This window comes from Thunnus maccoyii, chromosome 18, assembly GCF_910596095.1.
Source record: "Thunnus maccoyii chromosome 18, fThuMac1.1, whole genome shotgun sequence".
Taxonomy (NCBI): Eukaryota; Metazoa; Chordata; class Actinopteri; order Scombriformes; family Scombridae; genus Thunnus; species Thunnus maccoyii.
The window spans coordinates 19,689,248-19,761,336 of NC_056550.1; the positions used below are offsets into that span (position 1 = coordinate 19,689,248).

The window sequence follows — 72,089 nt, forward strand, 5'->3', positions numbered from 1 at the left end:
CAGTAGAAACTCAAACACATGATACCCACATGGATTGTTTTTAAGGGTATTTTCGAGTGGGGTGAAGGAGTGCCCCTTGCTTTTACATTTTCCATTCAGGAACTGCCTGATATGGTTTAGCAAAGTCCTAGACTGAACCCAGTCTTGTATTAACTAAACCAGTTTCCTGAAGGATGATTAAAGCTACTCTAGGACTAATTGGACTGAGGTTTAAAGGCACCCTGTGGGGTTTTTGACCTCTAGTAGTGCTATGGAGCAGTTTTTTTTATTTTTATGAGCGAGGGTCGCTGTTTTGTTGTCTCATGCACGTGCAGGAGGACACACATGCGCCAAGAAATGCAGCAATATGCCAGTAAAAGCAGAGAAGAGGACCACAAGCTATGAGACAGATGTAAACAATAATGCAGGATTTAAAACACTTTGCTTTGCGAATGTTTTATGAGGAAGGAAATGCATTCAACACTTGTTAGATCTCAAGGATACACACAATGTGTTTTGGTGAGTAAGGCCATATTCAGACCAAATCAGGCAGTGCGGCATTCAGCCACAGGGTCGAGCGGAGGTGTGTGGGGTTTTTGGGTGTGTTTATTTGTGCTCTAGAACGTAACCGCTGTGAAACAATCAGAAAATAACATTTTATTGATCTGATTCACTGGCTTTCTCGCTACCAGCACTCCCTCTCTTCATTCACTCTCTAGCTCGCTTGACCACAGCTACTCTCTCTCTCTCTCTCTCTCTCTCTCGCTGGTGCTCTCAGCTCTCTCTCTCTTTCTCTTCTGAGTCAGGAAGCTGACAGCAAAGTCTACTTTACTTTTAACGTTATCAAACGAAGAGAAATGTCCTCCCCTTGTCCTAGTAACGTCTTTGAATTCCCTCATGGCAGAATTTACAGCTCTGATCAGACTGATCTCTGGCTATGATTGATGTCGGGTTGCATTTCTCCAAAGGTTGACTCCGGCTCAGTCTGGTGGGGCACCGCAGCAGCCAAAAGCTGAAACGCACTACCCCAATTCAAATGGGAGAGCTGGCGTTTTCTCTGCACCACCTGATTTGGTCTGAATACAGCCTAACACTCAATGAAAATGTACTTTTTGTTTGTTTACAACACAAACTCCACAGGGCACCTTTAAATTAAACCACCAGGTTGGGAGGTCAGATTTGTCCATTGATTTGTTTGTTTTGATGCTTTTGGTTCCACTAAATTGTGAGATTTTTGTGACTAGATTCAGTTTTTATGATCACCATCAGTCCAGTACTAAGGAAAACTAACACAGGTTATTGATATTAACCTTGCTAGTAAGAACTGTGTGTACTCTCACTAGAGGACTAATACAGGTGAATGAAATTAATCTAGTTAGTCCGGGACTTCATAGTCAATAAGTAAAATTAAAGACATTTTAGAAAGTCACTTTAACTATCCTAGATTTAAGCTTACTCCTGGTTAAATCAAATCCACCCCTTGGACTTGCTATGTTAATATTAGCTTGCTAGGTCACCGCTACTATGAGAGTAAAATCTAGGCTACTTCCAGAATTCGTGCTTTCTGAGTTGTTTAGTGAAGTGTCAATTGCATAAAAATGTGTTGTTCTTTACAAGATAATAGTTGTATCTTTTCTGGAAGAAAACATTAAAATCCTAACCTATCAGTCACACACATAACTTTAGAGTCCTGGCGAGAATGAGAATCATGCCTGGTAGGCCATCGAGCAGCAGGCATGCAGGGCTTGCCTCGCACCTGAAGTATAATTATGCCACTGCACAGGTTCATTATGCTTTTCTTCTTTCGTTACCTCAAGAGATTAAGCCTCACACCGAGACTCAAACTCAAATTTTGGTCCTTGTAGAACACCTGCGATGAGCTTGAATTGATTTGATGCTGGGATAAGAAAGGCTTTGCCATGTTTGATGGCTGTTTCCAGAACTTTCTGAACGCTACATGAGCTCATTAGCTGCAATTAGGTAGGTTTCTCTTAATAGAATTTTTTGAAGCTCTACCATGTGGACATAAGGCTACTCACTATGCCTCACACTGTGTTATCTTTAGGGGAATCATGGTGAATTTCCTTCCTTTCAATTATCAGGCATCAGGGTCTCCTGGTGTATCCCCACAACCATGAAAGTATGAGTTGTTCTAAATATAGCAACTGCTCCCCAATGAGGAGAAACAAGCTACAAAGTGATAAGTCACTTCACAAGTCAAGCATCAGTTTGAACTAAATCAACAAATACATTTGTCTGTTCAACTTCTTCAGCTGCTCTGTGCTCTCGTTTCAACAAGCCTGAACATGAATGTTGAACTCACAAAATGAAGACAGTATTTATCTGACTATGTTGGTAATCATGGTATAAATTTTTACAGTGAAATAAAAAGTATGTTGAGTCTACAGCATCAATTCAGGCTGAATTAAAGCAACACAAATGTGTGTTATTTCCTCACCGGGCTATTTGTTCTATAAAAGAACCTGTTAAACTGATTTTCCACTTTTACATATCAAAGATGAATTTGTTTCTGTCGATGTGCTGAGTTTGTACAACTTTAAGTTTGTGCTGTGTTTCTGGAAAAAAATGGTCATATAAATTTCTGCAGTGATGTTGACTCACTGCAGTCAATCAGCAAGAAGGAACTGAGTTAAAAGAATTGGTCTTCTCACCAGTAAGGTAGCACTGTCTTTGACCTCTTCAATGACCCATCACGAGCTTTGCGAAGAGCAATCTGAAAAGTCGAATGAACCCGAGCTGCGGCGTGTGCCTCAGGGGAGCGTTAGGCCTCTCTGCTCCTGATCTGTCTGACTGGCCTTAAAATATCAGATTTCACAAAGTGTATTCCCCAAAGCTATGTGTTGTGTCTTCATGATTTCCTTCATATCATTTCCTTCATATCTGTTTGTTGGTAAGCCACTATATGATCTGTGGGTTCAAGCTGTCACATTCTAAATTAGCTTTCACACAATTTATATCCACAATGTCTGTTAGTAATGTGAAAAGTCTCAATACCTGTTCAACTCCCCTGCAACTAATGAGCATATCTGAGGTATAGATTTAGACTCTGACGGAATACTATTGGATATGTAAGCTACGTCCACAAAATAGTTCTGACATGTTAAATCTATCATATCAAAGATCATACAACAAAGATAACAATAACCTCATTACAAAAAATATAGACTAGTAACATTTAGGATCAACTATCCATTAATTTCTAAAATAGTGTTTAACTGAGACAGCATAGGGTTGCACAGTGACAGGATGTTCATCTCCCAGTTAGAAAACAATGATAAGCTTCATTGTTTTCCTCTTTTTTTCTTTTTCATTTTGGTATAATTACTGAACAAACAATAACATCCAATATTGTAAAAATCAAAATAAAATATTGTAAACATCGTACCAGTACAAAAGCACATATCGTAAGACGTGGTCAGGAAACACCAATACAGGCAGCGCTGATAGCTTTTACTCTTCCTCCATTGACTTCTCAATCTCCTTCAGCCTGCGGACAAACTCCTGAGCCTCCCTGTCTCCGACACGAGCGTCCAGCATCCTCATGATTGGCTTCTCTGGAGGGGAGAGCAAATAGATGAGAGTAGTTCCTACACCTGACACAAATATCTCTAGATTGAATGGCTTTTCATGTCGTATTGGAGAAGTAATTGGAAAACCAGACCTACACCCTCTGGTCTCCCAAGAAGCCAATATTATGTTTGTGTAAAAAAAACAAAAAAACTTGATACAGCCTGAAGGTATATGTACCACTGGGTTTACTGCGAGACAGGTGGAGAATGACTGGCTGGACACTCTTGCCAGCTGCCGAGGCGTTTGGTCTCCCTGGCCAGCAGAAGTCACTGAGAGGAGCCACGGCTTCACCGGCGAAGTCGTTGGTGGAAAGCCAGTCATAGTCCATCACAGTGAAGGTCAAACAGGCAAATCTGTGTCTGTAATGTTCAGGACTCACATGGCTGGAAGACATGGGGGGAAAAAATCAAATCAGGGACATTAGCACATATAAATGGGAAGAGAAAAGGAGGGAAACTCACAAGTAAAAGAGCTCGTCGAATACTGGATGCAGCGTCTTCAGTTTCACTTGTGTGCGTTGACTCTTGGCCATAGGAAAGAGGTGGTGAGGACACAGCTCCACTATGACAAATGGGTCACTCAAACCTGAGGAAGATCAAAAACAAAGAGATGGAGTGAAAACTCAACTTAAAAACAACAATCTGCATTTAATTCTGACCATTTAACCAATAACCAGTCACCAATTAAGTTTTACCATTGGCATCCAGTGCGATGATATCTGCAGCGTGCAGAATCTCCACCGTCAGTCTCTGCTCTGGAGCGTCATAGTAGCACTTCACACTGATCCGACCATAACGGGTATGTTTGAGTGTTTTCTGAAACATTAAATACAGAGGATTCATATATATAAAGTATTTCATCATACTCAGCACGTATCAGTCTGCATGTCGCATCTCTTGACAGCATTGTGTTTTTCAAGTGTCCAGGAGAAGGCAGATTTTCAATCAGAGGTAAAACAACAGAAGATAGAGTGTTTTGCTGTTCAATCAATACCCCTCTGTCCACTTTAGGGCTAAAATGAGATTGTCAGGCTGCTAAGTTGAAACGCACCTGTTGGGAAATCTTCTCCAGATAGTACTGTTCAATCAGCTCAAAGGAGGAACATTTATTCAGCTTGAGCTCCTCGTCCAGGACCTAAAGCAGCATGAGGAAGATCAGAAAGTGAAAAGGATAAACAACACCTTAGGTAGGAAGACATAAATGGCATAAAGGCAGGCTGCAGTTTGTCCAACTGGGCAGCGCTCAGCGTCTGAAATGGTGGAGAGTAGTACAGCTCTACAGGGGACTGTGCTCTCTCCTTTCCTTTTCATCGTGTACACCTCAGGCTTTCAATACAACTCCGGGTCATGCCACTTGCAGAAGTGCTCTCTCACGACTCTGCAGTGGTTGGGTGTATAAGTGATGGGTGCGAGGAGGAGTACAGAGCACTGGTGGATGATTTTGTGGAGTGGTCTGAAAGAAATCTGCCAAGACAAGGGAGATGGTGATCGACTTCAGAAGGAAGAGGATGGCTACACAGCCCCTGTGCCCTGTGTATTCTGGGAGAGGATGTTGGCGGGGTGGACGACTACAATTACCTGAGCGTCCACATCGACAGCAGACTGAACTGGAAGAACAACATCGAGGCTCTACATAAGGAGGAGATGAGCAGACTCTATTTCCTGAGGAAGCTAAGATCCTTCAACATGTGCAGCAAGATGTTGGAAATATTCCACCAATATGTCATGACCAGTGCACTGTACTTCACTGTAGTCTGTTGGGGGAACATAACTGGAGCCGGCGACACCAACAGACTTAATAAACTGATGAAGAAGGCCATCTCTATAATTGGCTGCAAACCAGACACCTTTGAAGTTGTGATGGAGAGGAGGACACTGAACAAACTGTTATCCATTATGGATAATCCTGACCACCTGACAACGGAGCACTTTCTCTTTTAAAAATTCAACAACTTTTACACTTGTCTAATGTATATAGAATGTTATCCTATGTTTATATTTTATATTGTATTATATTTATATTGCATGGTAAGTTTTTTTCTTATATTCTTGCATTGAGCTATTTTATTGTGTTATTTGTTGTGTTTATTTTCTATAGATATATATTTCTCTCTTCTAGTGTTGTATGTATATTTACTGTTCCAGTACAATGCCTGGATAACCTGCTATCTATCTATCTATCTATCTATCTATCTATCTATCTATCTATCTATCTATCTATCTATCTATCTATCTATCTAAATCATGAAAGAAAACCATCCAACCATCAAGAGTCCTGATTGATATATTGCAATACTTCATACCTTGTAGTCTCCACTCTTCATATCTTCCAGGGAAAGACCGTCTCCTTTGAAGTGGAAGAATTGCAACAGAGTCTAAAGAATTCAAAAGAAAAAAAATCCACATTTTCCCTCTAATCTCAATGTATTGCAAATCTTAGCATACAGGAGTGACTTGTTCACACAAACAGCATGAAACCTCTGGCAGGCAAACACGATATGTGTCTGCCAAACTCCAAATTCAGCCCACTTGTGTGGCATGCCATGACTTTTCATGAAAATCTGTCATGTCCCCTGCCAGCTGGTTAAGTTGGCATTAGAGTACACAGCAGCTCCCACATTGTCATTCATGAGGGAACTGACTGTGGCGCTGAACTACCACCTAGTGTCTTCATAAATATCTGATATATGCAAATGATTGCACAACAGCGAGCATACAGAGCTAATTAAAGGCTGATTTTAACATGATGATAATCTTTACAGCGTTGACACATGTCAGACTTCTCTTCTTGGTGGGCACACAATCACGTTAAGCTAGAAACAGTTAAAGGGTTTTGTGTGATAAAATGCAGTGATCACTGACCTCCACAGTGTACTGGAAGCGGTTATAAAACTCCACCTGAACACCCCTGTTTTCTGTTACAGTGTCCAGGATCATCCGCAGGAGCAGCTCCCACATGCTTTGGAGAACTCTGTAAGGCAGCAGACACAATGGGACACGTTTGTTTACCAGCTCTTTCAATTACACCCCGGTACCCTCACTCATCCTTGTGTATGATTTGAGAGATAATAGCTCAATAATAATATGTTTTAAGACAAAACATGTCTGAGGGGCATTATTAACACCCCTAAGCTAACATTCACATATAGCATCTTATTTGCTGGCATCTCACACTTTTCACCTGATTCTATTAATTTCTTATGTTCAGTATGGAAAACAGTGAGTGTGATTGTGGACCTTGACAAAAGTTATGTCTTTTATGAAGCTGGAGTCCCCCAAAAGTCTATTTAATTTGATTCTACCTAAATGTATGCTGATGATGCAGTTTTGTATATGAATGAAAAATAATAAGCAAGAGGCTGCACAGGAGTGTCACGCTGCAATGATGCACATTACACACTGGCTGATCATATAAGGTACATTTTAATGTAAAGAGATATAATGCCAATGGGAAATTTACATATTTTACACATAGTAACTTTATGTCTACAGCATTATATCCTGTATGTGCATCTGCTTCATGTGCTGTAAATATTCTTGTATTATGTGCTTTTATGATATTATATATGTTTTATTTTATGACTTCTGTTTGTGTTTTTAAGACTTTTTAAGACTTTTATCATTGGGTGCACAGGCGCGCCAAATGGAAATGAGCAATTAGGCAGAATGTGGCACAATTATAATTCAGAATAGTTCTGTTAATTAGGTATTGTCCCTGTTCAACAAAAATAAATGATGTCATATTTATACTGAGGAGGCGAGAGTAATTACCTGGTCAGATTCTCCTTTACAAGGTTTTCAGTGAGGATCACCATAGTGTCTTGTAAGTACTTCATAAGAGGGGACACAGCCTGGAAGAATGTTCAATAAACACACATCACACAAGCACTGTGGCTGCAAACATGACTGATAAAAGAATGAAAAGCGTAGTGAGCCACTGGGACGTACGTCGTCATTGTTGATGGAGTCTGGAGACAGGCTGATGTGCTGGATGTACCTCCGCAGCTCAGGCAGCATCTGCACAGAAATAATTTCACACATGTGAAAGTAGGTGCAGATAAATGTTTGTGCACATATGTATTATACATGTACAGTTACAAAAAGTATCACATTTCTGCAAACAATTTGAATATAGGAAATGGTGCTTTTTGGCCCCAAGCAAAACCCTCAATGGACTAATATTATTGAAATCTTGACTTCCATTGTTGCCAAATTGGATACATACCTCAAAAAAATTCCAACATACACGTGAGATCAAATCCAAGTATAGAACAGAGTACAGGATTTGTTTTATGGCAGTGAGCAATGTTTCTCCAAAATGCCAATTCTTCAAAAGAATAGTCTTGTATTTAGCGATGGGCATGCATTTATTTCTCCAATCTGAAATGAATATTTTTAAAAACATATTCAATAAAGTCACTGCTTGTAGAAACTTCACCCTGTCAAGGTTCATCCTCTCCCTTTAAGGTACACAAATAGCCAACAATGAAGTTACAAGGACAATGACAAATTGTATATGTGCTACAAGAACAAGTAAATGTCTCATGCTTTCAGGTTGATTTGTACGTGTTCATCACTGTATCGGCTGTGCGGCACCTTGTCAGTGAGCAGCGTGATGAGACGCTTGGCTTCCCTCTGCAGGTCCAGGTCCATGTTGAAGAGCTGCCCATTGAGAGCCTTGTAAACCTGTTCCTTCCCCTCCACCCCGCAGGACTCCTCCATGGCACGCTCCACACCCGACCAGTCCAGGTCACGAGGCAGGTGACCCAGGAAAACACGTACATGCTCCATGTTGTTCAGGGCAATGCAGAGCTAGCAGAAAGCGAGGAGGAGCAGAAGAGGAGAAACAGAGGGTGGAGGTGGAGAAACAAAGAAGGAAAAGAAGCAGGGCTACAGAGAAGTGGAAGGACGGGGTGCGAGTGTAAATGATTGACGACGACAAGCTTTTTTTTTTAAACATGTCAGTGGGCTGATCTCCAGCTGTGCCCTTTGTGATATCAGTGAGAACTCTTGCTGACATTTACTCCCCACGTCATTGTGTGCCCTCTCCCAGTTCTGTCTTGCTACGGGCATTACCTGCACTGTGAAGCTCTTGTGGTCTCGGCCCAGCTGGTTCCTCTCAATCTTGCGTGTTATCATCTCTGAGTAGCACACAGCCTCACTGCAGAAATTCTGTCACAGATAAAATCACAGTCCTGTTATAAGTGGAAAGTTAACAATTTTTAAACATTTTTGGGGTCCAACACTGGTAAAACCTTTTATTAATTCTTCGCATCTCCTGAGAGTCGTGTCTGTATGTCTGCATTATGTGCAAGCGTGAGCACGGCCACACTGGAAGTGGGACTCACGTCTGTCAAACGAGTGATAAAGATGAAGGCCCCCGCAGAGTCTGGCCAGGCCAGCTGGAGCCAGATCTCCCGCACCTGGCTGAAGCATGTTGTCACTTCCACTGCTGAGGAGCTGTGTTTGGCCTGCTGCACAGGCTCCATCTGCCCACAAAACACACAAACACAACATGAAACATGCATAGTGTATGAATAAAACAGGAGATTTATGTTATTATGTAACAATATGTAATGAACAAGGATTTATTTACTTTTCTTAAAAGTTTGGTAACACTTTGAGCACCACTATTTAACATTTATAAGGAGTATGTGAGAGATTAAATGTCTTTTAATTTCTTCCAATCAATACTTGATAAACATATAACACAGTTACATAGTTGTAATCATATATATGTCATCAGTAGTTTTAAACACATTTGCCTGTTAATGATTTGTACATGTGTATAAACAGTTAATAAACACTGTCAAATATAAATATCTTTATAATTGGTTTTTCACAAATACATTAAAAAAAGAAATGATATCTGGACATTATAAACAACTATAAACCCACCTACATTTGTACATGTGTGTATGTGTGTGTTTATAAACACTTAATAAATGCTTTATAACACACACACAACAGAATTGTTATAAAGCATTGACAATTAAGTCCCATGTATAACAGTTACTAGATGCTTAACAACACAGAACTGTAATAGTAAAATATCTTCATAATTCATAATTTTCATTATTTTAAGCATTTATAGAGACATTTTATTGAGAAAAGTATATTAATAAACAAACAACATACATTGATAAACAAGCAAACCACCTTATATCTGCTTACAACTACATTAAAATGATTTACAAACATTTATTAAATTATATAAAACCTATACAGTAAATGTTAAATTCATGTTGTTTTACTCATTACTTAAAGAGCAGTGGCCTCTCACCTTGTCTGTTTCCACTGCTTTACGAATCCTGTCACAGGATCTGTCATGAACAATCTGCAGCCACTTATGAATGGAGGACTTGAACCAGTTATGAAAGCCGGTCAAGGCCAACATCTTAGCATCCCTGTTAAAGAAGAACATATGTTTTTTTTTAAATTAAAATCAAAGCTGAAGAAAAGGTTGGAGTTTTCGCTGACATTTCAAAGAAATAACCACCAAACCGTCAATCACGCTGGTATATGAATTGAGTTGAACTGATAACCAACTTGAGAGGAAGAAACTCCCGGAAGCCCTTGAGGATTTTCAAGGACATGAAGAGCTCAAAGATGGTCTCTCCCATCGCCTGAGTCAGTCTGGAGCTCTCCTGCTCCAGAGTCCCACACACTCGCTCCATCGCTACATTTACATCATCAGCTACCTGAAGAATGAGAGGATATGACTGCGTTCAAATATTAGCGCTGATGAAGTGTAAATGTCAGCAACGACAATATGGCATGACTCAAAAAATTGCTTTTCACATTATTTTCAATTACATACCTGTTTCTCCAGCTGCCTGTATGCTATGCTGAAGAAATCTACTTTCACTGCACTGTGGGAACAAATAAACAAAAGGAGGAAATGGCATCAGTTCAATAATAACCTCTTAATGCAAATCAATGTTCAGAACAATTGCAGTGCCTTGTATTAGAAAAACAAACAAACAACTGTTTTCTTCCTCTGAGCATTTCCTCCACAGCAGTGATTGTCACCTGTAGAAGAGTTTGTTGTAGATGTTCTGGGCTCTCTGTACGTCTGCACACACAGCATCAACGACATGAACCAGCCTCTTTAGCTGCTCCTCCAGAGTCTACGGTGTGTATACACAAAGCACAACATCAACAAAAGACTAAATAAACCTGAAAAGCAAACTATGGTTTCTGTCATTGGGACTTATATTCTTCAGTATAAACATACCCCTTCCTCTGGTTTATATCGTGCAATTAAGCTCTCGTACCACTCTGCTGATCCTTTCTGTTGAAACGACAGTGGGTTAATTAAAGGTGCAGCATTCAGCATTTCTTACCAAAAGACAATGTGTGAATCCCTCAAGCCTATAAATGTTTACTTCTGCATAAAATGCATCGCTAACCACCATTTCTGTTCTTCTTCTTTCCCTCTATTCTTGGTACTTTGATAGCGTAACACCATCAGTTATACATTCCTGTTTTCATGATGGACATGTGTTTCCTTCTTCCTGTACCTCCAGTGGTCAAAAAATCCACAAGGTACCTTTTAAGTAAATTACATGTTTGTTTGTTAAAGGTGCAGTGTGTAGAATTTAGTGGCATCTAGCACAATAGACTTGGCAGAAATATAATATAATGTTTTAATTAGTGTATAATCACCTGAAAATAAGAATTGTTGTGTTTTCGTTACTTTAGAATGAGCCCTTTATATCTACTTAGGGAGCGGGTCCTCTTCCATGGAGCCGGCCATGTTGCACTGCCATGTTTCTACAGTAGCCCAGAACGGACAAACCAAACACTGGCTCTAGAGGGCCTTTCATGTTTTTCATGAGTTGGTGGCACTCTGCAGCCTTATTGCAAGATGCCACTAAATCCTACACACTGGTCCTTTAATTGCACTTTCATTGTTACCTTGACAGCAGTGGTGATATCCAAATGCAGTTCATTTCGAAGAGGACATACAGTCTTAAACGCCCGCATGTTTTGCATGTAGCCAATCCCCCTGGCATATACAGACAGGAAAACGCAAATTATAATACAAAAAAACTGCTTCCGGGTCTCCTAAATGCTGGTTTAACATCATATACATATACTGTATATTATCTAACAGCTTGTTGTGAGGACAAAAATGCGGACAAAAGCTACTACCTCACTAAATGCTTTGCACTATAATTGTATGCAGGATCCTGCATTATCTCAGCAGGAGAGGAGAGATGCAACTTTAACTGTTAGTTGAGTCACTCTGTGTATGTGTATGTGTGTGTGTGTGTTTCTGAGAGGTGTAGAAGAGATCTCCCTTGAAGTGTTGATCACTGGGCAGAGCTGGACTTCTATAAAAAAAAAAAAAACAGTCTCCTCCAAATTAGTCTGACACAGCAACATGAACTTCAATAATTAGCTGACTTCACTAGCTTCCTTTTATGTGGAACAGACTCCCTAATTTGGTCAATTGTGCTGCTCTACCTCCCTTCTTTTATTCGATGGTAAGCTGAAGTTAAAATCAAATAATTGTGATTTCAGTCATCATGTCCGAGACTTTTATTCAGAGCAAGATATCTCCAAAAATACTGGCCAGATTCCCATCAAATGTACAGATATTCATGCTCCTTCAAGGATTATTAATTAATAATTTTATTGACACCAGAGCTTTCATATAGTGTTAGAATTGGGTCAAATATAATAATAATATTCACTGTTGATACTCATGGTCCCCAGAGGATGAATACTAATGATTTTGGGTAAAAAATTCCATGTGTACACAAGAAATATCAAAATCTAACAAGAAGTTTTTGCCAGAAATTAGCAGAGCACTTTCATGCTTCCAAGAGGGGGGACTGTATGGCCTTGATACCAGCGTTTTAAGGTATGAAAGGATTCAGTGACTGATTTTACAGGTGGAATGGAAGCAGAATATGATAGTAGTGTAAAAGAATGACTGCTTACAGGGAATAAATAATACAGCACTTGTTGTTTTGCTCCTACGAAAACAATGTGCTGGTGCAGATAATCTATAGGTTACAGCTTTTATACAACAAAATGTGTGCTTGGGAACAAATGTTTAATATCTCTTTTGACATGAGTAATGAGTAATGATTAAGATATTTCTGTTTGGGTAAGGATCCAAACACTGCTTCCTCCACAGAGTGTGACTGACTGGTTGTAGTCTCACTGTGTCTGTTGGGGTGAAAGGTTGAGCGTGTTCCTGGTATGGCAGCACGGGCGAGTGCGTGATGTGATGGCGGTGTGACTTTACCTCAGCATGAGCTCGTAGCGTGTAATGGCAGCGGCGCTGGTGCTGGGGAAAACCTGACGCATGTTCTTCATCAGGCACAGGCAGTGCTCTGTGTACAGCCTGAAGCTGTCTGACAACTGCCTCTCCTGGACACAGGAAGGGCCCTCAGTTATAGCTTCAAGTACACTGGCTGTGAGACATTTTTGGCTGAACCAAAAACCTTGATGAATGTCAGTGAAGAGCTGAGCTAATGAGGTGACTGTTTCCACATGATGAAAGGTTTTTTTCCTACTGGGAGGCCAGTGGCGGAGAACCTACCAGGTCTCCTCTCACAGTGGGAGGGTCCCACTCTGCATCGATGGTCCTCAGGAGGCGAAGCAGCAGGGAGTAGCACACCCTCTGGGTTCGATGGTGGCTGCTGTAGCACTGCCAGCGACTGCGTTAAAAGACAAAACATGCACCTTTTACCTGATGCTAAAGCTTTCAGATTTGATTTAATCATTTTGATTTCTCCATTAATACTCACATAATGGCCTGTTGGAGAGGTGAGAGATCAGTTTGCACAGCATGGTGAGTCAGTACAGTCCACGCTGAAGGACTAACCTGCCCGTTCCAGTTGTATGGCTCTCTCTGGTGTGATGGAAAGATTATATTATAAAGATTATAAGGATAGGAAGAAGCTACACTTAGGTTTGTGCTCGTCCAAAATTTTTGTTTATATTGCAAAAAGGCCTAAATATAATCATAACTATAACTTACTTATTAATAAACTAACTGAGCACAGCTATAATTACAGATTATTCAAATGAGCACACCAAATCAGATTTTTTTTGTCGAAATTGTGATCAGAATCTTTTTATCCTTATAAAAAAATGTAATAGTTGTATCCAGAGTGCAGCTACTCTAACTGCATCATAAAATAGACTTTGTATATCAACCAGCTCAGCGGCAACGGCTGTCTGGTGCAACAGAGGAGTTCTCAAGCACAACAAGTATTACAGTATGCTGTTCAGCCTTCAATCCTGCAATTTGCTATTTTGTTTTTACACTGGAAATGCTCAACTCATACATACACAAAATTAATTTCCCTGCAGTCAAAACAAAGTCTAATCATCTTAAATCCTATTTAGCAAACCACAGAGGACAGTCTCAACGAACAGATTGTACAAGCAACTAACTGACTCCAGCCATCCTTACTGACTTAATTTAATCCTTACATTAAGTCAGTAAAATAAAAAGAATAAACACCACAGGGATGGTTAAAACACACACTAAAAACTATTAAACAGTAACTGAAATTAAATCTGTTGCACAAGAGTAAGTCACTGCCAAAAATCATTGATAGCTTTATTGTAAAGATTATTTTGATTGAATAATCTGGAGGAAACTCACCTTAACATGAGCATGCTCATACGCCACAATTTGACACAGCAGTTTCTTGTGAATGGACACATTTGAGTCTTTCTTAGACAAAGTTGTGTCTCTCTGAAGGAGAAAAAAAAACATTTTTTACATCCAATACATGTAAGAAAACATGTGTATAGTGAATCACTGTTAGTCATACCTGGCTGGTGAAGAGCCTCAGTATCAGGTGACATTCTCCCTGAACTTTAGACGCACTTGATCGAGGCTCCAGCTTAAACCAGGTGTCATAGCCAACAACAGGGATCTCCTGCGAGAAGGAAACAAGCCAGATGGCACTGACGCACTGAAGGGAAATCCTTCATATTGTTTGCTTCAGAATCTATTTGTGGTTTGATTTGTAACAGCAGCACGGCACCTCTGACTCGTGAGAGTTTGTTCTGAATTTCTCCACTTTAAACACTCACATTCAACGGGATGTTGATACATCCGAGGAAGTCGTCGGCATTCTCCTCAGAGCCTGATGATGCAGATCCGTTGGAACGCACTGACTTTGCTATCTGCTTAAAATACCTGACAAGAGAAAGCAGTATGTGAGGAAAGTTAGCAAAGTTAGCTTCCCTGCTTATCACAGCTTCAAATAATGTTTAATTATAATAACTATAATTCAACAGTTTTCATTTTTAGGCATTTAGCTTAGGCCTTTTTTCACAATGATATACAATTAGAGCGCTGGCAAAATGAGTATCATTTCCTGATGGAAGCTGGCTATTCGGCAATTTTGGTAAAAAAAAAATGAAATTACATATTTTCCACCAGTAGCTTATGATTCCTTTGTGCCTGGACTATACAGTAATTGGCATTCCCAGGTTTTCATTAGACATGTCTGCTATTTAATGGTCTCTCCATGAACCGGCTGAACTCTCTGTGTACACAGACTTATTGGCACTGAGCTTTCCTGTATGTCAGTCTTTCTTTCAGGTGAAAGGACAAATAACTAAACGATGCTGTAAATTTAACAAGCAGGTTGCCGTTAGTTTTTTTGTTCATCAAATGCAGATAACCCAGGCCTCTTCATTCATAAACTGCGACTTCTGGCTTAATTCAGATGTAAATTCCCCTTTGATTGGCAGGTTGAATGACTCATCTTTTCATTGCCATAATGCCAGCTGGATGAATTAATTCGTTACCGATTTATGTGTCATTAAAGTACACAAAATCATAATGATGACTTTGTGAATCATTTGATTTTCAGCTCTGAAAAAACCCCAAATAACATTACTAAAAGAATTCAACTGAGAGTAGCAGGTAGCTGGTTCAGCATCACATGACACAGTTTCCTCTACCTGCCCATTCCTCGAAGTCCACTGACTTCATTGAGTTTTTTGCAGGCCTCAGCAACAGACACATCATCATCATGATCCCTGAAGGAAAGAGGATAATTCAGAGGTTATTACAACCTCTCATTTCCTGTAAGAACATGTTTCATTATTGAGAGCCATTATAGCTCACTAGAAAGCCTTCTAGACTTGAACTAGAACCAAGAGTCAGCTCTTACTGGAACTTTTACCGATAAAAACAAGCAAAACTTTCTTTAACAGCTGAATATTGACTCCACAACCAATCTGTTATGCAACATACTGTAACAGATTGGTTGAGAGTAATGTGTAATGATAACATTCACATTTAAGCATTTAACAAAGGATATAAGGGATAAAATTGTCAACTACACCCACAACCAGAACCAACAAAAACTTTTGCATCCCACCTAAAAGACCTTTTGTTTTTACATGGTGACTGTAAACTTTCATTTGCATGAAAAACAGAAGAGAAAAAAACAGCGCACTTCATTAAAATCTTAAAGAATAAGTTACTGATATTAAATGTTTTGCCCTGTGATTGTAAAGCACCACAGCTAAAAACATTAGCGGGATGTTTTGAGTCTTTTGTGTGTTTACTTCTTGGGTTTGCTTTTGTATATTACCTGTGATGCACGAAAAAATTCTGAATTATCTGACGTTAAAGCAAAAAACCTTCCCAGTCCTTCTGGCAGGGTGACATTCAAGATATTCATGTTGAGGCTCGCACTAATCTTACCATATATCCAGATGTAACAGGTCATTGTGGACATCATCTATTTCACTGTGAAAAAAGACAGGAAACACTGACATCAAACAACTCAACCCTTGTTCCACAGACGACAGAGAAGAAAAGGTGCTGCGCTGGTCACAGCTTTGGGTGTCAGTGTGAATCCTGCATGTCACGCATATCACTGTGTCCAGTACTGTGAAAAAGGTTAAAGTGCTGTACTCACAAGACAAAGTGCTCGTCCCAGACCGGGTTAAGAGTCTCCGGTTTAACCTCAGTCACCTGGATACACTTGGCAGGTAATACCTCCTTGGTGCTGGAGCGTTTCTCCAGCTTCTCCTTCCTCTTCCTGAAGCTGAACTTTCTCTCCTTTTTCTCCTCCGTCTCCCGCGGGCTCTGGCCCACCAGGATTCCCAGCATGCAGTAGGGGTCGCTGTACCCTGCCGGCCACAGGGTGACACACACACACAAAAGGTTATTGCACACTTGAAACTTTTTTTTAATCACACTGGCGGCGCTGTGACGGAAAGCCGTTGGGCTTATTTGTGATTATAATCAGTGTTGTGTTTTGATATGGTGCTTGTCAGTGTAATCAGTGCGACTGGTTGACAAAAGGCTTGTTTGAGATTAATTTCACCTCGCTTGGAAAGAGGATGTGAGTAGTCGGCTGCGGTTGGAGGACATTGAAAAAAACCCTGCAAAGCTTTGGACGGTTTGAAAATGATACAGGAAGTCAAATATTTCTAGGATCACTATTACTACCACACTATTATTAGCCACATGTGTATATTATATACCGTATGTATTTGCGTGTATTTTGATCATAATGGCACCATTTATTATTTAATTAATAAATAATAATAATTCATACACTGAGAGATGAAAAGAAGGCATGCATACAAAATATGCACATCAAGGATACAGTATGTCAGACTCAATTATAATGCAGGGCTTTTCATCTGAGCTGATTTCCTTTTAAAAATGTGTCTGCAGCTTGTTACTAAGCATTTGTGTGAATTCACAATCTTAAAAACAACAGAGATTCTCTTATTGTTCATGTTGTACACGTATCTGAAATATAATTTATTCAGCTTCTAAGGGAAGCTGGGAGGACTGTTTGCAACCACACAACATTAGCTCACAGTTAACACAACAGTACTGTGTGAAATGAATAAACTTTCATGGTGGAAATTGAACCTAATATAATCAAATTCTATGTGTATAAACAGGAAATGAACAAGATTGTGAGAAATAAATGAGCACTTTAGTCAGAGCAGTTCCAGTTATTTCCTATTGTGTTTCAACAGAGGAGAGCAAATAAGACCTCTCAAGAAAACTGATATTCTGAGATTATGTTTTCTAATTTCTGCATGACACCATCGTAATTCATAAGCAGGTTGGACAACATCCTAAACAGAATGAATTGTATCATCACTGCTGGTAAAATCTGCACAGGTCTCACTTAGCTTGAACAATCTTATTGCCACAAAGAGCTGAAAACTGTATGATGTTATCTGATGGGAGGTAAATCACTTGACTATTCACCAAGCAAGTACCATTAAAAGCTTTTCAGTTGCATATTGTTGCTCAATAACCATTTTCTCGTTAAAATGGAGATTTAATACTTGAAACGTCTCACCGTTTGCGTCCTTGGCCATCAGGTTCTTTGCTTTCATAACAGAAACTCTCAAAGAGAAACTGGCACGCTGTGAAAAAATAATTTGTTTCAGTAAAAAAAAAAAAAAAAAAACTGTACAGCAAATCAGAGTACATGGCAATGCATTTTCTTTGACTTGATTCTGCTGTATCTCCATTAAAGTAAATATCAGCATGCATTTTAGAGTAAGACTGTAACAAATCAATTCCTGTATGCTTCATCAGGTATAAAGACTCTGTGACTCATGAGGTAGAAAAACTCAATGTCCTACCAAAGGACAAGATATTTTCACATTTCCAACAGTGTAGCAAAAGACCTCACAGTTCTTAAGAGAGATATTCGAGATATTGGCGGTCAAGTTAGAGACAAAGATTCATACAAAATGGGGCTTCCAGGTGTTACAAGTCTTACATCTCACAGTTCTGAGAAAACATCTCCAAGGGCACAATGCACTCCAACTGTGACTCTCCAGGCCATGCTTTCACCTTATTACTACTGCACTGTTCAAAATACGGGCATGAGAAGAAAGCAGCGAATGCACTAAAACACCACCTGTGGCTGCAGAACTGAGGATTTAGTGACATCTAAAACTGCACTTTGTGACCACTGAGGAGTTCATTTCTGCAATGAGTTTTATCAGTTTAATAAGGTAATGACTGAAACGGCTGTACCTATGGTTTTGCATGCAATTTAGCAAACAAGTCACATACTCTGTACTTTAGCTTGCAGCTAACCGTTATGTAAACAGTGTTGCAGTATTTCAAAAATTTAGTATAATAAGTAATAAGTATTTTTTCTGTCGTTCCAGGCAGCAACTGGTTTCCATTAGTTTCTGAATTACATGAAAATCTATTTTATCAAGGGCACAGAATTGATACCAGGCAAAGCAGTTCAGACTGTTCATAATGTTCAATATAATAATAAGGGTTTGACTTTACTGAACTACTTTTACACTACAATTACAGTTTTTTAAATTGCTTGGTTCTGAATCACAATATCATTTTTTTCCTGAGCAGCTCAACATTTCATTCAGCACTCAAAACATTTAAAGTATGTGTCAGAAGACACAAAAAATGTGTTTATTTATTAACCCAACAATACAGTCAAAAGATCTTTATAACCAACTGAATAAACTCATTATAAAAAACACTAGTTTCACCAGTATATTCACAGGTCCACTTTTCTGGTATGTTGCCTATTCATAGTAAGTATCTGTTAACTACAGTAATGGAACTAAAGGCTGTCTGGAGCCTTTAGTTCTGCTAAGAGCAGAAAAAATATGTAAAAACTCCAAAAGTATGCAGCATGCATCCAAAAAGGTTCACAAAAAGAAAGTATACATGGATCAAGGTGCCACAACTTGCAATCATAGTGGTAAGCTCCTTCAATATTCATTGTTCAATATCTCTGAAACATTAATGAGCAAACCAGATGCCTCCACTCTGTTTTAATGTGTTAAATCTGCAATCGCACACAAGATAGGAACTATTTACATGGCACATCATTAGCAGAATATGGAAATGTGCACGATTACTGCCAAAATGTCCCTTTAATTATAGAAAGCTGGTGAATAAGGACTGTTAGTGTCACAGAGTCATGTATAAAGTGCCCCTCACCTTGGATTCTTGGACTTTTTGGAGAATGATGTCCTGTTCCTCCTCGCCCATATCAAACACCTCGGAGAGATGGTCAGGCAAGAAAAAAGCTTGTATTATCATCATGGAAATACAGTTGAAATTCAAGACTGAATGAATAAAAACTGCATTGCTTAAGAAACACCAGTAAAATTCCTTCATAACATCTTATGGTAAGTCAGAGCCCCTGCTAGCACCTGCCCAGCTGGGAACACATGCTACACACTTTGAATAAAAGACGCCCACTCCAGACACAAAAGAGGCCACAAAGCTTAGCATGACATCAGCTGAATAGATGTAATATCACAGCTGAATATCAGTACACAGTGTGACTGGGCTTTGATGTTTAATCAGGTTTGAGCCAAAAGCATCTGCTCAGATTCTTGCTCACAACAAATAACACTCTCTACGAGGCCAGCATCAGTGTTTCTGGCAGAGATTTAATGGAGCTCAGGAAATAGAGTCTGTTTTTTTTCTGATATGCCCATGGTCATTAAATTAAACTTTCAAATGTACTACTGTCTGTATCATTGAATCTGTCCTTGGTGGGAAGGTAAAAGATGATACTGTAGATAAATACATATAGATAGATACCTTAAGAAGGTAAGCAAACAGCTCTTCATCACTTTTCACTTGTTCTGGTGAAGGCACTCCCACTCGGTTGACCACCGTGTACACAGCTTCCTCATAAAGCAGGTCCAGCTACACGAAAACACACTCCACTTAATAACAACCTTTGAAAAATAAACGCTCATGTTCTCTCTCGCCTTTGTGGTTTCTGCTCTGCTGCACATCAAAAGCGGGGATAAAAAACACGACTGCGCTCTGTTATTGTGACTTTTAAAACTTTAATCTCTGCTCGAAATACGCCGAAAAAAAAAAGAAAAGCTGAGCTAACGTACCTCTGTCCTGCTGATCCTGTCAGGGATAAAGGCCTGGTCCACATGCTCTTGGGGAGGTGGCACTGTGCAGGCTCCTCTTTGGCACTGTGAAGGGGACAGAAACAGTTTACTTAACACAGAATCTGCTCCTTAAAGCTGTGTTGAGTAAGAACTGGCCAAAGGAGAAGCTGAAGACATAGTAAGGTATTATCGACAGTAGACCCTCGATAATCACTTGGAAGGAGTAATCTCTCCACTGGTTTCATAACCACTTTATCACTTTACACGACTCATTTCAAATTTTTGCAGCCAAAATTTAAAGTCTCAAAAGATAGTATGATGTCTTCCCAATTATGAAATGTAGTGCGGATGTCCCTTACTTTTTGCTTCTGTCTTTGCTCCCCTGTCATACAGCAATTTGGAGAAGCAGTCATCAAGCACTCACTGCAAAGATGTCAATAAAGCATCATTGCTGTCTTAGCACTGGCAGCAGGATGAGCTGAACGCAGCCATCGACAGCAGCTTGTCATAGCTGAGTTTCTAGTCTTCTGGGCACCCTACTCAAACCCGGCCCTTCTGTCTACGGACGTCATACTGGCCACAGCAGTGGGCTGAGTGACAGCGCCGAGGCCTACTCATTACACGTACATGTGCCTCAAGTGTGTGACAGACGGAAAGGTGGAAGTTGGGTGAAGGTTACCTCAGCCTGGGCAGCCCGCAGCATGTTCTCTTGTTTCTGCAGGATGGCATTCATACGCTCAAAGAACGCCACGCTCTCCTCAGAAATCCTGCCAAGAAGAGGGAGCAGATTGGCAAACACAGTTCTAAAAATAGGAAAGTATATTCATTTATGAGAAACGGTGAGTCGAGAGATGCATAGTATAAGGTTAGGGTTGAGATTCAGTCTAACAACAGAATATGTCTGGATGGTAATTACAAACACAGTGGGATCCGGTGACATTGGTGGCATCACGCTATCATGTTTACTGACAACACTTTGGAGGAGCGTCTGTCAATATAGACTATGTTTCCTTTTTATGTTGAACTACTGGACTCCATCGCCTACAGTTCAGCTCTTTATTAGCTATCAAACATTGTCTTATCTCATGGACTAAAAAAAGCAAAAGCTAGATCTGGACTAAAGCTCTCAGCGACCCAACATGTCTGCACTCTGCATGAACCATGTTAATCTACTATGATGAGCAGGGCTGTGTGCAAATGCAAATGATGTTTTCTGTTTCCTCCAGGTGCGAGTGGATCCCCGGACTCCCCACCAGCTCCAGTTGTCATGGTGATACAGGCACATTCATGGAGGGAGTAGATGGCTGAACACCTTGGGAATACCCTCACCCCCACCCCGCCCCCCCCCCCAAATCTCTCAGTGGGCATCTTCCTCCTGGCCTGTGATGGAAATCACTGGGGGCAGGCAGCTCTGATGTGAGCTGTAGCAGAACGGTCAGGAACAGCCATGCCGTCTGCACCTCACCCTCACAGCTACCTCGTCTCTCAGCCAACCCCTGTCGTATTATGCAGGAGAGCCGTCCGCAGAGGCCCCCGTCACGCTCCTTTATTAGCGTCATCGCATCACAGCGGGCGTGTGGCAGCCCATCCCAGCACCTACTGACTCTCGCCATGGTGGGGGAGCGGATGGCAAACCCCTGAGGTATTGATGAAGACTAATGGCAGCCATGCTGGGAGAGTTGGTCAGGTTTCCAGTGCTGTCAACCCCATGTAGACTTCAAAAGCGGAGGCATTCAGTTAAAAGTGTTGAAATATTTTATCAATGTAAGGCTCATTAACAGTATATTCTTTAAAATAAACGACCTCTTTTGAGTACAAATTACACCACCGCAGTTTTAATCTGTAGTTTCCTTAGTCATGCCTGGTAGTCTCTGTATTTCCACTAAAGGCTGGAGCTTAACCATTCATTTGTTAGAATTCAAACTAATTTGCATCAAAAACTTTCAGTCTCACTGGTGTGTTTGTCGATATTGCTAAATACCGATCAAAAACTGAGTTGTTATTCTCATCTGAACCCCTCAGTCAGTGTTTGAAAGCTTGAAACTACAAACTGAGTCTGCAATCAGTGAATGACTCCACAAACAAAGCCTGTCCTCTAACTAGAGATTTTTTGAAGCTTACAGTTTTCATTTGCACATATAGTACAAATAAGCTTCATTTGATCGTCATGCTCGTGTTATGAGACACTCAAATCTCTCCACATCCGTCTTCAATCGTCCCGGGCGTTCTCGTATCCGGAAATCTACCCCATCGTCTGTCAGTCATGCAGCTAACGATTTGTCCAGACAGCCTGGGATGTTTTGTTTTGAGCTTTGGGATGACGTGTTCCTGAGAAGAAATAAAGCTAAAATGATGCAAATCCAGTCAATTCTGATTTGATACATCTAAAAAAAAAAAAAAAAAATGATGCCGATATTTTTCAACCTTTCTTTCCCTCTCTGACACACACACACATGCACACACGCACACACACAGACACACACCACTAGAATAACAAACTGATTTGATGTTGCTAGGAAACAGGTCCTTTTTTTTTTTTTTTTACTGTCATTTTATTCTAATTTATTTTCAGAATTCAGTCAAACGCTTCAATTATGTTTCCTTGTCTGGAGTGTAAATCAGAAGCAAAAACATAAATAAAAAAAACCCACAAACACTCTGAACTTCTATCTGCGAAAATCTATCTTCAAACATTACTAATTGAGAATCTGAAGGTGACAGCAACCCCTCACTTCCAACTTCCAATATAATGTGGCAGTGCATACATGGTAATTAATAGCGCAGACGTCACTGTCGTCTGCAGCATGAAAGACAACGTGACGTCTGTATGCATTCTAATAAAATAAGATGATTTTTTTTTTAATCTGATTGATCATGGTTGTCACTGCATAATATCAGCCTGCAGCTCCTATCACAAGCGAGGATCTCCATGACAAGGATCCCTCCCTCCTCGATACTGATACGCGACTGTTTGTTTCACTCTAATTACACTTTTGATTAAGCAAGAAGACACTACAGGTGACAAATCCTCAACGTGGAGATTATAAGCACAACAGCTCTGATAGAATCTCTCCTTTCAATAGCTTGTGAAAGAAAACAGCAGTCTCCCAGCTACAACTACTGACAGACAGAACAGTAGCCTGGTGTGAAATTATATCCAAGTTGGGTGCTTCACAATTCTGTTTCACAGTTCACTGTGCGGGTCAATAGCTGACTGAAGATTAAACCTACTTTAAAACAGGCAAAGGATCTCATGTTTCCACATATGATTCCTGACTGCAAGTTGGGTAATGTATGAGCGGTGAAACTTCTGATTTATGTTCCTTATCTATTATTCATCAAGCAACACAGTAAGGTATTATGCTACAGCTAAAGCAATGTTGAGCTCATGGGAAGTTACTCCTGGATATATCTGACAGTATTAGGTCATACTGTGAATATTATATCAGTATATAATGTATAGGGGATAGTCTCTTCTCAGCCCTTAATGTACAGTCTGTCATTAATGGCTGTAAATACATGTTAAAGGATTAGGTTGATGATATTTTCCTAATAAAACAACTAACAAAAAAACAAAAATGAATTGATCTTACCAACAAGTATTGCCTGTTTAGCTAAATTTGATAGCTGTTCAAATTTCTACATTTCTGTGCACTTTAGAGATCCCCTCCAAACATGATTTACAACATATATAAATCCTCTGCTTGAAATAATAAATGGTGTTTTCTCCACAAAAAATATTCAGTTACCATGTTAAATATAATTAAAATGATATTTGCTCCTCCTACCTCATTAAAACCAACAATCTATAAATATGCAAATAATGTTTAAAGGTTTAACTGCTGAACACAAGATGTCTCCTACTTCAATGGACCCCTCAGTGTTTGTGCACTGGAGGCTTCTGGAACTTCTGTAAGTTGCATACTGGAACAGGATTGGCTTCCAAACTGGTTGTGATGTCACAAACCATGCCTACTAGTTTCAAACTCTGCACATTTTTGCACAGTAAAGCTCAAACATCCAACTTAAGTAACAAGAAGAAGCATACATCTTTGACTGAAGGGGGACTTTAAAGACTTCTCATCCATGTTGGCTGAGGAAGATAATGTTATATGACTATAAGCTTCAGAACAGGTACTAACAGACTTTATGGTGAGATTGTTTGTGTCAATGAATGCATCCACGGTCAAGTATGAACTTTTAATTTCAACTGATATAGATTATTTTTTATATAAAAGGAAAAATAGCAATACAACAGTGTAAAAATACTCCATTACAAGAAAAATTCCTGCATTCAAAATCTTACTTGAGTGAAAGTACAGAGGTATCAAAAGAAAAATGGCCCCAGTAAATGTTTTATTACCCTGTATATACTTCATATCAAAATATTGGATTATTATTATTGATGCATGTGTATTGAGCATTGAACTGGTTTATGCACTGGTTTATACAGTATATATCCTGGATATATAACACTGCATCACATTTTATAAGCTCATATAGATGTGGTGCAGTATAAAGTATAAGTGCAAGCACCTCAAAATTGTACTTGAGTGAATCCACTCCTCTGCTAGTCAGAGTAAAACCCCACATAGACTGTTCCGGAGCCGTGAACACCAAATCACCAAATGTGTGTTAATCCACTGCAGAAAATCCCCAACAAATACACTATTCACTCCTGTTTTATTAATGTTTGATGAAACTACATTGGCTCTCTGTTTTTGGAAATTATTTAGTCTTTTAGAATAAATTTAATTATATATTTGAAACTCCTTTTTAAAGATTTATGTCTTCAATAGGAGCAAATTGGCTTGAGACTGAATGACACAAACAGGGTCGGGAAGTCGAGAAAATATTGTGAGGACGGATTAGAACATTGCTGGTTTCTTTTAATTGGATTTAAAGATGAAAAATATACAGTAGCAGCAGCCTCGTCCTTTAAACGTATTGTATATGTGCCATTAATGAATGTAATCACAGGTGCATTAGGGGTTTCCGTTTAGTGTCGTTCTAAATTGATTGTGTTATTCTGCATTAATTAAAAAAACATGAGCCTCAATACACTGACACAGAGGAGTCAAATCCATTAATGACACTGCAGCAAGCTCAAGATTCAAAACACTGTCACATCAATATGAAGTCCATTGTTGTTGACAGTGAACGGTGAAATAAGCAAACAATAATAAGCCAAAATATACATTCAAATGTAAATCCCTGTGGGGTCTATGCTGTAACACTGCCAGAGTCTTAACTAGCTCACACAGACCTAAAAAAGCATAATTTGCTCAACTGAATTAAACACCTCCAATGTGCCAGTCTCTGCTCTGAGAGGCTCTGACAGCCGACCGTACTACTGGGTCAACAACTGCGGATGGAACGGTCCAAATCTACCCAGCCTCATTTGCAAATTCTCAATTAAAGTGAGAGTGCAGGCGGGTCAGCAGCAGTCTGAATGGATAACAAAGATCAACAGCCTGCCTCTAATGATGAGCGCTCAGAGTGTGTGCACGGCTGAGGCTCAGTGGGAAGGCTGCAGCACCAGGGTGCTGGCATGGGAAATGAGAAAAAGGTGAGATGCACAATACTGACGGTTCAAATCACTCTTTAATGAACAACACAAAAAGGGTCCTACTGAAGAAGATGTGATAGGAAATTATGTTAGAAATATCATTTAAAATGAAAACATACTGAGGCAGCATCAAGAATATTGATTAAATAAAAATGTACAGACAAAGTCCCCTCGAGGTCTATTATTGCTAGTCTCTGAAATCCAAAATTAATCAATGTTCAGCACACCATCTGAGGTTATCTTCCATGTTAAAAATAGATATAGTCGTTATTACGAGTATAAGTTCACATCGTGGCAGCAACCCATGTTTAGGTTGCTATAGAAACCTCAGGTTCATACTATTACTTTTGGCTTCACACGAAGCTTCAAAACAAGATTGAAAAAAAAATAAAAATCAGACGATTTATTTTACCTGTGCCACTTTATTTGTTGTTACGAGGCAGGCAAAGACAAAACTCCCCAAAAAAATATTTAACAGAAAAAAAAATTTGAATAAATCTTGATAAGGATCAGACAGGCTCAAGACTGAGGTCCTGTTAATGACCTCATGCTCCCGAGAATACAGTGCTGTCAAACTAACGCTAACACACGCATTACATGGCACATACATACACTGAGCTACACATATACACACATACATGTATACATACACATATACACCTAACATACATATACAGAAAAGACACTCTATCTCTATATATACACACATATGTTTAAATGAAGACATACATATATGCACAGAGTTTACAGCATATCCCCATTAATAGAAATACATACAGACATACAGTATATGTGAACAGGACTTTACATGAAACAATAACAAATCAACACATAACAGATCAAGAGATATGAATTTGTTGTGGTATCTTCTAATGTTGTAAACATTAACATTATATTAATAGAACAGAGTATAAAATAATGCCTTTTATCGTCATTGCACATGTACAGTACAACAAAACGGTACTGTAGACACGACTAAAAACAACATATATTAAAAGACAATATGCAAAAATAAAAATAGATAAAAACAGAAATCAGTAGAGGCAGACAGACATCCTTTCTATCCACAATACTGCACTTGGGATGTATTTGTAAACAGTAAAGACAGTGAAAAAAAGGAAAACATAAGTGGAGTTAACCAAACTGTGTACATGTATTACAATAAAGTACAGATACAGTGTAAAGAAATATGTTTTATGCCATTTATTGAAGAAGTGTGCATCTTTATATGCAGCTGAAATCTATTTTACCATCTGGATGCTTTGTCTGGAAGATGTAGATGAAGATGTAGATGATTTGTCCGATGTGCCATCTCAACGACACAGAAAATTAAATCTATTTAGTTGTTTATTGTTGGTTATTCACACAGAAAACATTGAAAAAAAGTTGTTTATCAGGATGAAAGTTAAGCTTATAGCAAAAGTATTTCCTTTTGTTTCTTCCCTCTGTACAGCTTGTCTCTGTATATTTATTATTATGATCTTCTTTTTGGCTTTGTATATGAGCTGCAAGATGTATTGCTGTATTTTTTTTAAATTTTTTGACATATATCTACACATATACATACATAAACAAAAGTACCCATAACTTCCATGTATATATCCATTCACACACAAACACATACATACATCAACATGTATAAGGTGATGATTCTCCTGCTTCCCGATGCAGCAGAATATCTTTGTCACTCAAGTAAAAACAGCAGTGTGCTGTATGATGTAGGAGACGTGTGGACATCAGAATCATGTGGCGTTAACTGATATACAAGAAAGCAGCATTTGTGATCCCTACAGAGCCTGACTGTGCATGTAATAGTTTGGTTGATGTGTCCTTGGGGGAGAAGCAGCTTGTGCATGGCCTGCTCACAGCAAGTCGCTACTCTGGAATAAATGCCAGCCACATTAAAACACTCTGTTGACAAGAAATGACGACCTGTGGCTTCAGCAGGACAGCCGGCGGAAAACAAATGAATAACAGGAATGAATTACTGCTTTTGAGCTTGCGCCGCTGTTTACGAAAGGCTGTCATTATCTTTTTGAGCTACACTGACTGCACTTTAATTTCCTAAACAAAGACTCTCATTACTGAAGCTATTACTTGTCCTAAATGGCAACAATCAGGCAAATATTAACTGTAGCTATATTTCTAGAAAAATTAATATATTAGTAAACAGCCTGCCTCCCGCTGATTGCTACGACTCAAGCAAGCAAGGCTTCATTTATGTCTGACAGTAACGCAGTATATTATATAAAAGGTAAAAGCAGACCCACCTCTAAAAGGCACAAAATTCAGTAGAGCTGCAACTAATGATTACTTTCATTATCGATTAATCTTCCCATTATTTTCTCCATGAATCGTTTGGTCTGAGAAATGTTAAAAGATAGTGAAAAAAAAACGCCTTTTACCGTTTCTTAGAGCCTACAGTGATGCCTTCAATTTGCCTGTTTTGTCCGACCAACAGTCCAGGGACATCTTAGCCCATTGATTTACGATGAGACTAAGATGATCTTAACTTTAAGATGCTTTTGGGAAACAGGGCCCAGAATCTTAAGATGTTCAATTGACTGTTATGTATGTTGAAGAAAAACAGCAAATTCTCACATTTAAGAACCTGGAACCAGAGAATTTTAGGCATTTTTAAACAATGGGCTGTAATCCATGAATGGCGTATAGATGATTATACAAAAGGTAGTTCCGACCAAGCAATCTGATTGGTCAACTAGATATTTAGAACTATCAGACGCCTTGTTCCTGACTGCATCACTGTCGTGCCAACAATGACGGAAAAGCACACCGTCTCATGTAATATTGCTTAAATATAATCTAGTGCTGTAAGCTACTGGAGGTTAAAGAGAATCAGCCGAGCCGGGTGTACAAGGAACAATGATGTGTGAGAGACTATTTGTCAAGAATCTTAGAGCTCCATGATCTAAAGTATCATGTATATATATATATGTACGTACTGTATGTGTGCACACCAGCGACTAACCTGCGAGGTATGGGGTCAGGGCAGTGTGTGAGGGGGCTGCTGGCGGTGGGCGGCGGCTCCCGTCGGCTCCTCAGCGACTGGCTCCTCTGCACCTGCCTCAGCACGCTACTCTTCAGGTCCAGCAGCGTCGTCATGATCTTTCACTGCCGGCACGGACACAAAGAGCAAAACATCAAGACACTGTCACTCCGCTGCAGATGCTGCAAACCCTGATTGGCGGTGAGAAGGAGTGATTCACTCGTCTTTATTCTGGTGGAGTCTGATTGGGGTAAGGAAGTGAGTCAAAATACATTTTCATGTCAGTAGTGAAATCATATTTATAAAACCATTTGTTTCTAGAAACACGACTGGTTCGGGGTATTCTTTCGGCCTAATCAGCTGCATAATCACCCCCCACGCGCTTTTAACATAATTATACTCTTCCTCAGCAGAAGGTGTGTTCTATTTCTGTCTGAGGCTGACTGATGCCACAGGGTGTGCAATTTATCTTCCACCTTTTTAGTGTGGTCACTTCAGAGTCAATCGACCTTTATATTTGGGACTGCACTTTGTACAAAATATGCAAATCAAGACGATTCCCAGAGCTGAGATTCACAGGAGCCACATAACAGCGATGTCACAGAAACGGTTCAACCATGAAATAAAAATGAAAAAGGAAAAAGAAAATAGAGCTAAGTAAAAGTTATCTTTAGAAATGTTTCCCAAATGTCTTCATCACAGAGTATCTGCAGGGTCTAAATGAGGAGGATCTACAAAATGATACAAAAACAGCCGGATCACTTGAAAACAAAGAACTTAAAGATTGCTTTTCTTTTGTTATTGAATTCCACAAAATAAGACCTTGTTATGTAATGTGGGCTTGCAGATGGCAAAGTGTTGGGATAATTTTAGTTTAAAAAAAAGTTTTTGGAGAAGTAGTCGACTAATAAAGAAATGCACTAGTGATTTTCTGTTAAGATAATGAGAAACTGGTTCAGTAACAATTTCTGTACTCACCTGTACAAAAGTAATATCATGATCTATAATTAAACGTGATTCATTGTTAATTGTATAATTCACACTTCCTCCTCTTTGCTCAAACAATAAACATTTAATTGACATTAATTGCAAAGCTGCCATGTCTCAACAAATAATTATAAACATGTAGTAAGAACTGCGGTGGTGCAAAACAGACTCCTGTTTTTAAACACATAAACATGAATGTTCTTATTCTTCAACAAAATAATAAATAATAATAAACTTTCACACCAGGAAGTAGCTCCCCTGAAACAGTTGGGGGTGGGTGGGGGGGGGGGGGGGGGTCACATGCTTTGCTCAGAGGCACATCAACACCAGGTGTCACTGATGCCCGAAGGTTATGTGAAGTAGCACACTCCACATGTGATGTCAATCAAAAAACAGTGGAGAGGCCTGTCCATAAGTTACTGTTCATGTCTTTTACAGCTTGAAAACGTCTGATACAATTTTAGAATAAATGTTGTGTACATGAATGTTTATCCAGCCACTAAAATATGGGACAAAACATGAGTACATCCTTTATGTTCATTGACCAACCATTGAGTTTTGTATAAGGAACGGTTCTTTCATAGCACAAAGCAGTCGTGATATTAGCAATTTAGGGAGAAATGATGGAATACAAGCATAAGAGTACAATAAAATAATATAAAATAAACAAATATTGCATGGAATCACTAGTATATTATGAATCTTGACACGGCCTTCTTAACAGAAGCAGTAACTTTATCCGAGCATTTTAGAGAAACGTATACTTGGGTTATCATAACTGTGAAATATGAATTTAGAAAAATGAGCCTATCTGGCGACCTTAGAGAGATTGGCACTGTGTTGCTAAGCAATTCACTGAGACTGAGTGGGTCTTCCTCTGAGCCACTTGCCATAAAGTGAACTCTCATTTTGGCTTCACGGTGTCTTTTAAAGTATAACTATATTATATGACCTCCATAACAATATTGTGCACTGTCAGTGCTCCCGAGAGAAGAAGATTCGAAAAAATAAAATAAACTGTTCTGTCAAAGATATTTAATGAAACTGTGCATGCCTGCATTTTCCACAAGTGAGGGAAGAGAAGTAAGGCATTAAGGAAACTTTACAATTTCCATGCAATAGCGACATCAGACGCTTTTTTATATCAGCTCTCTTTAGCCTATTAACTATAACCAAAGCTGAGTTTGCAGTGAGCTCCACTATAGACACAGAAAGTCAAATATAAACTGGCTCCTCTTCCATTTTCTGCACATTTTAATGAGAATATATTCCATATGAAATACCCCAGAGCCACATAATTGGCTATATTTTAGTGTAATGCCCCTTTATGACCCTTTTTGTCAGAGTCATACATTGAATGTCATTATGTATCTGCAGTATATCTACCTTTTATTAGGAGTTAATCCTTTTAAGCTTGACAGAAGGTTGAATGTCTATAAATACCTACAGTTCAATATTGAAGTCGGTCACTAAATCCTCACAGGAACAGAGTATATTTATTAGCTGCCACATTTTTTCAAGTGTAACACAACATTTCAAGCCACAATGGCAGCAAGACTGTTAATAGGGCATGTCACATTTCATTTCATTATTCATTTCGAGACATGACAGTAAAAAAAAAAAAAAAAGCATGAAAATAATCTGATTGCAAGGTCATTAATCACACAAATGTCACTAAAGCAAAAACACTTAAGGATGCTCACACATCTGCCTGGCAACTGAGGAGGAGAGTGAAGCTTATTGTCAAATCAAACCGTCTCTTGAACAGCAGCCAATCATTTATGTCCCTGCTTGTCCAATTTGCTCCGTTTTTGACTGTGATGTGAAGTTCTTTTAAAATGCGACTGTGATGCCGGTTCCACCTGGATGACTGGGAGTCTTTTATGAGCCTCCGACATTCGGTGTGCCGACCAAACATCACAGAAAGCGGAGCAGGAGAAAGAGACAGAACACTAAAAAAAAAAAAAAAAAAAAAAAAAAAAGGAGGAATGACAAGGACACAAGAGAGAGGGTTTGATTGATGGAGAAGTTGTTTCAGAAGACAGTCAGACATACTCAGTCAGACACTCTTTTCAATAGTTGACAGCCAATGTCTGCACATCTATGTGAAAAAGAAGCAATGAACCGTGGGCTGGGAGACACAATAGTCGCTGTTATTAACAAACTGTAATAGAGGACAATTAGCTCAGTGATTCTGAGCTGATGCTGCCCATTTTAAAAGGATTTTTTTTTTTTTTTTTTTTGGATGGCACTGCTGAAGGTCACTTGTTTTCAATCACACTGCTTATACCAAACAGATCCAGAGAAAATGAAACATATTTGCCTGCATGACTGCTATCATTCGGCGCTCCGGGCCAACTGTACACAGAGAGCAACACGCGGTCATCTTTCCAGTTTAGAACAAGCCAGAATTTCATGGCACAAGTTGCATCATCGGCTGAGCCAAAGGACAGTACGCTATCGATCCAGGATGCCACCTAGAGTATCCACACTTCACTCCGTTACACTGAAGTGTCAATACTCTTCCTCCGTCAGATATCATCAACGCGTCATCTCCGAGGCGCTCCGCTGACGAACTGTTGCTGAGAAATTTCTCTATTTTTTTTCCTCAGATAGTGATTTCCCATATTTCTCAAAGAGATAAAGGTGTGAACTTTCTATTTCCATGTGCCGATAAACATACAGCTAACTGACTAGTCTGTCAACACAGAAACATGTCTTGTGGTTGCATTGCATCATGGTCTACTAAAAGCTCCCATGAGTGGAGAGACTGTCTGCCTCTGCATCGTCTATGATGGATTTATTCTGGTGTGCTTTTTGAATGTCAGTGCTAAAACACGAGCCTTGAGAGAGCTCTTGCTCTTTGAGTCTGGCTGAATCTCACAGTCAATGATATTTTCTGCTGTCAATCTCCGCTGTGTCTGCACAGGAAATATGTCACAAACAAGAAAGTATAGTGCGATATTTATCACCAGGAATAGGGAAAAGAAACTGTGAAGTGATTTGCAAAACATCTCAAAGTTATGAAGGGAATCAAATCTGTTAACTCTAATGTTCTATTTGGGGTCTTAGAGACCGCAGCTGCTAAAACCTGGTTAAATGATTAAAAGGTTTTCAGCTCTTCATCTATAATTGGTGTTAACAGGACTTATGACGCAGCACTATCCTTTTATTTGGATTAGAGCTGCAATGATCTATCTGATAGTATCTTTGGGTTGTGGACTGTTGGTCAGAATAAAACAGAACATTTTAGGTTGCATCTTGGGCTTTGGGGAAACAGTAATAAACATTTTCTAACATTTTATAAACCAGACAGCTGATAGATTAATCGATAATAATCTGTAGTTGCAGCCATGATTTGGAGTTTGATTACAGTTTGCTCAATGGGGTCTAATTGACCTGAAAAATAAGTAACATCACCGTGCAAGATGACATATTGTACATTTCTTTGTCTGTGAATTACAAAAGGTCTTTGTTTATGTGCAGCCCATGACAAATAAAATATTAAATATTAAAAATGCTTTATGGTCATTTCTGTATTTTGTCATCTTTATCAAATGTGCAAGCCCACTTAGAGCAAAGAGAAGGTCTTGTGTTGGCTGCTAAACAACACTGCATTCATGTGCATTTTGTCAGTGAACATCAGAGGCTGCAGCTTTGCAAGGTGAGAAATTGTTTGCTGTTTCATGCTCTACTGGGTGACTTCTATTTAACAGTGTTAGGCTCTCTTCATGACATCTTTGAAAGGTCCTGCAGCTGAAATACCTGAGGCATATTTGCTCGCTGTGGTAAACAGGGAAAATGTTTTCTGACTTCAAACTATGGTGTCACAGGCAAAAACCCCGCTCAAGCATCACATCATATCCAGTGCATGCAGGCTGGTGAGCAGGGGGACTGTGCTGACAGCTAACAGGCACCGTGGAGCAGCTGTCTCCCTGGTGAACTCATTTCAATTACAGGAGTGGATCTCTCCCAACTGGATTTCACTCTGTCTCAGCCGTCAACCCATAGTGACAAAACGAGTCGACGCGCCGTCGTCGGTGGGGCGCCCACTGCCAAGGAAACACTGTCAAAGCCAAGTAAATGCCTTTCTCGCTACACTGGTGCCGAAGTCGTGCCAGGGAAACACTTGCTCACCAGTGTCTCTCTCCTGTGAGAGCCAATGAGCCCAGCAGCCAAAGGCGCCTTGCTGATAGGGATGGAGTGTCTCTATGGTAACAGCAGAGGAAAAGGAGCTGGTAAATACAGGTAAATGGAATTCTACAAAGGCTAAAAAAAAGAAAAGACCCTTGATGTTATAATGTGTTCACCTTAACGCAGCAAAACATTACATATACACAGTTCATACTGCCAGTCACAACAGGCCAAAATCTTTCTTACTTCGTCCCCTAACGCAACTGTGAGAGAGACATATATGAAGGGGATTTGCAATCCAGATGCAAATAAAACACTTCCTCACCCACATAGCAGCCCAATCTGCAAATTTCACTCACTGTTGAGGTGTCAATCAGTCCACAGTGATGGATTTCAATGTGACTCATGATCTTGTGCATGTAAACTATTATTCAAGCTTCTCATTCCCTTCCCTTTTGAAGCCTCTAATGTATATGTCAGACAAAAACAAAAAAAAACCCAACAAGAGATAATGTTGCAGATCGATAAAGTAGCAAGGTTTACAATGTCTTCTGCACCAGTGGGTCATTAACAGCCTCAAACAGACACCTCAAGATTAGTCTTTGTGTGTTTTTCAATGCACATTTCTGAGTCATTAGTCTTTGTTGTTGGAGCACTTCTCCAAGTGTCTGTTTGAGCGTGAAAAGCTTCATCCTTTACAGCATTGTTGAGTGTTTCAAACGGGGCGAGAAAGAAAGAGAGGAGGGGGTGGGGGAGACTATGATTTTCTACATTTTTCTTTTTTTTTTTGTTGTCTCATAATCAATGTAATTAGGAGCATCCTCCTGAGTCTACAATGAGTCTACAAAATGAAAGAGAAATATTAACTGTCCTCTCAATTCTCCTTTTATGACGGCGGATTATGTAATTGAATGAAACAAGATGTGCACATTTTGACTTCCATATTCGTCAGAACTTAGCCACATCAGCCCGAGAGAATACTCAAATCATAACTGTGCAGATCACATGGTAGCGTTGCTGGCGTTAGAGAGCATGACTATCATAACCTTTAAGACAAAAACCGAGGGTCTCATCAGCTGGGATATGGATCGGACATCAATGTTATTATGTGAATAACCCTTAGGGACACATTGGCTAGATGGAAACTGCCAGTTCTGTGTCAAATCTTTAACAAGCTGTCCACTTGATTGGGTGTGTAAAAGTGTAGATATTGCTGTGATCTATATCGCATGCACCTAGCCTCTGACCTAAAGAAACAGGAAATCCAGAAACCCAATCTATTCCCAAAAGCTCCTAGAGTCAGTGTTGTCAAGGCAAATGACAGGCACTTTGGCTAAGAAATTGATTGCCAGAGAAAATCCCAGGAATTGACGGTTGTGAGCTTTTTTGTAAAGGGCGTATGCATCACAGCCAAAGCAGCAGAAATCACTGACAGCTACCCACAAAATATAAAACTTAAACAATGCTACAAATCCTTGCCTATTATACCACAGATAATAGAGCCTTTGTCGCCCTGAAAACACTCACTCCAGCAGCAACACTATCGTCAAAAATAGCAGCCACTAAATCTTTATGCCAAGGCAATAAAGCCACCTCCGTAGTTTACGCAAAAACATCAATCTGCATCTACAAGACGATGTGCTACAATACAAGTGATGCTCTGAAGTCATACAACTACTCACACATGCTATAATTAATGGCGTACTTCCGAACAGAACAACTATGTTTGCACAGCGTTGCCATAACCTTTTTATGATGTCTCTTTGAATGTGCTGCGAGAAGAAAACACAGGGGAAAGCTGGCTTCAGCCCAGTCTTTTATAGACAGGGCTATGAGTAATGACCACTGATCTACTGTATAATAATAAGTGCTAATGATTAATTAATGACTAATGGACTCTTGATGATTAGTCTAAAGTGGAGTTATGACCTGTGCCAGGCAGCTTCTTAAGAAAAAAGGAGAAAGTCACACAGAGACAGAAAATTTTAACTATCAAAAAAAAACCCCCAAAAACCAAAAAAGATCATTTCTGCAGAATTCAGACATCTATAATAATTTTGTACTACATGGTGAACCAGAGCTAGACGGCAGTCTAATAGAAAAGAAAAGTCTAATTCATGCAGTTAATCAATTATGACACATAATCCTATTTATTACCCCTTTAATCTGCTGTATTTGTAATTATTGCCAATATTAAAAGCACAGGTAATTTACAGGCTCAGAGTTGCTGTTGCTGTCCTTTGGGGGAAGCTAATTCTAGCTGAGCTATGTCTCTCTCTCTCTGTTTCTCTGAGCTCACTCCACAAGCATCTGCAAAGCATTAGATTGATTTATACACAGTATGAGGCTCAGCAAGCATTATGTGTTAGCTGCTAAAGGGGTCAAAATCGCATCAAGACTAAAAGGTCTTAACTTGCCTTTATCTTCATGAGAGATAAAACTTGTTTTTTTTTTTTTTGGTGAAACTTGGAAAGTGAAGTAAAACAGAGAAGGAACATGCAAGATGTTCGTCACCAGTGCTCTCACCTCTCACCGCAAAAATAATTCATGTCTCCAACAGCAACTTTATGCTTAATCTTTATGTGATGTGATGCTGCTCTGGTGCTCCTGTATATACTGTGTGTTTTAGTATATGTGTGTGTGTGTGTGTGTGTGTGTGTGTGTGTGTGTGTGTGTGTGTGTGTGTGTGTTTTGATACTGGATGGGTGTGGGGCGTTTCTAGCTTTTGAGATTTGCAGAGTAATAGGCTATGTGGCTGGAGAGGGTGTACAAAACCACACAAAAATAGCAAATTCATTACCTCAGAAAAACATGCAACCTAATCCACCTGTTAAGAGTTTTGATAAAACCTACATTATGTGACATTTTACTAGAAAAAAAAGGAGTGTCAGAATGTGTGTCTCCCTAAATCTGACCTCACACAGAGCAGCTTCTAAAAAGGTTTCCAATATTGTACATAAAATCTTTATAACTTCTGTGTGGCAGATATCCTTTAGTCCAGCATGTAATTTCTTTACTCAATACGTGGAACAGGTCTAATTCACAAGTTGAGCTTTATCATGTCAATCATATGTATATATATATATATACATATAATATGGACTATATAGTGTTGTTATCTGGGTATCAAGATAACTTTATCCTCTGTCAAAAGGGCTCAATTCAAAATATTTTCAGCTGCAGGAAAAAAATTCAGATCAACAGGTGCCAATTAATCAGTTGAGTCAGTGCAATTGATGCATGTTTTCTGCTTTATTTAATTCAAACTATAAAGGTATAATTTGTCATGCTGATAAAAAAAATGAAAAATCCAGCTCACCTGTGTCTCCTGACAGTTTTCCAGGGTGCAATGTTTATTTTTTCTTTTTTTTTGCTGCTGCGTGTGTCAGAGTTCCAGTGAATCAAAGCTCTGGTCAAAGCAGCAGGACTCTTCTGTCAACGTGACGCGATCAACTTATGTGAAAACAACGTTTGGGTATTTTTCTTGTGATAGACGACAGACAAAAGCTCATTTTAATCCTTCGAAATGCTTTCCTGAGCTCACGCTTCACCGATGTTCAGCCAAATATGGCCATAGGAAGAGCAGGGATACTTCACTGACCTCGATTATTGTCGGATATATCGTAGACCGAGAGTTTGACCGAGCGACCCAAAAAGGTGCAGGAGCTAAAAACAAGGAATTTTATAAGGAAAATCTTAGTTTTGACGTATAGAGGTAGGAGCTGTGCGGACAACTGGTTGTTAAAGCCATGTTTTTATAAGTAGTTGTATTGTGTGTAGCCTGGTTGTTGCTGTTTTTGCATTTGTGATCAACCTATTTGTACAGCAAGTCTGTATGTGCTGTTCAAATGTCCTGATTATCATTGTCTTGTATCATAACGTGACATGCATGCTAAGTAGTGGCCATGTAAATGTACAGTATGACAATTTTTGCTCCATGTTACATTTATCGTGTCCCCATTATTATTACTGAGATGAACAACAGCAAACAAAATCCATTTTACTTACTTACTTACTTACTTAATGATGTATAAGTAGTTGGATGTTTGGGGGAAGTTTTGGGACATTTTGGGATATGGTTTGTGATTATTATTTTGCTTTTTGGAGGGAAGCAGTTAATCAAATAGCTAATTAAACAGAATTTGTTATAGAGCACACATTTTCCATTATTCCCATAACCTGAAATATCATCAACTGGCCAAAAGAAGATAAGAGAAGTAATGGTTTCAGTTTTTTTATGCTCATATTTTAAGTGTCTTGTTGACATATGCCCCCTACTAAGTCCTACAAGAATTAAATGAACAAAATAACCATCTTAAATTATGTGCAAAACTTACAACCTCAATTTTAAATACGCTATATACCTAGTCATTTTATTTTTTATTTTGATTTCTATCAGAAAAGTAACACTAAGGATATTCATATTACATATTTGGGTTGCTCGGTACCTGGGATAATTACTTCCGACCAAAAGCACTCGAATGGAACAAGATGTAGGAGTTTACAGAGTGCACTTGAAGGCATCATTTGACTGTTGCTGAGGGATGCCGCCGAGAAAAATCTTCTCGCTGAAAGAGGTAACAGGTTCAGCTGTCAGTCAGGCTGGGTTTCATGTACTTTTACTTTGTTCTGCCTAATTAGCTCATCCGGTGCTTTAAAAATGTCGTTAACATTACTTCAATGGACTAAATCCTGTATGTCAGTGGACTAAGCAGGAGACCAGTAAACCAGGTATCAGTGTAGTCTATCCTCAACAAGCAAACAAACACTAATGTGTCAATATGTAAGGGGAACATTTAGTGTTGGCCAATGAAATAACACCTCCTTATAATATTTCATTATTCTTATGAGCCATGAATGAAAGCACGAGTCAACACTGACCTCTCTTTTACTGTGATTGTTAGTGTTTAAATGATTTATTCATTATACAACACATTATTTGAAACGATAGCCTAATACCTCTGGATATTTCCATTAAAAAAGACAGATCATCATTAAAGGGACAAGAGTTACCGCCCCAAGAGCCTGTTGTTCACTGTATATGTCCACCATGAGCTACTACAGGTATGTTGAGAACTAAACATGTAATGGTAACCATATTAAACCATTGGACATATTCAATATCCTATTTGAACCACAATTTCCTGTTGATTAATAGAAGATCAAGCGTGGGATTAACATTTGAATAATGGAACAAAAAATGTAATTTCCTTGATGATTCTTGTGCTAAATTGACTCTTGGCTTTGACACCTGTTTTGACAATATGCTCTGTACCGATGCTTCATTGAATTAAGCTCCTAATATTTACAGCCCATGCAAATACGGTTGAGCAGATGATAAACAGCACTGTGGAGCCCTCTCGTATTATAGGACACATCAGGCATTTTCCTCACTCGTCTGTTTGCACATTAGGACACATGAACGGAGGGGCATGTGCACAAATGCTTTAAATAGGCACAGGAACATTAATTATATGCTCGCAGGGGAGAGGTGCCTCTCTCTAAGCATAGAAATTATTTCACACATGGCTATTATAACAGAAGCTGCAGACGGGCACCGTAGTGCAGGACTGACAATCCGAGAATGGAACCCTTCATCACCGTCAACAAAGTCAAAGCTTATCAGCATCCTGCGATTAGAGAGTGTTCCTTATCACTGTTTACCTGCAATAATCTACATGAGGGGCAATTGTGAAGCATTCATTTTACAATGCGAAACAATTCAAATCAATTACGGAGAGTGAAATGTGTTTATAACTCCAAGGTAACGTAAAATCAAATCTTATCTGTTGTGTGAAAACAATGCGACGTTGTGTTGCAAATCTCTGCTGCAAATGCCTGATTTTTTTAAAAAAAAAGAAAAGTTTAGGAGCCTTTTTGGAGCTACTTCACATTCCTGCTAAGGTCAAAACAATACAACACTTCAGTTGTACATGGGGTAAACACTTAAAAGAACATAATAGCTGTAGTTCAGTATTCAAAATGCATCCGACATCCACTGTTTTTCAACACAAAGCCTTAATACTTGATCCTTAACAGGGTCATGATTGGATAATTGCTCATGTTAAGGGCCTGAGTTGTTTGGTGTTTTCTCACCAACGCATGTTAAGAGAGGAAATTTTCTCTTTTGACTGATCCTGAGTGCCTCCTGAGCTGTGAATGAAAAAAATAAAACAAACAAAAAAACCCCACACATAACAGTCTGACAGCGAGTTATCAGCTTTCTCTAATTCACTAATGGTGCCAAAAAGAAAAGGGTAGACTTCCCTGTAAATTTTGATATGCTTTGACATCATGTTAAAATCTCAGATAAACCGGAGCAGAAGGCTTTTCCTGCGTTGAGTGATAAGACACATGTGACCCTTTGCCTTGTTTCCATGGACACATCATTAGAGAACTTCCCCAGCTGGCTCCAACTGCTCCAAGTGTCTACGGCGAATAACAAGAGACCAACCCAAGACCAAAACAAAACTGACTTTTAATTCCACATTTACATTTTTTTTTTTAAATAAAATTTAAAAAAAATAGTTTATTTTTTTGTATTTTCGATCATTTCCTTTATTGGTTTGTCTCAATTATTTTATCCAATCCGATGAATATTGTGAAATCACCAATCAATGTCAAGTCACTACATTTAACTGCTCAAAATCATACCGAAGACTTTCAGTCAGAGACGTGCTGTATTAACGTCTTACTGTTGCAACCTTTAGAGATAGAAGTTATTGATTTCTTCTCTCATGTGTACAATATATACAGTAAGATGATTGACCTCAGTATATTTCCATGAGAAGAGAGGTATATCACATGTTAACACTTTTTCGTTCACATATCTTCAATAAGTAGAAGTTTAGCAGACAGAAAAAGGCTTTAAAAAGTATGAAATGCATGCACAGCCACCCAGTGGTGAGTAGTGAGTATGTAGCCTCGGTCGGTGTTTTCACATCATCAGTAAAGCTTTTAACGAGGTGCAACACACAAGTCTGGATGTGTTTTACAAGCAAACCACATTAACTCCTGTGATATCATTACATTTTTTCAAATCAATGCTTAAAACGGAAACACAACGTGAGCGACCCTGTCCCATCTGAGCTTCCTTGGACTGTGTCACATACATATAACAGCAGCTCATCTGCAGCCTGATGATGGACATCACAGCACTCGTCAACACAAAATAATTGTCACTTAATGTTCTTATCCGCAAAAACTTATCTGTGTAGTTATTGATAAGTCCGACAGCACTTTTTCTCCTGCACACTTCTTTTCACTTGAGTAATTACATGCTGATTCAAGGGAGAACCATCACATTATAGGCGTATTTACAGTATGTTGCATTGATTATGCCTTTGATATTAGAGAAGGTTAAACTTTGGCTTCCAAGGAATTACAAGAGATGACAAAACCCATATGTAGAAGTGCATACAGGTACAGTAGGAATATAGCATTACTTTAGGCAGTTTCAACATACAACAACCATTAGTCACCTCACATGATATTCTAACACTACAGCATCAATATGACGTCCTACGCTAAGCAGCATAAAAAACTACACAACGTTTTTTAACACTGGCATCATTAAATTTCCCATTTTCTCCTCCCACTAACCTGACAAAAGAAACTTGTTATATCATCTGTCCAGATGGATGATTCGTGATTAAAATACTCACAGTGTTATTGCTCTTTCAAACTCAATTTCACTTTATTTAATCATACCTGCCTGGCCACTGAAGCAACAATATTCTTACCATTTTGTTTCAGGCTAAGATCTTTAATGACATGGATATACAAAGTGTATCTCTATTCAGACACATACAAATACACTCATACCATACACACACATTATTATAGCATGACTGTACTATACCCACACACATGCAAACATACACACACCACCTGATAACATTACTGTATTAAGGAAATCAAATAATTAGACATATTCGCATACACGTGTGGGCACATTGTCTCCCTTTCTGTCTCTTGTTCTCTTCCCGTGCTCTTTGTGCCTCCCTCAGGTAGAGGAGGGAACTGACCAGAAGCAGTGATATGATGACTTTAATCTTACTTTTTTCTTATTTTTGTTTTGTTTTAATACATTATGTCTTTATTATCGTGGTGATCCTTGATTACACATCTGATCTTTTGTAAATTTCACCTTCTAGTACGTTATCACCTCCCTTAAAACATAAATTCCTTTTAAAAAAAACATCATTAAGAAGTGAATCCTCCACAGTTTCAGTCAGTAGGAGGTTCAGCTGTAAAAAAAAAAAAAGCAGAATCAAGGTTGATATAGATGCTGTATCACAATATGAACCCTTCAAGTCAAAAGCAGAAACAAATCTTTAAAAAGTAGGTGTTGAGCTGGCATAATTGGTGGTCTTCAAAACAGGTTGAAATGGGAGAAATGCTAATGATTAGGAGAGTCAGACTAATGCTTATACACTCGTTTAACATTCAGGGAACAGCTCACACCACACAGAGTGCATCTTACAAAAGTATTGAAAGCATAATGAATCTAATTTTAGAATTATTCAATGGATAAGTAATGCAAAAGCCAAAAACTCTGGGTATTTGTGATGCCAACCTCAGCTCTACATCTGCTGCTGAAATTAAGAAAATATATCTGAGTCTATATATGCATGGAGAATAATGTATGCAATGTTATAGTCCTACTCATGAAATAAACCCTGTGGATACGTTTAGTCATGATTCTGGTTAAAAATGTGTGGCATACTTGCTTCCTTAATGTGATGCAGAGAACATTTGATAATTTATCAATATATAGAATTAAATTATTGCCAATTACAATTGTTGGCTGGTTCTAAACTCACCGACGGCTTCAGTAGGTACACCTGTGCAATCTAAAGCAATCCAATACAATAGCTCTGCCATGAAATATACATTTGTGAAGCTTATACATTTCCAGTTTTTGTTGACATTGTCAGAAAGTTGATAATTCTACCCTATGTTTATTATTGACGTCGTAATGGGTGGTGGTGGTGGTGGTGTACTGCAGTGCTTTATATTGAATGGTGTTCCTAATATTTTGTCCCCCTCATGTATGTTAATGGAGTGGACAAAATATTAGGAACACTTTTGTGGGCGGTGAGTGTATGTTGTGAACTACTCAAAAGAAACAGGGTTGGCGGATAAACTTTTATTTTACAACCAGGCTGCTGCTGTAACTCCGGTCCGGCAGGTGGCGGTAATGCGCCTGTAAACTGGCTCAGCAGCTGCCAACACAAACAACACGAAGAAGAAGAAGTAGAAGGATTCTGCTATTTGGTAGCTTAGCCCGAATGTGCCTCCAAATATGTGAGAAATGTGAGGTTAACCACATTTCTGACACACTCTCTGCTTTGAACGCTATTAGCTGCATACCATGGCGGACTGTCACTTTCTGTTGGAGTTGGACATCTCGGCTGAACTGGACTGTCGCGGTTTCTGTGGCTCTTGTTGTTATTGTAGCTAGCGTTAGCATTAGCTAAATCAGCCAACACTGCTGTTTTCGTTCTCAGAAGAGCCGATGTTGATTCACTGCTGCGGGACAGTAAACCGCAAAAGCAAGGCAACTCCGGAGCAAGTTGCAGACAGAAACAACTGACATTAGCAATGTTGATTTAGGCAAGGTTATAACTTAGTTAATTAGTGAAATTAAACATCTAAGTTAACGCTATTACCGCTGCATACTGTAGGGAGAGCCACCTCAGTTAAAATGTTATTAGTTATCAGAAGGTTAGCTAACTCACCTATCGCTGCCAGCAGCAAGAGTTTGCTGTCTACATGTTTTGAGATGGAGCAGCAGATTGCAAGCCGCTGAGGTGTTTCTGGCTCTGCACTACACATCTGTCTGAGTTTGGACGCCTGTGAAAAGGGAAATCATGTCTTGCAAAGCCGCAACCAAGGACAAGAAGTCGAGCTTCAGCAAGAAGCTGTTCAGGCGAGGCTCTGTGCGCTCTGTGGGCAGTTTCATGAGCAGAGTCCTGAGGACACTATCAGCGTTATCCCACTTTGGATCTGAAGTGCAAACCGAGGATGACAAAGATGATGGAGGATTTTCCACGTTTAAATCTGGAAACAAGGATGTGCCCATGGATGATGGGGACCTCGGGGGATTCCTGTCCGGAGAGAGGATTCCTGGAGTGTCCGGTCTGAAAAACCACGGGAACACCTGCTTCATGAATGCAATCCTGCAGTGCCTCAGTAACACTGAACTCTTTGCTGAGTACCTCGTTTTGGAGCACTATAAGGATGATGAGCTGAATGAGGACAAACCAAAGACAAATGGTGTACATCTGCAGAAGAAGGGTCCCCTGGCCAAAGGAGAGGTTACAGAGCAACTGTCAGGACTTGTGCGGGCTTTATGGACATTTGAGTATACCCCTCAACATAGCAGGGACTTTAAGGTAAGAGTGGCATGGATGATGCGAGGCGAGATAGTGTCAGAAGTGGACTGACACTGTGCTTTTATAATCAGTGTTTATCAAGGAAAAATCTAAATGGCAACATACAGTAGACATGTAGAAAAGGATTTATTTTTTGTTATGTTGGTGCTTCTTCAGATAAGCCATTATGATAAACATCTAGTAGATATTTAAAGTACCTTTTAAGTTTTGTGTTTTGTTATTGGTTCTGATTTTAGAAACATAAGTGTGCATGTAAGAAGGTATAAGAAGTTAAAAAATGATCTTACCATACTGCCACACAAATGAAGTTAAAGATCTGCAGTTGCACACATTGTAACTTTTTGGTCATGCATATTTTTTTGCAGAACGCTGTGTCAAAAAATGCCACTCAGTTTAAAGGGAATGCTCAACATGATGCTCAAGAGTTTCTTCTGTGGCTGCTGGACAGAGTGCACGAGGACCTCAACACAGTCCCCAACAGCAGGCCTGCTATAAAGGTGAATTTAACACACTTACTGGTGCTGTAATGGACATTTTCTGGTGTTTTTATTGAAAGATGCTCAGTGTATGTGGCTCACCAGTAGAGACCTGGATTATAAATGTATAAAAGACAATTTAAATCACATTATCAGTATAAAAATCTAAATGGGATATTTCCCCTGTATTGCTCAGCTGTGCAGTTGGTGGGATCTGGAAAACTGAAGTGCTTAAATTATTCTGGTCACTCTTAGTGTATCTTACCAACAGACTGCATTCAGGGTCTAGCTAAGCCAGACTTGCCTTGTCTTGCTTCTGTTTGATCCTCATGAATTAGTCAATAATAACAGAGTATAAGGAGGCCGTATGGCTTTCAAAGTAGCTTATGCATCCTGATAGACCGGCATTATTTATGACTTATTAATCTGACTAATAAAACTTGCATGTGTTTGTTCAGCCACCTATTGAGGAAGACGATCAAAGCCTTGAGGGGCCGTCTCCTCCTCTCTCAGCTGGGTCGTTTGTACAAGAACTGTTTCAGGCTCAGTACAGGTAAGCTTTACATCTAATAAAAACTTCTGTGTTCTGTTAGTATTGTCACATTATGTATCTGGTACATTGAGAGGTTTATTTTTTTTATTTTATTGTCCCAACAGGTCTTCTCTCACCTGCCCACATTGCCAAAAGCAGAGCAATACATTTGATCCCTTCCTCTGCATCTCCTTACCCATCCCACTACCACACACACGGTGAGTAATAGCCTTAAACTTATACTTTATGTTGCTCTTATAAGTATAATAAATGTAAATCATAGCTTTAAAGCAGGAAAAACACCGCCAGCATAGTAAACTGTGTTACCTTTTTTTTTTTTGCCAGGCCCCTGTATGTGACAGTGGTCTACCAGGGGAAGTACTCTCACTGTATGAGGATTGGAGTTGCGGTGCCCCTCAACAGCACTGTCTATCGCCTCAGAGATGCTGTGTCACGTGAGACCAAGATCCCAATAGACCAGGTGCTATTTCTGTCTCTTACCAGCTCAGGGTCTGCCACAGTGAGACTGTATTACAGTCACACAATGTTAGCTCAACACTCTTTAAGCCAGTTCTACCTCTGAGCAGTAGTTTGTTATACGCCCAGTTTTTTTAATAGTGCGAATGTGATACGTAGTTAAGAGAGTAACACATTTATAAACACATTTGTCCTCAGGGCTGCAACAGCTGGGTGCCAACGTTAATGAACAATGACATGATGAAAATGCCACGAGAGTACATGTAAATGACAGTTAAGGGGGGGCATAAGGAGGGATGTTGTGATGTTTGTGTTGTTTTTGGAATAAAACTGTAGAAACACTTGAATAAATTAGACACTATTAGCGATACACGTTGTTAAATTTCCTTTCTTATTCCCTGTTTCAGTTTGTTTTGACTGAAATGTACTATGACGGCTTTCATCGATCATTTTGCGACGACGACGACGATCTTGACATCATTCAAGAGAGCGATTCCATCTTTGCCTTCGAGACACCAGAGACGTTTAAACTGGAAAACATACGCACAAAAAGAGGTAACTCATATTTAATATTTCTTGGAATATTATACAAAGGAAATAATACAAAGGAAACTATCAAAACCTGTCTTTCTACCTTTCGCAGGAAGTCTTCTGGCAAACCTAAATCATAACAACTTGAAATATGGGACAGAAATCAGCAGGACTCCATCTTTCATGCAGGGGGCCATGACTCCTGTTACTGCATCACCCAATAAAAACCTGGGACCAGAGAAAATGATCCTTTTGGTGTGTAACAGAGCTTGTTCCGGCCACCAAGGAAAGAGGTACAGCAACTTCAAATATTTTCCATCCTTAGATGCCACCATGTCTTCTGTCTTTCTTATGACTGTATAACCTTTTTTTTCCATGTTCATGTCAATAAGAAATATTAGAATGCCATTGCAACACAGTATTATTACATTATTATAATATTATTCATGTAGTTCAAACCCTACTCAGCTAACGGTGCCTATGTTGTTTTAGGTTCGGTCTTCCTTTTGTACTGTACATGGAGCGCACTGTGACCTGGGATGCTCTGCAGAAAGAGATCCTGGAGAAAATGCGTCATCTTTTGAGACCCGGGGTTTACATTCAGGTAGGAAGATTTCAAACGTGAAATGATCTAAATTATTTCTAGTGATATTACATAGCGACAGGAATTCCTTTCATTGTTCGGATTATGTTAGTAAATAGAAAATATCGACTGCGGTGTGTTTTATGTCACTGCGTCTCTGGGTGCAGGTGGGACCTTTCAGTCTCCGAGTGGTCGGCGTCGTTGGTATCACCTACCTCCTTCCTCAAGACGAGCGACCACTGTGTCACCCGACTGTGGAAAGGTCAGCGCTGCTATTTTACATATCTGTTAACTGGCTGACTGACTTAAAATGTCATTTTGTGAGTTTTTTTTGGCATCTTACTGTTGCATAAAAATACTGTATTACTTTACTGGAGCCCATTTGAATCTGCATATTGATACTGAATCAGATCCTTTCAGCTTTGGATGAGATTTTACTTTGTTTCCATCTTTTTTTTTTTTTTTACCTCTTCCTGTGAAGCAAGTACAGGCAGAGTCAAATGTTTCATCCACTGTGTTGCAGGCAAGGAAATACAGTCCTTACTAGGATTGAAATTGAAAGATATTTGAAACCAAATCATGGAATCAGATAGTTTGTAGTAGAGTAACACGGTCATTTTAGCAAAACTATACATCTGTTTTAAGAGGGTGAATTTTTTATGCCTAGTTAAGTCTTTTAAAAAGTGTTTTCTGGCACCTTTCAAGCCTTAATGTCAGGGACATTGTCACTGTTTGCATACGTGCACGCAAACGTTGAGACAGGCATGACGTTGGTTAATAGGGGTGAGGTCAAGATTGTATCGCTCCTCTCGTTAAATCTTATTTTTACAAACATGCCCCATCACTTCTGTTCCTTCTCAGGCCTGGTTAGCTGACGTGCCCTGACATGATTTTGACTGTTTGTTAAAATGCCAGTTTATCAAGTTTGGGTTGTAGCCTGCATGACTTCATAATAATAAAACAAGCCACAACAGTGTTGCTCAATAAAGACGCATGAATCAAAGAGAAATCACAGTTGTTTTTGTCACTGCTGTGATTGATAAATGGGTCCTTAGAGAGCTGAATGTCTTTAAATATACACTTGTTTATCATGTACACAGTTCTATAACCTTAACAAAAGAGCAGAAATATGTCTCAACTTGTAACTTACGTCTGTTTTTCAAGAATAACCGAATTATTTCTTCTTTTTTTTTCTTGTATTGGATAAACACGTCCTAAACTTTGTCTTAAATTGCACATAATTGCACATGTAGCACACAGCTTTACCCAGCACTGACTTCTCACACTTGCCTGCAATTACATAACTTAAGGGGTATAATCTAATTTAAATTTAACCTGCTTAAATATGTCATGTGTTTTCTACTCTTTCTATTTTCACCGTAGAGCGTACAAGTCCTGTGGACAGGGGGGGCCACCACATGTGAAGATTGTGGTCGAGTGGGACAAAGAGACCAAGGACTAGTGAGTGAAAAAGATTAATATTTACTGGGGTTCTCTGCTCCGTCCATTTTTGTTTTGCCTTTGCTTTGTACAGACTAAACAAATTCCACCTTTTGACATTTGTTTGCAGTAATCTTTATTGGGAACAATATATTGAATTTCAAAAAGCTGGACTGTTTGTTGCAAAACTGTTAGTCTGGGAGACCAAATGACATTTGATTAAACAATGGAACTGGTTCAACCACTGATTTTAATAACTCGTCAGTTGCTTTGTAGATATGGCATTTAATGTGTAATTTTCTAGAATTTTAATTGAAAGCCATTTATTTACTAAGGCTAATAAGATTTGTCTTGTAAGCAATTATGTAGAAAGCACAATTGATGACTTTTGAATGCTAAAATTTATGAAAAAATATGCCTCAACATTGCAGCTGTGTGTGTGTGTGTCAGCCACGAGAGAGACGAGAAGTTAGAACAAACGTTATCACGCACTGAATCAAAGTATCGGTGGGCCCTGATAGGACGGCCAAAAACCTTACCGAGGTTTGACCCTTCATTGCTAAATCCTCGTTTTCACAACCTGACATTCCTGCTTGCCAGTCACTAAAATAAACTCACTCAAGCATCACCACACCTTCATCTGTCAGTTAAGGACACAATTTTGCAGGTGAAGGTGTGGTAACGTCTGAGAGTAATTGAAGGTGACAGTCGTTAAACCGCGCAGGACTTCTGAAAAGACTAACTGTCAAGTTCAGCAGCACTTCAGTCTTAAACTGAGCTATTATACAAGACTCACCCTCTCTCGAGGCCCTTCAGTGTAGATCCCTCCCAACATTTTTCTCTAACTGCTATTCTTCACACTATTTGCTTTTGAAAAATAAACTTACTGAATCTACTAACAGATGTGCTTAATTTGAAACAGTTGTGTTTTTTAAACCAAGTAAACACCAGAGTCTGTGGGTCCAACTACACAATCAACAAAACGTCTGCTCAGTCGCCTCACTTAAGCTAATTACTGTCGTGTGGTGAAGACACATACACACCCGTTGGTAGTCAAATAGAAGTCACATCTTGATCAGAAGTCATGTGTTGATGACAAGTTTACTTTTTAATCAATTTTCCAAGTCGGCTCCAAAGTATATGCAGGAAATTCCTTACAAACCTGTAAACGTTTGTTTAAGTTTGTGAAGCTGCTCTCAACCTTTTTCTGTGTTTTAATACATAGACAATAGATCATAAGACCAACTGGTATTCTGTGTTAAACAACCACATCAACCTCTGACATTTCAGTGAGCTTAATTAAATATTTTAGTTCGATATAGAAAAACAATTTCACCAAAATCTCAAAGCAGATCCTATGATCCTCACATGACGACGTCGGCGAATGAATGGACGACTGTGCTTTATTTTCCCCCCACAGTTTGTTTGGACACACCGAGGAAGAGTACATCCCTGACGCCGAGAGTGTTTATCTGCACAGGGAACAGCATCATCAGCCGCAGGCCTGCACCCTCGCTCAGTGCTTTCAGCTCTACACGAAGGAGGAGCAGGTAACGGCGCACATACATAAACACACAGTCGATTACTGCTCTGTCAGTAGTTTGACATTAGCAAATAAATAGATTTGCCTTGGCACATGTCAGTGATAAGTATATTTTGAAATATAGCCTCACATTTGTCTCCTCCCCACGGGTTTATTATTCTTGATCTGAAGTTTGAAAAGCCTTTCACTCACTGTGGTTTTGCTGGGTATTTGACTCCTAATGCTATGTTTGGAATAAACTAGAAATTCTAAGCAAAGACCTACATATACATTGTGGTTTGACTTGCCTGCGACTGCTCTAAGAGGAGAATAGAGAGGAAAAACTCAGGGCCTCATCCTGTGTGAGGCCTATTTTATAAGCAGTGTGGTCGGAGCTTGTCCTTGATGGGCGCTGTTTTGTGCTCTGTGTGTGTGTGTGTGTGTGTTTCAGCTGGCCCCAGACGATGCCTGGCGCTGTCCCCACTGCAAGCAGCTGCAGCAGGGCCGCATTAAGCTCAGCCTGTGGACGCTGCCGGATGTGCTCATACTGCATCTCAAGAGGTTCAGACAGGTATTTCAGCTAATCTCAACACAGATCAGTAGAAATCACTGTTCAAATACTCTCTGATTGTCAAGAGCGAGAAGGACTTGCTCTCCTTAATCTGTGTTTATTGGATTTGAAGTAAATGTTGGAATTCTGAAGTTTAGAGCCGGGTATCACATCTCAGTGCTTTTTTTGGCACGCTGATGGGATGAACTGATTAGATTTTGGTGGTCAAAGGTCACTGTGACCTCTAAAAACACATTTTTGGACATAACTCAAGAATTCATAAGCTAATTATGACAAAGCTTCACACAAATGTCTAATAGGATAAAATGTGATGACATTTTATATCCAAAAGGACAAAGATCAACTTTACTGTTTTGCAAAAAAATCTTTTCTGGCCATTATTTAACGCCATAACTCAGAAACAGAAGGGGAGATTGTGACCATATTTCACATTTGGTCGGATACTGAATTGGTTACACTAATGTGATTGTGTAAATCTTCTGTGCTGCCGGGTTGAAGATGTGTGTGAACCATCTGTGTTTTAGAATTTGAAGCTTCTGTGCAGCAACATCCATATCTGAAGCTTTGTGTGCTGTCGTGGCTACAACTTTGTGTTCTATCAGAATCATCTTTATTGGCCAAACATGTGAACACATAAAAGGAAAATACACATAATAACTTTTATTAAATTCCTTCAGAGGCTTCACTACAAATATTATGAGTCCGGACAGACTTGGATGCAACTTAACTGGTTGGCAGAGACATACAACCGCACAGCGATATTTCTAGTTTAAGATAAAATGCAGAAATTCCCTTGTTCCAGCTTCATAAATGTGAATATTTTCTGGTTTCTTTTATCCTTTTATGATAGTAAGCTGAATATCTTTGGGTTGTGGACTGTTGGTCGGGACAAAACAAGACATTTGAGGTTGCATCTTGGGCTTTGGGAAACAGCGATCAACATTTTTAACCATTTATTTATTAGTCGGTAATGAAAATAATCATTAGTTGCAGCCCTAGATGAGACATTTCCTGATTTACAATCAAAATTTGGTCAGTTTATTTTAGCAAAGTTCTTCATTTGTTTATATGTTTACTTCTCAAAGTACTTAAAGGTAATGAAAAGTTGTTTATCTGTACTGATCATGTTTGCACTAATATTGAAAAAACTTCAAGCCCCACTTGATGTGTTTATTAATTTCATTTTATTTTCTGATGCTTACATCATTTATAGGTTAGGCAAAATGTATTTTAATCTCCAATAAACTGAAAAAGGAAAAATGTATCACTGCTGCAACCACTAAGTGAGCTGCAGTTATCCCTCAGTTGCTAATCTGTATGTCGTTCCCTCTCTCTCAGGAGGGGGATCGGAGGGTGAAGATGCAGAACATGGTGAAGTTCCCGCTGATGGGCATGGACATGGCACCTCATGTGGTTAAAAGAAGCCAGAGCAGCTGGAGTTTACCTTCCCATTGGTCACCATGGAGACGACCGTACGGCCTGGGAAGAAACCCTGATGACTACCTGTATGACCTCTACGCTGTGTGCAACCATCACGGGAATATGCACGGAGGCCACTACACAGGTAACACATGTAGCAGTTAATATAAAGGCTGTATGTGAAAATGATCAGGATGTAGGAGAATTAGACTGTGTAGTCATGTGTTCGTCATCCATTTTCAACTCATTCCTCCCTTTGCTTTTTGCTCACAGCTTACTGTAAGAACTCCATTGATGGTCAGTGGTACTGCTTTGATGACAGTGAGGTTTCACCAGTAGCTGATGATGACGTATGTCAGCAGACGGCCTATATACTGTTTTACCAGCGCAGGACTGCTATTCCCTCCTGGTCAGCCAACAGCTCTGTTGCAGGTCAGTGTTAATCTCCCATTGTGTGTCTGATACCTGATGTATTTAGAAATGTAAATCATATTTTGAGGAAGGTAGAGTTTTATTGCAGTGTTTACATTAACATTATCATGTATTTGTAGTAACTGTTACATCCAGACTGGTTGCAGTGACACACACATCTGGTTGCAGCATCCAAAAGTCTCCGCTCCCTTCTAGTCTGATTTATTTTTATTTTTAATCAGGCAATTTGAGAATATCCATTTATTTATTCATAATAAATGAACCCGTGTACACAATTAATTGGCGCCTAGATCTCTGGAGCCAGAAGCATTTCAGAATCTCCTTTCCCTGCGGACATAAACTCACACTACAGATATCAATTACACCAAAATAAGCCCACCCGCCTACTCAAAACGTCTTCCCCGAGAGTGTAATTCCACTGATGTGAATTTTATCATTTTTATCTATGTCGGAATGCAACCTGAAATTGGTCCAGAAAAAAACCTTCAACCCTCAAGGGGAAGCCTCAAATTTACTAACCGACCACAGAGACCAGCTTTTAATTTAACCTTTTTCAGATAACACATCGAGTTAAACCATTTTTAACTCACTCGATTTCTCTCTTTTTTTTCTGCATATTTAGATATTAGATGTTCACAGCCAATTTGCAGAAGATACACACAGTTTCTGTATGATCTCATCAAACACAGACATGGCAAGGCAAAAGAAATAAATTTGCACTAATGATGACAGGGTGAGGAAATTTTCCCACTGGTTAATAAACTCGTTAATAAACCGGTGTTACCAGTTACACCGGACATTTTACAAGATAAGATAAGATATTTGTCGATGACGCTCAGTATCTTTAGAGCTGTTACTTTGATCTTTAACATTAAATCTTTAGTTTAGATCTTCTCCTTACTGTGACGGCAGCCTTCAGCAACTGACTCAGACCTTTTTTGGGGTTTTCTTATCGTATTATTTGAATAAAAAAACTGCTTCATTGTGGCTTTCAAAGTTTGTAGAAACTGGAATTTTTATTGTCTTTAACACAGGTTCCACCAGTTCGTCCCTGTGTGACCACTGGATCAACAGGTTGCCTGGTAGTAGGCCTGCTAGCTTGGCCTCTGGAGCCTCATCCAGACGCACTTCTCTGGCTTCACTGGCTGAGTCAGTAGAGTTTCCTGGAGAACGTAGTGAAGATGATGGTGAGACGATGCTCATATTTATATGCTTTTAATTAATACAGTTTTACCAGCTTGTAATTCTTTGTTGTGATGCCTTTATGTACATTTTTATTATATACAGCAAGTCTTCTGACTCATTTTTTAAATTTCAGGTCAAAGATATTGCTTTTTTTTTGATTATTCATTCACAAGATGAAACTAGACCTTTTTTTAGGTGACCAAAACCAATAAAAATACAACATACACATATCAGATGATCTATCTATAGACCTAAATGACAAAATGAAAACAGACTAAATGGCTTCAAAGAGACAGCTTTGCTTTCCACCTTAAGATTAGCAACACAAACCTTTGTACCAAGAGTGTAATAGTTAAAACTTAGTGTAATAGTTCAAATGCCAATCTGTAACCTCACACATGGGGTGAATACAAAGTGAGTCAGACGTTGGCTTGGGCTGCTGTTTGTGGTTAATATAAATGTAGGATCTCTGTTACTCTCCAGAGTGCAGGATCAGCAGCCTTTCTAATAATGTGGCCAGCTAAACTAGTACTTCACTCTGGTTTCCACAGATCTGACTATGGATAATGCTTCCAAATTATGTGTAATGTATTTTAATATATTTCCTGTTTTTCAGTACTTACGTGTTTCAGTGCTCAGATCATTAAATTGTGGCATCAGTTCTCATTATAATAGTAAAGTTGTAGGCAGGTTGTAGTAGGTTTACACAACTTACATAAATGTACAGGGTGGTGGTCAGTTCATCATCAATTTAGTTAGATGACAACCTAAAAATAACAAGATTAATTAACTGTATGGGATTTTCAGTGTGAAAATAGCACCTCTTTAAAGGTTAATGTTTTATTTTTTATGTTTTAAAACAAGTGCTTACATGTTTTATGATTTTAGCAGAGGTGGGCTTTATTTCAGGCAGAGGTTCCCCTCAGTTATAAAAAAAAAAATTGTGTGAAACCCTGACGATGTTCATGTCACTATAGAGGTGCATCAGTGAAAGAGTAAATTAATTAAAACTATTCATATAGCTCCAGGTACTTCATAAATACAATGTTAACCCATAGGCCAAAATGGTGAGTAGAAGGAAATTAAATAGGCAGAAATTATGCAGGCAAAGCTGTGACTAATTCATTTAATACAACATTTAAATATTGATGCCTGTATAAAAACAAAATGTGATTGGGTCATCATAATTAAAATTAAAATAATACTGTATAATCTGCAAAACTTAATTTATGGAAGAAGAATGAAAAGCAGTATGACGGTTTGTCCTGTTTTGTGCCTTTTGTTATGCCAGACTGTATGAGTTTATTTTATTAGTTGCATATGGAAGCTGAGTTCAGGGTCTTCAGCACTTCCCGAACAAGAATTAAATCTCTTCCTGAAATGTTTCCTTGTTTTAAGGAGGATTCTCTGTCCGCCCTTTTGTGAGGAGCATTCAGCGTCAGAGCTTGTCCTCCAGGTCATCCATCGCTAGCCCTTTAGCCTTCAGCGACAGCGGGATAAAGCCCTCTTGGTCTCTGTCTGCGAAGCTGCACATGAGATCCAACTCACCCTCACGTTTCTCCCTCGACTCTCGATGTTCACCTCCTCTGGAGAGGATAGGTGAGGCCTGTGATGACAAAGTCTCCACGTCCTGTTTTGGCAGCTACAGTAGACATGAGCGCTACTTTGGCAGCAGGACTCCCTCGTCTATGACGGAGAGCAACTTCAGTGACCAGGACAACAATAAAAGGTTCCTAGACATGATATACTGTAGGGCTCCCACTCCAGTGGAAAAGAAGACCACCAAAAATGAGCCAACTGAAAACAACAACCAGATTACAGCTATAGACCAAAACATTCTCCCCACCCAAGCTACTCCCTCCAAAGAACAGAAACGCAAAAGCAGTATCGTAGGGTTTGCCTCAAAGGCGGAAAGCACAGGCTCCACAAAGACATCCAAAGTGGAGCAAGAGAAAACCTCCAAGAAACGTTTGTGCTCAACCCTTAAGACTTCCACTTCTGAGACGTCTTCCAGTACACCTGTGAAAGGCAAAAAGGTGAGCAATACTAAAGAGAAGAGTGTCAGTGCCAAGAAAAGCACTTCCACACCCAGTGGGACTCCCTCCAAAACAAAGGAGTCGACTCAACTTCTAGAGGCAACACCACAACATAAGCCATGTGTGCGCTCCACACCTCAGTCCTCAGCTTCTCCTTCTCCAACTGCAAAGAAGAGCTCCAGCGTCACTGAGAAAATCTCCACGAGCAGTCGGAAAAGACTGGTAGAAAGGAGCTACAGCAGAGATTCTATGCACACTAGCCCTCTGGTCGACAATCTCAGAGGAAGCTCTGTAGCCCGCTCTACCCCGTCTAAGACTGGAGAAAGCAACCGGCCTGAAAGGAGATCTGTGAGGAGCTCCAGCAGCAGCTCTTCTGTCACGAGCTTGCGCTCACCCAGCGTATCCACTAGAGACCTGCAACGTAGCAGCAAATCCGAGGAAAAAGGGTTGTCTTTCTTTAAGAGTGCCCTTCGACAAAGGGAAAGCCGCCGGTCGGCTGATTTAGGAAAAAGCACCTTGCTTGCCAAAAAGGCCTCAGAGAGGACATGCAAGCAGAACGGACAAGCCAAGGACATCAGTGGTGATAACGGAAAGAAAGGAGACGCTGTGTCATCACAGACATCTTTAGAGACTCATGGAGGTGAGACAAAGACCGAGACAAAGGAGTCTTCCAAGCCCTCCAGCTCTCTCAGTCGCACTCTGTTACATGTAGGCAAGTCCAAGTCTTCCACTTCTGAAGTAAGTCTTAAGTCTCCCTCAAACGGGAAGAAGCCTCTAGAAAGGATGGCATCTTCCCGAAAGCTGTCATCAAGCATGCAATCTCCTGCACGTACAACACAGAGGCCTCAATGATATATCCATAGTAGTTATATTACATAATGCAGCTATTTTCTTTGTGCCTAAGTTTCAGTGAGCACTAGATGTATTTGTACAGGGACACATTTTTTGATGTTGTGGTAGCACACTGGCAACAGATGCGTACGGTGCCTTTTGAGGTTTGAATATAGGCAACCAGCTTTGATTATTTTTAGCTGTACAGGATAAAAAGCAAAGATCTGTTTGTCATTTGGATATTTTGGGTGCCAAACAATTTGCCGCCTGGAATGCTGCTAATTTCATATCGTCCATGTATCATGTATTGTTACCAATTACAGCTTTGAGCATAAGCAAGTTTGGTACGAGTGAGAAAATTGAGTGCAGGGTAATAACTTGACACCTTAGCTGTTTTCTGGCATTGAGGATACATAAGTGTGGCACGTGTATTCAGTTCATCTGTACAGCATGACCTATGTAATCATCTGTACTGAGGTTTAAAGTCGCCCGTGGAATCTTGCAATCCAATTTTTGAGCCTTTGCATAGCTGCAAACATTACGAATATGAGTAGTTTGCTTGCTAAACATTTTTTAGACATTTTTTAAATACACGTTGCAAAAATTAAGTGGTAAGAAGTATTTTCAGTTTGCACCAAAAAGACTAGTAAATATTGTCTAGTAATGTTTTAAGCTAGATCCTGTTATAAAAGCTGGTTGTTGCTGTTTCAACCTCACTGCTATCGTTTAAGCATCTTAATCGGTAGAGAGTATGGCACCTTAACATAAGAAATAGTCTCTGGACAAATACTGAAACTCAGTTGATATGCTCACATGCACATATACTGTATACACACACAAAAGAGTTTCATTCCGAAATAATTGTGGCAAAGTGTTCATAGTAGTTTTCATAGATTGATTTGAGCTGATCAAATTGACCACTAATAAGTAAAAACCTTCAATCTGTTTTTCCATCTTTTCTCACACACCTAATGCATTGGTTAAAGGGGCCCATATGAGCGCGGAGGAACAGTCATTTGTAGATTAAATGTACTGATTTAGTTATTTCACATGCTTCATGTCTTGGTAGTATCTTGGATCATTAGGGAGATGAAAAGACAGATGAGGAGTTTACTTCTTGATTATGACCATTAAAAGAATAGAACTACAAAGGTGATGGCAGGCCCTTGACCAAAACAGAAAAAAGATTTGCAGTGAGAAAAAATTAGAATTGGTACACAAACTGAGACAAGTTTTCAGATCTTTTAAAACTTTATTTTTGTTTAAATACTAGTAGTTTTATGATAGAAATGTATTTTATTAAATGCTTATTGAAATTAAGTACTTTTTTCTTAAAAGGATGGTGCGTTTTGGAATGAAACCCTTTAAAATCAAAGTATATAAATATATACACGTATATATATAGATGTGTCTGTATCATAGACTGTATATAAAGATGGACGACATGAAACCTCCCCAAAAGTGGAGCCAAAACATCTCGATCGCCCCCTGGTGGCTGGCTGCAGTATAGGTCATAAGTCCCGCCCCCTCCATGTTAGCGGATGGGACCTAAGCCAAACGTTAAAAAATCAAAATTCATGTCAAATAAATTTTTCCCCAAAGATGGTTTCCATCATTTTAGGTAATTATTATCGTGCTGACATTTGTTCAAATGCTCATTTTTCTGATAAGTTTGTTTTAATTGGTTAAACAAGATGTTTTGGCTTCACTTTTGCATAGTGGCAGGAAGTAGAGACGCGTCATCCATCTTTATATACAGTCTTTGGTCTGTACAGAAAGTATATAGTATATACTCATATTTTCGTTTCCATGAGCAAGATGAAAATGATCTTAAGCGCCTTTCGATAAAGAGGCAAAGTCCCTCTCCTTCCACTGTCCCCCATGGGACCTTTTTTCAGAAAAAAATGTGTACAGTAGTCAAAGACAAGAGACGATTTTTTGATCCAGTTTGAATTGTGCCATGAATTACACATATGATGTTTGTCAATTTATATCACCACAAAAAGTTCTCTGTTTAAAAAAGTTATGTGTAAAAATAGTACCATTTAGTTTTGTGTGAAACCGCTCAGTGAACTACATCCCTCGTCTCGCACAATATACATCACCAACACCAACATGATGGAATAACTTTATTGTCATTGTGCAAACACAGTTAAATTCCAATTGCGTCAACCTCAAATGATGCATTAGTATTTAAGACTTCACACATACACATATCAACATGGCTGTCGCTTTGGCACTTTGGCATTTCACTTATTAAAAGCATTAAAAGAGGTGAAAATCACTACAAGTCTGGCCATGTTGAGAGCTGCAGCTAAGCGAAAGGACTACATCCTAGTACAAAACACACAGGCATCGTGTTAACGTTAGCTTGAGCGGCTCTGGGTAGCTTGTGGGGAGAGAAAGTTATGAAGTTACTTGCACAAATTTTGCATGTATCGTCTTTCTAATTAAATATTTTCACCATCTTATAGTTTAACAGTTTTATGACAAACTATGACTTTGTGGACTTGCAAAATGATCTTTTAAATTGACAAACATCTGATGTGTAATTCATGGCACAAACGGGATCAAAAAATGATTTGTCTCTCGCTGTTTGACCGTTACCATACGCATGTTTTCCAAAATAAGGTCGCATGGTGGTCTAGTGGGAGGGGAGGGACTTTGCCTCTCTATGCTGTACATGGAAACAAGTAATTGCCTTTGGCAACATAGTAGTCCACTACTGTATGCATCACTGAGTAGGAATGTTGTTCGCACTTTGTATAGATAAAGTATCGATAAAATAGTTTTCTTTTTCCCAGAACAGTGATATATACACACACACACACACTAACTTAACAATGTAATTATCTCATTTTTAATATGTTGTCTGTACATGATTTCAAGACATATCGTAAAGTAGTGTCAACAGGCCTTAGACTTGAAATGGTAAAAGGGTACATTCATCTCAATGTTTCAGGGGTCATTTGAAGAAATCACCCCTTTACTACACCTGGTGCTGTAACAAGCCACTGCTCTTCTGGCACTGATATTTCTTAAATGAGCATATTTTCACATGCTGATGTTCAGAACTGTGACCACACACTTCAGTGAACTAGAAACCTGTTGGCAGCGTTTATCATAACCTGTGGTACCTCATTGGAGAAGACAATACTTTGACATTTTTTCTCTTTATCAGACTGAAACAGAACATTGATATTGAGCCGTTTAATTGATCATAGAACTACATTAGGTTGAATTTTCTCAGCTATCAGACACTGCATGGCCTATTTGTTTTGCAGTAAAATGATAAAAGCATATTGTTACAGCTGCAGCTGCCACGATGCTTGCTGGCCACATTTTGAACAATCAGCTGTATCATTGTAGAAATACCCCACTTGCAATTGCAATATACATACATTAGATGCCAGCATAGTGTATGTTTTTAATGAATGAATGTGGTTATGCCATTAAAACTTAACCATTAGTCGGTAGTTTTTATTTTAAACATTAACATAATCTTTGAACTATACAATATTTCTCTGTGTAGCACCTACAAGGTTTACATTGGTTCTCAGATGGTTTTAAAGGAAAATACCACCCAATTTAAAGATTTAAGTATGTTATTTGATTGGCCTGTACAAGTTTAAACAAATCGACACACTTGATGTGCCTGGATTCAAATGGGTGCCATTGTTTTTGGTCAGAGAGGTTTGCTTTTGAAGTAACCAGTCCAAATCAAATTTTCTTAACGATCTTTTGCATATCATGATTGAAAAATAAACTGTAAGGCAACATAGCCATGTATCAACTTGAAAGCTACAGCTTGTTTTCTCACTAGACGTTATTATTTGTAAAAAGATTGTTCACCAGTTGCTCTATGGCATCACTATTTACCCAAATCCTACACAGGAATGTTTTACTTAAATTAACAGTAATCTGTTAAGAATACTAATTAGGCCATGGACACAAGAAAACACAAACCAAACATGAATTATCTTCATCTCCTGTGTAAGACCATAGAACAATAACATCCTTAAATTGTTTAAATGAGGTGGTTTTCCTGTAGCTGCTCTTTTCTATGTAACATTATAATCTATCAGGAACCTGTAATTGCAGCCATGTACACGGCACCTCGGAACAAAGCAGGACAATTTTATGTAATTGTGGCTTTCACCGTCTTGTTTGCCTGTTTTTAAAGTCTGTAATTAAGTTGTAATGGCCGGTGTGAATTTTAGAACTGCACCATGCCATTACACTCACTTGTTTGTCCATTTGTCCACTTGCGAGAAAAGCAGTTTATTGGATTAGTAATCCATTCATGTAGATATAACCCCGTACATTATGATCTTGATGCCACTTCACTTTTTTTTACATTTGATAGTTATTTATATTAACTTTGTTTTGGGAATGATACGGTGTGGGTCATTCTGTATATTTCTTATAATATATGATTTTTCATTCACCTCTAACAGCTGTGTTAGTAGCCACCACATTGCCCACTAAATAATAGCCCATGTTACAGTATCCTTTTCAACATGAGATAAGATGAGATGTGATGGTTCAGCAGCTCATTCAGTAGCAGCCAGGTGGTTTGTAGGGTTTTGCAGAGCTGCTGTAGAGCCCGATGTAAGATTTGAATGTCTGTAGTATCACTTGGATCCTGTATTATATGACAGGTAACTGCCGTCATTCAGTGACAAACATTAAACTTAGATTAAGTAGGATGTTTTGTTTTATTTTGCCTTGACCAACATACTAGTGGTAAAGCAATAATTTAATAATCTTATAGTTTGCTGTTTATCAATCAGGCTAAAGAGTCTGAAGTTTGAATAAGCAAAAAGTGTGACATGGCTGACCTCTGTGAGTTCAAAAGGCCATCGAAGACCAGTTGAGTGCTGTAGTCCATATGAGAAGTAGATCTAACTAATTAATCCATATGTTGAAACAAGATGTTGAAAATCAATGTAAATGTAAGAGAAAATGAATCCACATCTTAACATGATTGATTTTCCTCTCTAGCTTTCTTCACTGCAGTTATTGTCTTTTTTTTTTTCCTATTTGTTGTCAGTGTACAGAATTGAGAATGATTAAGGAATGCAGTATTGCATGGAAACGCTAATGCATGTATTTCATTAACTATGCAAGAATCTGCTGCTGTGTAAAGTAGAGAGCAGAGCATGGCTGGTATATTCCATAGCTTCATTTGCACACCATTCCAATATTTAGAAATTGTAAATTACAGAATATTTCATCTGTACAGAGAAAAAACTTAAACACACAAACACTTGCCTATGTTAAATACTATTTAATGCCATAATTGTTTTTACCATGTAATGTTCATGTTTTGTTTTTGTTTTTTTCTTCTGATTTTATTTTAACTCTGCTGATCTGTGCTCTCTGGGTGCTCCTGCCAAATTGGTGGGTTAGTCTTTTTTTCTTGACAAGATGTTAAAGATTTACTGTTGTACACCAGCAGAGACAACACTATGGATGCGATAATTTTACTAAATAGCATCATTTATGTATGTACGTATTGTGAAAAAGCCTTCTATTGATTCACTTCCAAGTGATAATAGTTTGTGACCCTTCTGTTAAAATGTTCTCAGTCGCATCAAAGATGTGGCCAATCCCTAAACTCATATAAATATATACATCAAAATGCAATAAAGTAAAATAACACATTTATAGTTTTATATTACAGTATGTAATGAACAGTGACATTAAAATGTAAATGTTCAGTTAATACTTTTTGTAGTATTTCTGCCACATCAATCATTTTAGTCATAATGTGATTTTATTAGTTTTTTGATTCAAAACAGACAGTTTATCAGTAAACAAGCAGCATCTTCCAAACATGCTTTAAAGCAGTGCGACTCTGTTCTGATGACTGTTGAAGTGGGTATAAAACATTATTCAGTCTAGTTGCGAAAATGCATTTAGGCTTCCTAGCAGAAGTTAATTAAGATTAGAGAATCCCGCATCAAGTTATTGTTGTGACACGGCTGTTTTGTTTTCGTAGTTGTTTAACCGAGTCACAAAAAGTTCTACTTTTGCAAGGTGAAACACATTAATTAATTCTATTATCTGCAACAACTTTTGTGTAGGAGTTTTACCACTAAATCAAAGTTAGCAAAAACCACTTAAACTGAAATAGCTAAATCCTACATTTGAGCCACAGCCTTAAGATTCTGCAGATGCTGTACAGCTGCATTGAATAATATTAAAGACTCAAAATAAGGAACTTAAATTGTTAGTTTTGAGTAAAACTGTTTTTGGTCAGATAGATGTGGCTTTTGAGGACATTTTTCAGATGTAAACCACCACAAACAAATGATATTTAAACTTTTCAGAAGCCTTAAGCAAAACAAATTGTATTGGATCGTTTGTATCTTTGTGATGATACAGAAACCAAGGGGCTGCGTAATGAATGAATGTCATTTCCAACCAACTGGAGTAGGAATCTAACTGTAATGGATGTTATTTTTAAGCTAACATTAAAAACACTACAGTGCTAAAGTGTCTGCCATTTGATCTTTTTGTGTTTTACTTATGTCTTTTTAAAAATGATCAGTCCTAAAGCATTTGTAAAATACAGTATGTTGCAATTGTTGAGAATTTTTTCACCTATTAAGGCTGTTTTACTGTATTCCTTATTGTACATGAGGTTGTTATTGACATCTGCATCGACTGTACTGGCCAACTCTTTTTTTAAAAAAAGAAAAATTACATTAGGGCCTCTCCTCCAGCATTTGCCTGTTGAGTTTCTCTTTTAAGTTTTTATATTTTTTAAGCGTTGAGAAAAGTGTTTTGACATTCAGTAATTTCAAGCAAGTACACTAGACTGTGTCAAAGTCTTCTATGTTAATTTATTTCTCTTTTGTTATCATGTATGCACTTTTTTTGTATTTCTCCAAAAGGACAAATGTGTATATACTTTGTTGTTTGTTGATTTACCCATGCAAGTATGCAAAATGAAAAATCTGATTAAAAATATTCAAAGAGTTACAGTGGTGTCTTGTTTTATAATGCCCCTGATGAGGGCAACAGGGTTCGTCTATGTAGAGTGAGGTTATTTTTATTCTTACACTAGAGGGAGCTTTTCTCTAACAAATGGGCCCTCAGCCTGCCTCTATACAACATGTAGCTCAACTCATTGATTCAGCATAAAAAATAATTGAACATTAAAGTTACAGAGATCTCTACATTACTGTTTCACAACTTCACATTGATTAATGTCAGAAAAGTCTGTGAACTTACCTTGAGCCAATAATGAGTGCAACCACTCAATAGTATATGTGCAAGGCTGTCCAACAGTCAGCCTTTACAAAAGCGTTTGTGTTCTTGCAGCTGTCACAAGTTTGAGACACAATTTGAAGCCCTTTTTAATTTTAATTTTTAAATGCCTCCCCACCCCCCCCTTATCAACTTTAGATCCAGCAAGGGTTGGGCAAGTGTGTGTGAGCACACAAATCTACTGCTCATTGTCTCACTGCTGCAGAGACTTTATTATCTGAGACCTCAAGGCTGTGCAATACATGAGCGGCTCTAAATTTCTGGACAGGATTATTATTTCAAGCCTTTGCTGGCCGCAGAATATGGAGGTGCAGGAGCTGAGATGTGCAGATGCATGTCTGAGCTCAGTTTTAACTCTTAAGAGGGGTGTCCACTTGTCGTTTAACACCTTTGACACTGTTTGGTTGAGAACTAAATATTAGATTAGTTTTGTTTTAATAAACAATAAGAATTTCAATTCATGTTCTTGGCTCAAGATCATTTTAAGTCAATACTTTGAAACAAATCAGATTTTAGGTTTCTTTCAACCAGGCAGGAAGTAAAGTGATGAGCTGCTGTCTGTAAACAGTATGCTCCTTCTGTATCTAACAGCTAGCTTTGAGCCATTATTGTTTCATTTGTTGTTAATTCTTCCATTTATTGATTTGATCTTTATGCTCATTATGCAAAAAATGATCACTAGTGATCAGGGCCACCAGTAATGTCTTTAAGTTTCTTTTGAAGCTGCAATCAGTTAAGTAAAAATAGCAATACTACAATGTGAAAATACTCCATTACAAGTTAAAGTCTTTCCAAATTTTACTTAAGTGAAAGTATTAGCAGCGTAAATCATGTAAAGTACAGCTACTATTCTGTGTATAATGGCATGTGGTATGTCGTATATGAAGTATATGACATACTCATGTAAAGTACATCAAAATTGTACAGTACTTGAGTAAATGTACTTGTGCTTGTACTCTATTGATTACTCAACTAATCATTCCTGTACTACATGATGAATTCCATAAAAAATGCTTCTAGATGCCAGTATAACATCTTCAACCAATATAGCACAAACAGCTGCCATGCTTTTACATTTTGTTTATATCCTTCTGGGTTTACACTAACTTTTGTAACTATATAACCAGATCTCTTGTTGAAGATATTTGGTGTCCATAAGAAGCGAGGGCTGAATGTTGTATCATCTGTCGTCATATCACACCACTTTGATGATTTTGATCATTTTAAATCAGCTCTTAAGCCACAGTTGTCTCTGTGCAAAGTGTGAAGTAGTTTGCCCCCCCCCTCTCTCTACGCCTAGTTAGTTGGCATCATATCAGATTGTGCCATAAAACAGTTGACTCTTGGCTGAGATCCAGCGCATGAATCATTTGAAATTTCCTGGTAAGCAGAGGATGCCATTTACTCTTATTCTCCAGTGTTTTTAAATGGAGTCAAACCAACACCTGACTCCTCTCTCACGATAATGTCAGTCCCCCACGGTACAGTGGAGTTACTTTAGCAATTCGCCTGTGGTTTTATCTCCTTTGTCCCCTCTTTTGACTCCACCCCAAAGAGTGCAGAAAAATCAATAATAATTGATTTTAGAAGGCAGGAAAAGGAGGTTGGAATTCAAGGGAAGGACCAGGGGAAGACAGAGACAGAGAGGTTCTCGGAGAGAAGTGCAAGACCCTAAGCATAATATGCATGTGCTGGCACAGCTAAAGGTCACTAACATGAACCTGTCTGTAACAACAGATTATAAAGTGTCTAGGCCTCACAGTAACTGAGGTCTCACATATAAAAGGAGTATAATGGCAGCTGTGAAGAGGTAGTGATGCTACCTCTTATCTGTAAGTAAGTGCTTATTTTAATCCATTAAGAGGAAGGTAGGTTGTATTCATCTGCAGTCATGGTAGAGATTGTTTTGAATAATTTTCTTCCTATAGCAGTGCAATTGTTGATGATAGAGCTCATAAACACTGCAAGATTTAGTTGTTTTTGACCTTCATTTAAAAGTTGGAAATAATACACTGAATACCTAATCTGCTGTAAAATCCACTGCCCCACTAACAACATTAATTTGTCATGTTCCTCCTTGTAGCAGCCAATTAGGTGCGTGTTTTCTACTATCTGCTGCTGAGCTTCATCTCACATTCACTTTCACGCTGCTTGTTTGTTTTCCTTTTTCCCCGAGACCACTCAATCAACCTTCACAGGCTGATGTTCAAAGCAGGACAAGACAGCAACAGACTTTCACTACAGAGAGGAAGGGCTGTTTGATTTCTATTGCAGGATTCGTCAGGGGTCCAGTGGTTCAGTGTGGCTGACAGCTTGGAGATTGATAGTTGAGATCTTTCCCAGGCGGAACAGTGTTGGACAACATGAGCAGTGATCCAAGACAGCAGTGGAGTCGGGTGGAGGTGGGACGGCTGCAATGTGGTGTATCCCTCAGTGGAGTATGTATGTGTGTGTTTGTGTGGTCTTTTGGCTGAAGGCCATGTCCCCCTGTCATCAGGACTGCTGAATGGTACTCAGTACCTGTAGACTTAGATCTAAGCACCTGGGGACCCATCAATGGTTCAAGACGAGTGAAATTTCAAAGAAAATGAGAATCTGTTTTTTGTTCATTGTTTTATTTATTGAATGTTTATTATTCCCTGCTGTCATTTCCTCTCCCTCTTTATCTAGTGCTTTCAGACAAAGCAAATACACCAAGATTAGCACTGAGAGAAATCGTCAGTCTTCCTGATTTTGATCAGAGCCATCCGAACAGTGAGTTGATTTTAATATAGATGCGAACACACATGGACATCCAATCACAATGTTGTCCCAGTGTTGCACTGATTTTTCTTCTCTTATGAAAATAGCATGCTTATAAAAAACATTTATTATCCATATTTGTCTTGTAGGGTTATGCTCCAATTTAAGGTGCATGTATGTGTTTGTTGGGGGGCATATGGCATTGAAACTGAACATTTGATAGTCTTTCCACAAAAACCTATTTTATCAGACCATTACTTAATAACTTTTGATTTCCTATTACAGGACTACATGCCATTAGACAAAAATGTCTTCACCAGATGTCTTTCTGATAGTGCTGTAGCTAAATTCAAGGAAGCTATTCCATCAGCATTTAATTCAATGCCATGTCTCAATACAAGAGGACTCTTATGCTAATTTTAGTCCCTCCCAAATTGATCACCTTGTCGATAGTGCTGCAGGCTAATTGCGAATGACACTTGACTCCATCTTCTTTAAAAAAGAAGATAATAAAACAAAAGAATTTAGCTCCATGGTATAACTCCCAAACCCGCAAATTAAAGCAAACAAAACAAAATGAAAACTTGAAAGGATTTGGCATTCCACCAAACTGGAAGAATCTCTCTTGGTCTGGCAAGGTAGTCTTAAAATGTATAGGAAGGCCCTCTGTAACGCCAGAGCCGCCTATTACTCATCATTAATAGATGATAATAAAAACAGCTCTAGGTTTCTTTTCAGTACTTTGGCCAGGCTGACAGAGACATAACTCTACTGATCCAAGTATTCCTATACAGTAGATCTCAGTAGTAACGACTTCATGAGCTTCTTTAATGATAAAATTATAACTATTAGAGACAAAATTTATTACCCCCTGCCCTCAACAGGTACTGATTTATCCACAAACACAGGAACCTTAGAAACAGTTGTGAAACCTGATATATATTTACATTGTTTTTCTCCAATCGATCTTCCTGAACTAACTTCAACGATTTCCTCATCTAAACCATCAGCCTGTCTCTTAGACCCATCCCAACTAGGCTGCTTAAGGAAGTCTTACCCTTCTTTATTAGATCTGATCGATCTGTCTTTATTAACAGGCTATGTACCATAGTCCTTTAAAGTAGCTGTAATTAAATTTCTTCCTAGCCTATTCTTGATCCAGGTGTTTTAGTCAACTATAGACCTATATCTAACCTTCCATTTCTCTCTAAGATCCTTGAGCAAGTAGTCACCAATCAGTTGTGTTTCTAACAACAGGTTGTCACACTCCACGGACCGAAGACACCAAGTCCTACATGTGTGAACGGTGGATCCATAGAAACTCTGTCAGCAGGCAGGTCAGACATCTTCTGAACCTCAGACTTGCCCCTCAACTTCCTACAGATGACACATTTAAATATTATGCTGGAGATGAGCCTCTTCCCTCCTGCTATCCAGACACCAGCGGTACGCAGTGCACCCTCTGTAAAGTGGCGACCTTGGTGGGCTACTTGATCATGATAATGCCAGACTAGGAGAGTGGCTATATGATGACCAGCTGGTAAGATCAGTGGATGTTTCTCTTCATCTTCCAATTCGGCTTTGTGGATGCGACCTCCAACTCTAAGCAATCCATTCCTGTCAAGAAAGGGATCCAATTTTACAAGGGAACTACAGCGGTGAACTTTAATGCCCTGAGTTAGGCATTTGAACTCCTGCTTGTACACATCCTCCTGCACTGCCTTGAAGATGGTTGTCTTGGCCTGAAAAAGCTCTGAGGTGCATGACTGATTACAGCAGTGCCATCCCTTGCACCCATCAATATGAGTTTCACTGGAAAAGGACTTGGCTACATGAATGAGAGTTGCCATACCTCTTACTAGAGCCTTCCAAGCAGAGAAGTGTTCAAACCTTTTTGATCCAAGAGACTGCTTTGTGACCTTGGTTGCAAGAGAGGTAACTTGAGGTCGAATCTCTTCATCTGTCTCTGGTTGCACAAGCTCAAATGATTCAGTCCCATCATCTTGACCTGTGTTTGCCTTGCTGAGAAATGATGGACCGAAGAACCAACTGGACAAAGTCAGATAAGCTACTGAAATTAGCCTGGTTCCGTGGTCTGCAGGGTTTTCTTCGGTCTTCACATAATGCCACTGTTCTGGTTTGGTGGAACTTCTTATGCGAGCCACTCTGTTGGCTACGTAAGTGTAGAGCCTTTTTTGAAACACACTTTCCCCTAGACCATCCAAATTTGTGTTAAGAGAGATCACCAGGCTGTGAGATGGGGCTGGGACATTTAACCTCTCCTTCACGTGGATGCTGTTGGTGCATGGCTTAAGAAAGGAGGTGCGTCCATTCTGAAGGACATGAGTCCTGTAGACGTTGACATCATCTGACTTGTGGGCTCCACCTAGGCACATTTCTCCCACTATGACCCAGCCTAGGTCAAGGCATTGGGCATATGGTGAATTGTGAGGTCCGCTGCACTGTTCACGTACCTTATGTAAGCTCAGAATGTCCCTGCCTAGCAGGAGGAGGATAGGAACACTGGTATCGAGGGGAGGAATCTTGTCAGCCACTGGCCTGAGGTGTGGGAAATGCTGTGTGATCTCAGGAGTGGGAATCTCCGCTCTGTCGTCAGGTAGGTTGCTGGCTATCCATCATAGTGGTGTTTCTTGCGAGAGTCTGAAGGTTGAAGCAGTGGTGTGCCGTTCACAGAGTTATTTCTTTGTCTTTCCTGCTGTGTAAATGTGTTTTTACTATTCTGCCTTCGCAGATGCGTCATACTGCATAGCTAGACAGATAGCTAACACAAGACTCAGTAGGCTGTACTTCATGTTGAGTGTGATTTACTGAAGCTTGAGATTGTAAAACTGCAATCACAAACACAAGAATACATAATGTGTCACACAGTTGCAATGAAATGTGTGCAACAATATTACAACAATTTTCTTCTTCACAAGCTTCCAAGTGAGGTAACAGTTAGCCTACACAACTTATACAGACCAAACAACATAAATTTGCATTAATGTGTTAACTTAAAATGTAGCCTATGCTAGAAATTAGTTTAGATTGTTAACTCAGCAGCTAGATAACTCTTCTCATAAACAACAACAAATCCTCTTAACAGTGTTTCTGAAACACATGACTAAATTACAAAGATAGGTAACTGTACTCACAGACAGATCTACTCCAAGGATCAAATCAAACTCTGTGGGCCTGCACAGAGCCTGCATGTGTGCTGCTTGGCTGTGCTGTGTAAACTAAAAAACAACATGGAGGATACAGCACTTTTGAAAACCCTTGAAAGCACAGTACCTCAAGCTGCCTGAAGGTGTCACTAATTTACAACAACACTGACTGGTGTCAGAACAACCTGCAATTTTCTGCTACTAAGCTCAGACAAAACTGAAGTTACTGTGCTTGGCCCTAAAAACCATAGAAAGACATTAGATAAACATTAGCTAATCATATAGCTACTCTAGATGGCATTGCCCTGGCCTCCCGCACCCATGTAGGGAATCTGGGAGTTATCTTTGATCAGGATATGTCCTTTAACTCCCACATGAAACAAATGTCAAGGACAACCTTTTTTCACCTACGTAACATTGGAAAAATCAGGCACATTCTGTCTCAAAAAAATGCTGAAAAACTAGTACACACATTTGTTACTTCTGGGCTGGGTTATTGCAATTCCTTATTATTAGGCTGCCCCAACAAGTCTCTAAAAACTCTCAAGCTGGTGCAGAATGCAGCTGCACATGTACTGACAAAAAGCAGAAAAAGAGATCATATCTCACCTATTTGAGCTTCTCTTCATTGGCTCCCTGTAAAATCCAGAATAGAATTTAAAATACTTCTCCTCACCTACAAAGCCCTTAATGGTCAGGCACCATCCTATCTTAAAGAGCTCATAGTACCCCATTACCCCACCAGAACACTGTGCTCCCAGAATGTAGGCTTACTTGTAGTTCCTAGAGTCTCCAAAAGTAAAAAGGGAGGCCTTTGAAACCACCTTGCATTTTGAGTCTGGGAGGCCGACACCCTCTCTATATTTAAGAGTAGACTGAAACTTTCTTTTTTTATAAAGCTTATAGTTAGGGCTGCTCAGGTTTGCCTTGGACCAGCCCTTAGTTATGCTGCTATAGGCCAAGACTGCCGGGTAACTTCCCATGATGCACTGAGCTTCTCTCTCCTCCTCCCCCTCTTCATCTGTACATATTCATGTCCCATTAATGCATGTTACTAACTTGGCATCTTCCCTGTAGTTTTGTGCTTTCTCATCTCGCAATGTGGACCTTCAGTTGTGGACCAGCTGCTGCCTGTGGCTGCGGACCACCTGCTGTCCTTGTGGTCCAGCTTGACGCCCACTGCTACTACTATTATTATTAGTCATATCTGCCTACACTTAGCATTATTATTATTAGTCAAGTTTTCTATTATTATTATTGTTATTATTGTTGTTTCTGTGCTTCTCTGTGTCTCTCTCTCCCTTCTCCCCCTCCCTCTTTCTCTATAAACCTAACCGGTCAAGGCAGAGGGCCACTTACCCAGAGCTTGGTTCTGCTCAAGGATTCTTCATGTTAAAAGAGAGTTTTTCCTTGCCGCTGTCACCAAGTGCTTGTTTAAGGGGGGATGTTGGGTCTCTGTAAATTAAAGAATACAGTCTAGAACTGCTCTATGTGAAAAAAAGCTTAAAGCTGAGATAACTGACTTGACTTGACAAAAACATCTATTATTTTTTCTCCAGATTTGTGATTAATTCAACAAGTATTTTGTTTCTGAAAATAGAATTACAACTTAATCACAGAAACAATATGTTCTCACAACAGGAATATGTAATCATTAGTACATATCAAAATATATATACCATAATATCCAAGTATATGACAGTATCTTACATGTTTCATAAGATACAGCAGAATACAAACTTACTGTTTTGACATTTAATCAACAGCATGGATCAGTGTGTTGACATGGCTGTGAATGACCTTTTTCCACTACTGCCAACAATTTTACATTGTAATAACATGCAGTACGTAAATATTCCATTCTTTTGTTGTCATGGTTGTATGACCAGGATCAGACAGGTATAATGATCCCTTTGCACAGTGCTGCTTGGCAGGTTTCTACTTTCAATTACTCTGATGACATGTGATTTCCATCAAGTTGGGATCAAAATTCCTGAACCTGTCAGTGAGCAGGTCAGAACTTCATTTGCATATGTACATACAGTATGCATACATTTATTTTACATTTATTTTCTTTCTTGTCATTTTTGTTGTTTACCTTGACAGTTCTGGTATTAGTTTTTGTACCCATGGGATTGCATGAACTTTCCAGTTCCAGAACTAAACTTAAAAGAAGAAATGTGAACACATTTGTGAGATCCAATACTTCTCCTGCAACAAAACTTGGGATCTTTTCAGAGATATGGTCACGTCTGAAAGCAACAAGTATCAATGCTGGATTCAGGAGGCAGTAGAAATCTAGAAATGGGCCAAATGG

At 39.1% G+C, this 72,089-nt stretch overlaps 2 protein-coding genes and 1 pseudogene across 2 annotated transcripts; 2 read left to right on the plus strand and 1 right to left on the minus strand.

Annotated features, from left to right (window-relative positions):
• Positions 1-852: 852 nt before the first annotated feature.
• baiap3 (BAI1 associated protein 3) lies at positions 853-37,695 on the minus strand. Its single transcript, XM_042393723.1, has 34 exons — positions 37,470-37,695; positions 29,012-29,270; positions 21,133-21,220; positions 20,454-20,537; positions 20,146-20,253; positions 19,534-19,593; positions 17,900-17,966; positions 16,487-16,700; positions 16,270-16,314; positions 15,519-15,596; positions 14,640-14,745; positions 14,375-14,482; positions 14,203-14,295; positions 13,337-13,440; positions 13,129-13,246; positions 12,832-12,956; positions 11,490-11,580; positions 10,807-10,863; positions 10,602-10,699; positions 10,390-10,441; positions 10,119-10,270; positions 9,853-9,976; positions 8,918-9,058; positions 8,646-8,741; positions 8,166-8,381; positions 7,518-7,586; positions 7,341-7,420; positions 6,432-6,540; positions 5,873-5,944; positions 4,621-4,704; positions 4,265-4,385; positions 4,032-4,155; positions 3,748-3,953; positions 853-3,554 (listed from the first exon to the last, which is right to left on the minus strand). Exons 2-34 carry the CDS (start codon positions 29,143-29,145, stop codon positions 3,451-3,453), a joined length of 3,528 nt encoding a protein of 1,175 aa, XP_042249657.1. The 5' UTR covers positions 29,146-29,270; positions 37,470-37,695; the 3' UTR covers positions 853-3,450.
• Positions 37,696-43,288: 5,593 nt separating this feature from the next.
• usp31 (ubiquitin specific peptidase 31) lies at positions 43,289-63,575 on the plus strand. Its single transcript, XM_042392882.1, has 16 exons — positions 43,289-44,550; positions 44,916-45,047; positions 45,485-45,579; positions 45,684-45,776; positions 45,904-46,039; positions 46,443-46,590; positions 46,679-46,859; positions 47,059-47,170; positions 47,317-47,411; positions 48,533-48,610; positions 50,010-50,139; positions 50,563-50,682; positions 52,021-52,246; positions 52,375-52,533; positions 53,568-53,720; positions 55,117-63,575. Exons 1-16 carry the CDS (start codon positions 44,026-44,028, stop codon positions 56,604-56,606), a joined length of 3,873 nt encoding a protein of 1,290 aa, XP_042248816.1. The 5' UTR covers positions 43,289-44,025; the 3' UTR covers positions 56,607-63,575.
• A 5,603-nt stretch (positions 63,576-69,178) lies between these two features.
• On the plus strand, positions 69,179-70,590 carry LOC121883942 (annotated as a pseudogene).
• The last annotated feature ends 1,499 nt before the right edge of the window (positions 70,591-72,089 follow it).

What these genes read in the sequence shown, in the direction of transcription:
- usp31 (XM_042392882.1), top strand. Translation starts at nt 44,026, where the DNA reads ATGTCTTGCAAAGCCGCAACCAAGGACAAGAAGTCGAGCTTCAGCAAG. An exon ending in ACAGCAGGCCTGCTATAAAG is followed by an intron (nt 45,048 to 45,484) that starts GTGAATTTAACA and finishes GTGTTTGTTCAG; the next exon opens with CCACCTATTGAGGAAGACGA. An exon ending in TCCGGCCACCAAGGAAAGAG is followed by an intron (nt 46,860 to 47,058) that starts GTACAGCAACTT and finishes ATGTTGTTTTAG; the next exon opens with GTTCGGTCTTCCTTTTGTAC.
- baiap3 (XM_042393723.1), bottom strand. Translation starts at nt 29,145, where the DNA reads ATGACGACGCTGCTGGACCTGAAGAGTAGCGTGCTGAGGCAGGTGCAG. An exon ending in TGAGGCTCTTCACCAGCCAG is followed by an intron (nt 14,296 to 14,374) that starts GTATGACTAACA and finishes TTTCTCCTTCAG; the next exon opens with AGAGACACAACTTTGTCTAA. An exon ending in ATGAGCATGCTCATGTTAAG is followed by an intron (nt 13,441 to 14,202) that starts GTGAGTTTCCTC and finishes CCATCACACCAG; the next exon opens with AGAGAGCCATACAACTGGAA.